The sequence below is a fragment of the Ceratotherium simum genome, chromosome 6 (assembly GCF_057802395.1).
Source record: "Ceratotherium simum simum isolate JZ-2026a chromosome 6, ASM5780239v1, whole genome shotgun sequence".
NCBI classification, from domain to species: domain Eukaryota; kingdom Metazoa; phylum Chordata; class Mammalia; order Perissodactyla; family Rhinocerotidae; genus Ceratotherium; species Ceratotherium simum.
The window spans coordinates 10,672,933-10,745,021 of record NC_141905.1 but is presented as its reverse complement, the minus strand read 5'-3'; the positions used below and the strand labels follow the sequence as shown (position 1 = coordinate 10,745,021).

Sequence of the window (72,089 nt, the reverse complement as noted above, 5' to 3'; positions counted from 1 at the left end):
GACACCTCTCTCTCAATAACTGGTAAAACAAGTAGGAAAAAAATCAAAAAGGATATAGATTTGAACAGCACTATCAGTCAACTTGATCTCACGGATATTTATGGGAGGCCACACTCATCAAAAGCAGAATACACATTCTTCTCAAGTGCATTTGCAACAGTCACCAAAGCAGACCATATGCTGAACCACAAAACAAGTCTCAGTAAATTTAAAAGATATAAATTATAGAGAGTATATTCTCTGACCACTATAGCATTAACTTAGAAATCAATAACAATAAAATATCTAGAAAATCCTCCCAATTGCTTGGAAATTAAACTACACGCTTCTAAATAATCCATAGTTCAAAGAATAAATCACAAGGAAAATTGGAAAATATTTTGAACCAAATGATAATGAAAATACATGTTGAAATTTGTGGGATGCAACTAAAGCAGCCCTTATAGGGAATTTTATAGCTTTAAAATATCTATATTAGAAAAGAAAAAAGTGTAAAATCACTGATCTGTTTCCCATGTAAGAAGCTAGAAAAAAAGAATTAAAACCAAAGCAAGTATAAGAAAACAAATGATAATAGAAGAAATCACTGAAATTGAACATCAACAAAGCAGAAGTTGGCTTTTTTAAAAGATTAATAAAACTGATAAACTCTTAGCAAGACTAAGAAAAAAAGGAGAAAAAGACAAATTTAAAATATCAGGAATAAAAGAGAGGACATCACTAGAAATTACACAGATATTAAAGTGATAATGAAGAGACAGTATAAACAATATGTCAAAAAATTCAAAAACACAAATAAAATAGATATAAAAGACACAACTTGCCAAAACTGACACAAGATGAAATAAAAAATCTAGGTAACCATATATCCACTAAAGAAATTCAACTTTTTAATTAAATACTTTCACACAAAGTAAACTCTAGGCCAAAAGGGCTTTATTGATAAAGTTATCAAACATTCTAGTAAAAAAAAAATACAATCCCTACATATTTTTTCAGTAAATAAGAGAATATGCCCAAATAATTTCATGAAGTCAGTATTTATCTGACCCTAACACCAAAGAACTCACAAGAAAACTACAGATCAACATCCCTCATGAAAATAGAGACAAAATTTTAGCAAATTGAATCCAACAATATACAAAAACATATACATGATGACAAGTAGATAAATATATAAAAATACACAATACACCATGACAAAGTGTGGTTTGTAAAGTTAATGTGCATTGCAAAAAACCTAAATTATCCCCCCCAATACAGCACCACATAGTACTACCAAGTAAAGACTCAAATATGTTTTTTCTACCTGTAATTTCCACAGATATTAAGGAAACATAATATGGAGGTGTGTGTTTGCATGTGTGTGTATATACAGTACATCTTAATTATTCATGGATTCCATATTTGCAAATACACACACATGGTAAAATTTATTCATAACCCAAAATCAATATTCTCTGTACTTTTGTGGTCATTCACAAACATACACAGAGCAGTGAAAAATTTGAGTCACCCAACATTCAGCTTAATTCCCAGCTAAGGTCGAACAAGGTGTCATTATGCCTTCTTGTTTCAGTTCTCATACTGTAAAGAAGCTTCCTTTTCATGGTATATTTAATGCCAGGTTTTTCACAGTTTTATGTTTTTTCTTGGCGATTTTGCTGTTTAAAATGGCCTCAAGTGTAGTGCTGAAGTGCCATCGAATGTTCTTAAGCACAAGAGGCTGGGATGTACCTCAGGAAGAAAACGTGTTATATAAGCTTTGTTCAAGAATGAGTTATACTCTTGCTGATTATGAGTTCAATGTTAATAAATCAACAATATATATTAAGTAAGGTGTCTTTAAACAGAAACATACAAAAAAAAATTGCAACATGCTGATCAGTTAATGAAAATATTGTGACCAGAAGCTTACAAGAACCTAACTTTGTATTTCTGCTAGGAGTAATGGTTCAGTATTTGCTAATTTAATGTTCACTGAGACTTTTTAGAACATAAGTACTGTGAATAATGAGAATTGACTACATATACATACATGTATACACACACATATATATATACTGTATATTTACATATAAGGTATATATTATACATTATATTTATTTATATAAGTATATATAATATAAAGTATATTTAAAACAAATCATTAAATATCAAAATGTTACATTAAGATGTTAGGCTAAAGCTCCTCATGTACCCAATGTACTTTTAAGGTTAAAACTGAGTAAACAGGAATGGCCTGGTGGCAGAGCAGTTAAATTCAAGCACTCTGCTTCGGTGGCCTGTGTTCACAGGTTTGGATCCCAGGTGCAGACATAAGCACCGTTTATCAATCCACGCTGTGGCAGGCGTCCCACATATAAATTAGAGGAAGATGGGCACGGATGTTAGCCCAGGGCCAATCTTTCTCAGCAAAAAGAGAAGGATTGGCAATGGATGTTAGCTCAGGCATAACCTTCCTCAGCAAAAAGAAAAAAAAAACTGAGCAAACAAACGCTACTTAAGTGCAGAATTTTGCCCTGGTAAAACAAATATTTATCTTCCCACTGACTTTCATTATAAAATATCAAGGTACCTCTGAAGTGGGAATGACCCCACACAATAAAAATACCATAAAAATCACACACCAGAAAGCTGGAAATGTTTGATGTTAATTTATTTGTAGGAAAATAATTTTTCAATCAGAGCTAATATTTATGGTATGCTTACTTTTTGCTAGGCACTGAGCTATGCCTTATATCCTTGAAGTCTCACAGAAAACTTCTGGGATAAGCACAAACTATAATTTTCAGGAAACTGAAGTCTAGAGAGGTTAAATAACTTGTGCAAGGTCACACAGGTGGTTAGAGATTTAAAAAAAGAATCAAATGTAAATTTTAGAACTGAAAAATAAAATAAATTAAAAACTCATGAGATGGGCTCAATAGCAGAGTGAATATGTCAGAGGAAAGAATCAGTAAACTTGAAGATATAATAATAATAATTACTCAATCTGAATGACAGAGATAAAATACACTGAAAAGAAATGAGACAATAATGAAAGAGCTAACATTTGTATAATTGATGTTCCAAAAGAAGAGAAGAAAAGAAGTAAGGCTGAATGGGTATTTGAAAATATTGGCTGAAAATTTCCCAAATTGAGTTAAAGGCATAAACCTCTAGATTCAAGAAGCTGAGTAAATCCCGAAGATGATAACCCAAAGAAATCCACACCAAGACACATCATAATCAAACTTCAAAAACTCAAACAAAAAGAAAAAAAAAAACCTTGAAAGTAGCTAGAAATAAACAAAGCATTGCCTGTAGAGAACCAATGATTTGAACAGCAGTGGATTTCTCATTGGAAATCCTGGGCGCCAAAGGGAATTGGCACACATTTTTCAAGTGTTGAAAGAAAAGAATTCTCAACCTAGATTTTTATACCCAGTGAAAATATCCTTCAGGAATGAAGGGGGAAATCAACCATTTCTTTCAGATGAAACTAAGAGAATTTGTCATCAGTACACCTACTCTAAAAGAATGGCTACAAGAAAGTATCCAAACAGAAAAAAAAAAGAAAAAAAGAGAATTGAAATGTGAGAAAATAAGAATAACAGAGAGAGTAAAAATATTGGGTAAGTATAAAAGACTATTCTCCTCTTATGTTTTCTAAATTATGTTAGACAATTGAAGCAAAAATTATAACACTCTCTGATGTGGTTCTCAATGTGTGTAAATATTTAAAGCCCTGGTGATAGATACTATGGTGACCCCAACTTTTCACTACTATAATGCTCTAAAGACCAACTTTACTGTTTCTTAGATTTTTAAGAAGTTGAAATGTTAGGTCAAAGAGTAGAAGCCTTTTAAAAGTTGGTAGATATAGTCAAATTATGCTTCTCACCACCAAATATATTGTTAACTCACAATTCTTTTAACAATATACATATTGTTATATATATATATGTACTTATATACATATATACTTACAAGTGTGCCTATTTTCTTGCACACTCAAAAGCATCAAATATACCTTATTAATTTTTGCCAAAGAAGCCAAAAAAAATCTGATCATTTTAAATCACATTTCTCTAAAGCTGGTCATCTCTTTTTAAGTTTGACCTTATGTACTTTTTTCTGACAACTGTACATTCATATCCCAGACCATTTCTCCACTGGGGTTTTTGTATTTTTCTTATGTATTTTTAAGAACTCTTTAGATATTCTAAGTTTTATTTGTTATATAGGATGGTGGTAATATTTTCCCCAAGCCTGGTTCTTTGTATTTTAACATTGTGAAACCTCTGGTAATATAAACGTTTTTAGTTTTCATGTGTGTGTGTGTTTTAATTTTTATGGTTTCTGAATTTTCTAATTTAGAAAGACAGCTGTTAAATTATAGAAGATACCCGGATGTATGCTTGATTAAATATTTCAAAAAAACACAGCCAATGTCAAAATTTCACTTCATCATACCAATACCACATTCTTCTCAAAGAAAACAATTGTTAATATTTGGCCTTTATTTTTCCAGATCTTTCTGAAATCATATAACATAAATGTACAAACAAAAATAGCTTCATTCTTTAAAATATAAATAAGACCATAATATATAAATTTTCTGCAACTTGCTTTTTTAACTTAACAAGGTATCATCAGGATATTTCTATGGCCATATATAGATCTCTACCTCATTCTGTCATTTGCTACACAGGATTCTACAGTAACTATTTCCATATTGATATACATTTAGGTTCTTCAAATATTTCACTAGTACAAACCATACTACAATGACCTTCTCACAAGTGAGAAGTTCTTCAGGATAGAGGTGCACAGAATACTTTTGTTAAATGTGTAATTTATTGAATGTCTCCTCTTTGATGGTCAAAATGAATAAACTATTTCTGCATGATTTACCACACTAACTACATTTGATTGCTCTTTCTTTGTTATGAATTTTCTTATGTTGTTTAAGGGCTGAACTCCAGGGAAAAGCTTTCCCACATTCATTACATTCATAAAGTTTTTCTCCAGTATCGATTCTCTGATGTTCAACAAGGCCACAGCTATGTTTGAAGGATTTCCCACATTTCTTACAATGACAGGGTTTTTCTCCAGTAGGAATTCTCTGATGTCCAATAAGGGTTGAGCTCTTCACAAAGGCTTTCCCACAGTCATTACATTGATAGGGTTTATTTCCACTATGAGTTTTCTGATGTCTGGCAAAGGATGAGCTATACTTGAAAGATTTTCCACATTTACTATGATAGGGTTTCTCTCCTGTATGCATTCTTTGATGACTAATAAGAGTTGAGAGCTTCCTAAAGGCTTTTCCACATTCATTACACTGATATGGTTTCTCATCAGTATGGATTTTCTGATGTTCCAACACAGTTGAGTTATCCCTGAAAGCTTCCCACATTCTTTACATTTAAAAGGTTTCTCTCCACTATGTATTCACTCATGACGAGTAAGGGCTGCATTCTGAGCAAAGCCTTTCCCACAGTTATTACATTTGTAGGGTTTCTGACCAGTATGAATTCTCTGATGACTTAAAAGGATAGAGTTCTTTCTGAAAGCTTTCCCACATTCATTGCATTTATGGAATTTCTCTCTAGAATGTATTTTCTGATGATTAACAAACTTTGAATGCTTCTTGAGGAATTTCCCACATTCAATACAGCTATAAAGTTGCTTGCCTAGGTGAATTTTATGATGATTTAAAAGGGATGAGCTGCTCATAAAAGCTATCCCACATTCTTTATATTTATGGGGTTTCTCACCAGTATGATTTCTCTGGTGGCTAATAAAGGAGGAATTATATTTGAAGACTTTCCCACATTCCTCACATTTATAGTGCATCTTCTCTGTGGAACTTCTGTCCTCCCAATCCAGGCCTCTTTCCATCATGACACTTTTTATTCACTCCTCCTGATCAGATCCATCAGAAACATTTTGTTTTAGGGCCAACAACTCTGTTTCAAACCAGTACTCCTGGACTGAAAGAAAATTTTAAAAATTCAAGTGTTCTCTGTTGAAATACTGAAAATGAGAGTTGCACAAGGATAAGGATAATGTTCTATTCAACACAACTAAGGGTTTTAACTCATCCCACTTGTGATTCTTGCTCAGAATAGATGGCAAAACTAAAGATATGAGAAGTAGCAGTCAAAAGAAATGGAAGGAAGTTATATTATAAACATTGTATTTAAAGAATGCAAGGAGCATCTAAGAAGTTACCAAGTTAGGGAGGTAACACATGAAACACACAGAAAAGAAAAGCAATGAGAATATGAGGATAAATACATAATACATAAATACATAAATAAATTTATGTAATTTGGGGAGAAAACCAAGTAGCACCCTACTCCTGTAGGGTGGTACATTTGAGAAGACTGTAATTTCTCCAAGAACATACGAATAACATTCATCTGTGAAAATTTAACAGCAAACTAACATCTAATGACTCAGATAAAAACCAGACAAAATATTTAAAGAATCAAAATAGTTCTCATGTCAAAAGATTTTACTGTAATCTGTTTTTAACATATCTAAAAAAGAACATACCAATCAAAAGGTCAACTATGTGATTTTTCTTTAGCTGTTTACAAAGTACAGACACAAGACCCAATAGAAAATATGCAAAATGATTCTGACAAGGAGATTCTGAAAAACTAATGGAGCCAAATTTCTGATAAATCAACAATGGTTGATCAATTCTTTTACTGAATGAATTTTTTCTCATAAAAAGTTATTTCTATCTATAACTACAGATATAGATATATACACACATATACACACATATATTTATATTTATATTTTTTTATATATTTATATTTATTAGCCTGGGGAGAAATCCCATACATCAGATATTAGAGCTAAGACTTCTTTAAGGAGATGCAAATTGGAGGTGAAGCCTGGTAAGAAACAGCCCAGATCCTTCAAATGGCCTTTGATGGGATATATATTTAACGCGTAATGGTTAAACTAGAGAAAATTTCAAGATACTGATTGTAAAGCTAGGTGGAGGCAAATTACTCATATGAAGAGAAAGGCACACATATGGACACGTGCTCTATGAGAAAGGTAGCCTTGCAGAGCAGTGAGGAAGAGGAGACTACTTTAGCATATTTTGGGGGGGGGGGGGGAAGTAAACATGAACCCTATCTCATACCATGCACAAAATCAATTCTAAGAGGATGGTAAATCTAAATGTAAAAGACAAACAATAAAGCTTCTAGATGTTAACACAGGAGAACATCTTCATGAACTTGGGAAAAAGAAAGATTTATTAAATAGGACACGAAAAGCACCAACAAGAAAGAAAAAGGTTGATAAACTGAGTTCATTAAAATTAAGAACTTCTAGGGGCCGGCCCCATGGCCCAGTGGTTAAGTTCAGTGTGCTCCGCTTCAGCAGCCTGGGTTTGGTTCCTGGGCATGGACTACACCACTCGTCAGCGGCCATGCTGTGGTGGTGACCCACATACAAAATAGAGGAAGATTGGCATAGATGTTAGCTCAGGGCGAATCTTCCTCAGGAAAAAAAAAAATTAAGAACGTCTATTCATCAACAGACCATTAAGAGTGAAAAGCAAACCACAGAGAGAAAGGTGATACTGCATATGTAATCACCAAAGTGTTCTTTGAACAGATACTTCACAAAAGATGGTATATTTTGGCCAGCAAACATTTGAAAATGTCCTGAACTTTATTAGGTATCAGGAGTATGGATTTTAAAACCACAGCGAGATACGTGACACATCCAGGGAATGACTAACTTCAGAAGACTGACAATATCAAGTGTTGGCAAGGATATGGAACAATGAGCACTCTCACACACTCATGGTGGAAGTATAAATTGGTATAAAACTTTGAAAAACCATTTGGCATTTGTACTAAAGTTGAATATATGCATATCCTATAAAATAGAAATTCCACTCCTAGGTATATGCCCAACAGAAATGTAGTCACATGTGAACCAAGAGATAACACAGAAGAATGTTCATAGCATTTATAATAGTCAAAAGCTGGAAGTAGCCCAAATATCCATCCAAATATATGAGATGAACTATGGTTTAGTCATACAATGAATGAAATATTCTATAGCAGTGGTTCCCAAAGCATGGGCCCCAAACCAAGAGCATCAGCATCAGCATCACCTGAGAACTTGTAGAAATTTTCAGTCCACACTCCAGACTTAGCGAAAAAAAAAACTCTGAGAGTGGGGACCAGCAATTATACTTAAGCATGCATTCTGATGTATGCTAGAGTTTTAAGAACTACTGATCCACAGCAAGGACAATGAATGAAAATGGATGAATCTCACAAAATGTTATCCATAAGAAGCCAGAGGGGGAAAAAGATACTATATGGTTCCATTCACATAAAACTTATAAACAAGCCAAAATAAACTATTTTTGTTTAGGCGGAGGGGGAGAGCATGGTTAATGATTGGGAGGAAACAAGATGTGATTTAGTAGAGTACAGCCAGTGTTCTAGTTCTTGCCCTGAGTGCTGGTTACATGAGTATGCAATTTAAAAACACTAATTAGGCTGTACATATATTTTTTATCAACTTTTCTATATATTTATTAAATTTTTTAAAGTCTTTAAGAAAGAAAAAGGAAGGCTAGTTTACAAGTCTCTTAATACTTTGATCAGAGAATCCAAACACAAATTACAAAATATCTAAAAGATAATAATAATAAAAACTACATATCAGAATCTATTGAATAAAACCAAACCACTGCACAAACAAAAGTTTAAGCCTTTAAACATTTATATTACATAAACAAGAAGGAAAATCAATGAATTAAGTAAACAACTAAAAAGGTTAGAAAAAGTAAATAAACCTAAGGAAAGAAAAGGAAGAAGGAATTAAATATTAAAAGCAGAAAACAATAATACTAATAAATACATCTAAGAGCTCTTTAAAAAAATAAAAGAGCTAATGAATGAGAAAAAATGGAAAAAGACAAATAAATAATGTACGAAATCAGGAGAAAGTAACCATAAATGTAGAGGATATTATAAAAAGAATCATAAAAGGCTACTTTGTTCACAACTATGTAGATAAATCTGCGAACTTGAATTATTGGATACGTTTAAGGAAATTGTGAATTACCAAAACTGTTTCGAGGGAGAGAAAGAAAACCTACTTCGACAGGTTACTATATAGGAGAGAATACTGTCAAAGAACCACTCCCCAATTCCCCTACCCTCCTCCCTGTCACGATAAATAAGTAAAAACAAAACATAGCACCAAACCTTCAGGGAACCAGCTGTCACATGAACTAAACTATACCAGAGGATAAAAATAGGAAGGATCCAAAAATTTTTTAAGAAATATTGCAAAACAAATAAAAAACCCATGAAAATGGCCTGACAAAAAAGAAAAACGTAAACAAATTTCTTATACATATCCATGCAAAAACTTACATAAAAGATTAGCAAATAGAATCATCTACTGGTATATTAAAAGAATAACGTACTGTGCCATGACCAAGTGGGGTTCTGCTAAGAATGCAAAGTCAATAAAATTTACCACATTAACAGATAAAAAGGGAAAAGATAGATAGCATCTCCATATATGCTGAAAACACATTTGATAAAATTCAACATCCACGCTTAATTTAAAAAAACAAAAATTCCTTAATAAAAGAGGTGAATTAAATACTTCCTCTACATAATGACAAATACGTATCCCAACCCAACAACCAGCTAAATGCAAGAACCCTAGACACAATCCCATTAAAGACACAAAAAGACAAGCATATCCATCATTACCATTATTGTTGACAATACAAAAAAAAGTCAATAAAAAACAAAGTTAAAAAATACATGCTCAACTATACTCCTGATAAGAGAAATGCAAATTAAAATTACAATAAAATAAAAAAATTTAACTATCAGATTGGCAATGATCAAAAAGTATAAGTCACTGTTGACAAGGTATGCTCAGGTTGGCACTCATACATTGTCATTAGGAGTATAAATACATATAATCTCTATGGATGTTGGTAGTATCTACTAAATTTGAAAATATACTTACCCTTTCCCCGAGCAATTCTTCTAGGAATTTATCCTAGAGATTTACTTGTACTTGAGAGAACTGATATATGTATGAAGATAACCACTGCAGCACTGTTCATAGTTATTATGTCCATTAATAGGGAACTGACTACATAAATTACAGTATACCCATAAAAGGGAACACTACACAGGCATTCAAAAGAAAAATAGTGGCTCTATAGGATGTAGCTATGTGAAATGATTTCCAAGATATGTGACAAATGTGTTTTAAAAATAATACATGTACATTCTTGCAAAGCATACATTATATCTGGAAACTTCCACAAGAAACTTATACAAGGATGCCTCTGGGGAGGGGAAGTGGGTGATTAGGAAAGGTACGTGAAGGAGGCTGCATACCATTTGAACCATCTGAATTTTGCACCATATGCATTTCTAAAAACTAACAGAGGGAAATATGCAAAAAAAGCGGGGGGAGCATAAAATACTGAATGGTTGTGAAATCTTGTATAAAGATTTATTAATCTTCTAAATGGATAAAAGAAATATTAGAGGAAACATTGCTAGTTTTTACTACATCTAAATTTTAAACATCCTATTTCAAAAAATACTAAAATTAAAACAGAAAGAACAAAGAATAAGGAAGACTGAGTTACTGCTGTTACCCTATAAAGAATCTACACAAGAATTTAGTGGAGGGGAAGTTAAACACAGTAAGAACAAAAGGAATTACTGAAAAGCATTTTTTTAAAAACCTAGGTTAAGCAAGATCATTATGTATCACTGGGATTTTCCATGAAATACAGCTATACAAGTTTCCCCTAAGATGATATAGGCAAAATGACAGAGTTTTAAAAGAAGGAATACTGGCAGGATAAGCATTCCAGGAGAAACATCCACTTTTAAAGATTTAAAAATGAACTATAGGGGCTGGCCCAGTGGCGCAGCAGTTAAGTGCTCGTGCTCTGCTTCGGCGGCCCGGGGTTCCCAGGTTGGGATCCTGGGTGCGCACCGATGCATCGCTTGTCAAGCCATGCTGTGGCGGCGTCCCATATAAAGTAGAGGAAGATGGGCACAGATGTTAGCCCAGAGCCAATCTTCCTTGGCAAAAAGAGGAAGATTGGCATCGGAAGTTACCTCAGGGCCGATCTTCCTCACAAAAAAAAGTAAAAATAAATAAATATGAACTATGACACAGAGCAAGTGACATACAGAAATTTATGCAAAGTATACACAGAAAAAAATGAGAGCCAAGAGCAAAGGATAACAGAGAAGAGAAATAAAAGACGACCTATGAGAAAAGGGAAGAAAAGAAAATGCTTCCCCATCAATTTGTTTGCCAAAAATAATAGTTACCTGATAGTTAAAAAACTATGCTTATACTTTGAATCTGCCATGCCACTATACGATCAGGGATATGGATCCTAAAACTAGAAAGGGTTATACAGTCATTGAACAAGCTAACCAGGAGAGAATTTCGAAGGAATTGAGAATGACAGAAGGTGGAAATAAAGAATAGCCTGACAAGCGCCTGAAAATGGGGAGGGAAAAACACATGAAAAGACTGAGGATTGCAGGGCAGGAGCTAATGGGCCTGAGGCCCTCGTGAAGGGAGCAGCTGTCCACAGGAGAGGAAAGAATGGAGAAAAATCGCAGGTCATTTGACATAAGGATGACGTTAAAAAGAGGAAACTAGTGCCAGGTGCTCCAGCCCTGGTGCACAGACATGGGCCCCCTGAGAGGAGCTTTCTGACCAAGAATGTCTTCCTTGCCATTCTGTGTGCTGAGCTGCTGCTTGAAATGGCTCCCACCTCACTCACCTACACAAGTACCTGATGGGACTTCCTGTACTTCCCCACAGCTCTGCCCCCTGCTCCAACTGGGTGATTAGTTTGGGTTTGGAAGAGAGAAGCCCTGTTCATAGAGAAAGAAAAGGAATGTAACCATGGTTATGAGCACAAGGAATTATCCCAGACCTCAGTCTCAACTTGGGGGTCTATAAGGAGCATGGGTATGTCAGGGAGGCCTAGAGGGTGGTATCAAGGATGTCCATATCACGCAGTCATAGAAATGTAGGAGGGAAAGTCAGTTAGAAAACTGGACCTCCTTGAGGAAGAGAAACTCCTGTTGGTGGCAGATGAATCCTGACGTGGAAAATTTAGAAAACTGGGCTGGACTGCACACAAAGCTGCCCATCTTAAACTCTGTAAGGCTCTGACCTTTCTGAGGGGTAGAAGGGGCGTAAACTCCAGCGTCTAAGCCCATGCTAAAAAAAAAATACAACAAACAAAAAAACCCTGCCATTTAAGATTTTTAAATACCCCAAATCACTTACCCTGTGAAAATGCACAGTTGCCCAGTAGACCAATTTTGAGTCAAACACAAAGACATCCTTACCCACGGACACCAGATTCCCATAGATTTCCAGCATCACATCTCTGTGCATGGCCCTCTGAGTAGAATCCAGGTGTCTCCATTCAATCTGGGTAAAGGCCACAGCCACATCCCCAAATGTCAGTGATCCCTGCAAAACCAGACCCAATTCTGCTCATCCAGGAACCGCTGACATCCTTGCCCCTGAAGTAGGGAGCCAGAAAGGCCTCACAGGAGAAGGAAAGCAAGAAATTCAAGGCCAGCTTCTGATAGTTCAGATTGTTTACTGGGAGAGAAGTGGGACACAGTTAACAAAAGGACCAAGGGGAAAGTATAGGACACGTTCAGAGAGCAGACCTGCTTCACAGGAATGAAGAATTAAAAGACGAGAAACTGGAGAACCCAGCGAAGGGTGAGAGGAGGTCGGATCCCTCACTTCAGCCACATTGCCCTCCTCGTGTTCTTCCAACACACCCATCATGCTCCCTCCTCCGGGGCTGGTGTTTGCTCATCCCTCACTTTGTTGGTCTTTGCTTAAATGTCACGTTATCAAAAAGGTCTCCTCTTTTCTCCTCTCCCGTCCTCATCAGGACCCACTTTATTTTTCTTCACAGGATTTCTCACTAGCTGGCAGGAGAGGTTTAGATTTATTGTCAGTATCCCCTACAATGTGAGCTCCAGGGCAGGGACCACTTGGGTCACTGCTGTCTCCTCAGCTTAAAACACTGCCTGGCACATGGGAGTGTTCAAGGATTTGTGAATCAACAAATTAACAGAAACTCTGAAAGAAAGGCAAAGTGATATTGGCTTTATCCCAGAACGTACAAGGACTATGGTCTGACTCTGGGGCAGAATATCAATATACACATATATATATTTTTTTAATTGCCACTCATAGCAGTAGCAACTTAACATGCACCAGGCACAGTGCTAAGCCCTAGCATATACACCATCTCTCTCTGAACTTCCACCACAACTGTATAAAGCATTATTGCATCTATTTTATAGCTAAGGATACTAAGGCTCAGAGAGTTGAAAGAACTTGCTCATGGTCAGAGGGCTGGTTGAGGGGTACAATATAAAAAGGAGCTATAAAAATGTGACTATGGAGCAAATTGGAAGAAATGGCTCTGACATATTTAAAGGAAAAAATGAGTAAGCCTAAAAAATACATATGAAAACGTGTTTCAAACGAAATAATTTGACTTGTTAGCCTCATAGGAATGTGGGTAATCTCTAGTTTTTAAAATTTTGTTACTCTTCGTTTGTACAATAAATATTCAAATATTTATTACTTTTAAAAATGCTGATTACTTCCTGCCAACTTCTCAAAATCCTCAAAACCCAGTTTTCTCCAGGATAAAGGCAAACTCCAGACTGGCATTCTAGACCCTGAACATTTCCAACTTTCTCTGGGGCCGCATTGTTCATGGTTCAGATGTAATGGCTTCACTCATGTTGCAGCGCCTTCCCCTAGTCACCCCATCCTCTGCAATTATGCAAATTTCACTTATTCTTCAGGAAAAACTACAACAATCACCACCATCACCACCGCCCCACCCTGAAGACTCCTCTGACCCCCCCCCAAGGTCAAGAGAGCACTGCCATCCCTGAGTGGTGTGTATCATTTACTGATACTTTAGCCTGTATGTCTTTATATGCTAAATGTGTCTGTTTTTCATCTTCTGTGAGTTGGCAACGTCTTTGAGACAACAGCTATGCCTTACGTACAAAGTATTTTTCAGTCTCTAGCACTCTAGAAAGCACGGATAGCAACATCTATTTAGTGAATGACTATGTAATCGGTAGAGAGAAGGACATGAAGGGATGACAGTGGGGAGACATGTCCCTTCTCTGTAGAGCTGCTCCCATCCAGGACTGGCTCAGGCAACTTGGTCCATACACCGGGCAGAGCATCTTCCAGGCAAAAGGCATAAACGGAACTTCAATTGGAAATGATGGCGATTTCTCAGGAAAAAGAAAAATCAAACTTGCCTGGATCTGGGCTCTTGGTAGTCTTGGGGCCATCTGTCTCCTGAACTGTTCTCCCAGGCAAAGGCCAAGAATCCTGAGTAAACCAATCCGGGAAATAAAGGCGATATGAGGAAATCCCTCCATGTCCTATACTAGCTAGAACTTGCTCTCTGCGAGCTGGACGAGAGCGGTCCATCAGCCTCCCTACTCCCCACAAAGGTAGGTAGACAAGTGAAGATGGTTAAGGTCAGGAAGAAAGGTCATGGGACGGCTGCCTGGAGGCCAGCCTTGCAGGAAGCTCCAGGCCAAGCTCTGGCTGTGAGTCAGTCAGGCACCTCGGCCAACACGGTGGAAAGTTTCGTCGGTGACAGTCTCTGGGCCTCGGCGCAAGCCTTTAAGCCTTCTGTGATGCGCCACTCAAGCGGCCACTCAACAGTGCACGGCTCCTGCAGGTGGGGCCCTGCCCACATCTGACGGTCCCCTCCGAACCGGCTCCTTCCTCTACCTGCCCCCCGGGGAAAAGAGAGGCCCAGCGGGTCTCAGAGACCCAGCCCGGCGGCGGCCGTTCCCAGACCCAGAAGCGCAGGCTGTGCCACCACTAACCGAAGCGCACCTGGCCACTAACACCAGCAACAAACCGACGCCTCGCTCTACACACGCCAAGGCGGGCAAGGCCGGAAACGGAAATGGTCGTAGAAGCCTCTGGGAAATGTAGTCCGGGATACAATCAGCCGTCTTAGGGTCTCCATGCATCCACGCGCAGGTTGGCATCACACGCGGAGCTTTGGAAAGTAATGGTGCCTCGGTCCCAGCTCCAGACATTCGGATTTAATGCTCTGTATATGGTCCTGGTATCGAGATTTTTTTAAAACTTCCAAGTGATTCTAACGTGCAGCCAAGATCGGCACCCACTTCTAGAAATTGATGAGGATCTGCATGACATGTTATATGGTACTTTGGGGCAGCTCTTTATGGTGTGTTCGTTTGTTTATTTGTTTTTTCCAAGTAATCCTGTTTTGATTTCAAGCAAAGAAAAAGCATGTTTAAAAAGTATAGCACCCAGAACACTGAAAGTTAATTTTCTCATCATGTGTTGACATAGAAAATGGAACAAGATTGAATTAGTTTTAACAAATGTATTATTTTCTATAAAAAAATATTTCTACTTATAAACTACAGGAATTGGACAGCTTGGGAAGAAAAATGTATCTTTTTTGTTCAATAAGGACTTCTTATTTGAAAGAAAATTTCTCAGAATGGGGCATTCATTCACCAATTTAACAGTGATTAACCAATGCCCCACTATGTGCCAATCACTGTTCTAGATGCTAAGGATAGAGCAGTTGACAAGGACTCTCTCCTTGACCAAACTTTATTCAGGCTTCTCTGAGCCCTATTCTTGACTAAGCCTTGTCTTTGGCCTGCTGAGCCCAAATTTAGCAAAGAATCCTATTAAGCCAGTTCATCAAGTATTCCCCCACCCTTGATATCCAATCAAGCTCCTCTTCTTGCACCCTTGATATCTAATCAAGTTCCTCTCCCCCTCCCCTCACCACCACACCCTTGATACCTAATCAATTTCTTCTTAGTAATTTTCCATCTACTCCTTTACCCTGACAGTTGGCTATGAATCCCCACTTGTCCCTGTTGTACTGGGAGTTAAGTTCAAGCTTTCTCTCTTATTGCAACAGTCTTGAATAAAGTCTGCTTTGCAGGTTTCAAGTGTCAGCATAATTTCTCTTTAACACAGTGAACACAATAATTAATGTCCCTCTTCTCAAAGATCTTACATTCCAATCGGGGTCAGGAAAAGAGGGATTGAACAAAAGCAGGGCAAAGAGGTGGGGGAAGGATTCTTATTTAATATAGAGCTGTAAGGATTGCCTTCTTTGATAAGAGATCATATGGGCAGAAGTCTGAAGTAAGTGAGGTAACAAGAGGGAGTATGTCTGTGGTGAGTCTGTTCTAGGCAGATGATGTAAGTGAACATAAGTGAGGCCATCTTGTTATGCTAAGTGGCCCCAGCCCCTCCTCTGTGTGACTACTCACTGCTCTGCATGCACTCTAAAAAAAAAATTCATGTGCTCTCCTGATTTATGGCCTCTGCTTATGTATGTACTCCCCAACAGCTTGATAAATTAAAACTTTTTTCTATGAGTTTCTCTCCAGGAACAGGCTGACCACAGGTGGGAAACACACCTACAAGGTATCCATCACAGCTGACAGGAGAATGGAACAATGTGATGCCTGGAGCCCATCACCCCTGGAGACCAACATCTCTGGACCCCCTCCTCACTGCCCATTTTCCCTATATAACTACCTCAAGATCCTGTAATTTTTGAAGATGGTTTTTTGAGACATTAGTCTGCCATCTTCCCGGTTATGCTGCTAATCGAATTAAAACTTCCTTTCTCGATCCCTAACTCATTGTGATTAATTGGCTCAGATCACAGCGAGCAGAGCGAGCCCATTGCTCGGTAACAATGTATCAGCAGATTCAAAGCCCCTAAAGAGAGTGTGCTTGGTTTATTTGAGGAACAGCAACAGGTCGATGTGGTTAGAACACTGAAGACATAGGAAAAGGCCAGATCATGTTTGTGATGCTTAATTTTATGTGTCAACTTGACTGGGCTAAGGGATGCCCAGATAGCTGGTAAAACATTATTTCTGGGTGTGTCTATGAGAGTGTTTCTGGAAGAGATTAGCATTTGAATCAGTAAACTGAGTAAAGAAGATCCACCTTCACCAATGTGGGCAGGCATCATCCAATCCACTGATGGCCCAGATAGAATAAAAAGGTGGAGGAAGGATGATTTTTCTCTCTTTCTTCTTGAGCTGAGACATCCATCTTCTTCTGCTCTCAGACATCAAGCTTCTAGCTCACAGGCCTTCACACTCTGAGACTTACACCAGCACAGCACCCCTCTCTTCTCAGGCTTTTGCCCTCAGACTGGGAATTACACCATTGGCTCCCGTTTCTCAGGGCTTTGGACACAGACTGAATTACACCACTGGCTTTTCCGGCTCTCCAGCTTGCAGATCGCAGATGGTGGGACTCCTCAGCCTCCATAACCACATGAGCCAAGTAATTAATTAATTAATTACACACACTATTGATTCTGTTTCTCTGGAGAACCCTGACTAATACAATTTTGGTCCCTTTAGTCCACTGTAAGAATATTGGCTCTTATTTTGAATGAGATAAGAAGCCATCAGAATGTAGAGAAATTGGAATCCTCATTCATTGTTGGGAGGATTGTAAAATGGTGCAGCCACTTTGGAAAACAGTTTAGCAGTTCCTAAAAACATTCAACATAGAGTTACCATATCACTCAGTGATTCCATTCCTAGATATTTATCAAAGAAAAATAAAAATATACATCCACACAAAAACTTGCACACAAGTGTTCATAGCAGTGTTATTCATAAGAGCCAAAAGTAGAAACAACACAAATGTCCATCAACTGGTGAATGGATAAATAAAATATGGTATATCCAAATAATGAAATAATATTTGGCAATAAAAGGAATGAAGTACTGATACATGCTACATAATTGATGAACTTTGAAAACACAATACTAAGTAAAAGAAGACAGTCACAAAATACAATATATTGTACAATCCCATTTATATGAAATGTCCAAAAAAGGCAATTCCATACAGACAAAAAATAGATCAATGGTTGCCAGTGGATAGAGGGAAGGAGGAATGGGGAGTGATTGTTAATGGGTATGGAGTTTCTTTGGGGTCTGATGAAATGTTTTAAAATTAGATAGTAATTATATTAGTTTCCTAGGGCTACCATAACAAAGTATCACAAACTTAAGTAATAGAAATTAATTTTCTCACAGTTCTGGAGGCTAGCAGTCTAAAATCAATGTGTCAGCAGGGTTGGTTCCTTCTGAGACTTTGGGTACAATCTTTCCTTGACTTTTCTATCTTCTGGTGGTTGCTGTCAATCCTTGGCATTCCTTGCCTTGCATTCTCCCTGTGTGTCTCTGCCTTCATATGGTATTTCCTTATACATAGGACAGCTAGTTATGTTGGATTATATAAGGACAGCTAGTTATATTGGATTAGAGCCCATCCTAATGACCTTATCTTAACTTGATTACATCTACAACAACCTTATTTCCAAATAAGGTCACATTCCAGAGTACTGGGGGTTAGGGCATGAACATATGAATTTGGTGGGGACACAATTCAACCCATAACATTTAGTTTTGTGTTTTATGTTTTGTTCCTTAATGTTTCGCCTTTAATACTCTGTAATTTATTTTATAAAGTTCAAATCTTATAAGAGATAGGATCTAAGTTTGTCTCAAATGAATAGATAATCTTTCCAGCACCATTCATTGAAAAGTCTATTCTTTCCTCCACTGCACTGAAATGCCATCATCATTTTATGCCACACTATACTGTTGCCCAAACAAAAGTGTGGGGGATTCCTTAACCTATGCTGTTTTCCAGAAGCACAGGGCTCAGATAAAGTTCAGCACTCTCACTATTAATAAGGAGTGGTTAAGTGAATTATAGTAAATCCATATGACAAAATAGTAGGCAGCCATTAAAAATATCAATGTAGATATAGACATATGTTACATAAATATGCTGACAAAGTATTGCTGAGTGAAAAAATCAGTTTCTAAAACAGCCTATATAGTAAATCCCACATAATATCTCACATAATAATGAAATAATGCCAAAAAGTCATGCTCAGCAAAGGCCTACTGCAAGGTCTGACTCCCCTTATGCCAAGTCCTGTCCTAAAGCTTCCACTTGAATTATCTCATTTAATCCTCAAAGCAACCCTATGAGGTAGGTACTATTACCATCCTCAATAGCAAAAACTTTTTGTTACAGAAACTTCAAAATATACACAACTTAGAACAATATAACAAGCCTCCACATATCCATAACCCAGATTCAACAAATATCACTGTTGTGCCTATTTTCTTTTATCTATCAATCTCCCCCTCCTCTTTGGTTTTCTGGATTATTTAATCTGTAAATAATCTGGTATACATTTTACCTAGGGGCATTTTATTTTTTACATTGTACCACTGTCACACTTAATAAAATAAATAATAATTCAAGAGACTGTATATGTAAATGGACAATGGCAAGACCACATATAAACAATCTGCAGCAACCAGTCCAGGAAACTAACCCACAATCTACTGTAACTAGCCCAGGAAGCCAGCCTGCTACAAGATTTGTAGCAAGTCAGACCACCATCCCTAACAATCAGCCCAAGAAGCCAAACTATCAATCACCCCCAGTCAGGCCTTGATTAATAACTGACAGCATCCCTAATTTTTGTCCCACTTCCAACTTAGGACCAACCAGAGAAAGGCAAATATACTCCCCTAACCAATCGCATAGGATGCCCTCTCCTAGTTAGCCGCCGCCAGTTTCCCCTCGCCAACAGCCTGCAATCAGGGCGAACCTAAAGCCCTCCCTTTTTTCCACTCTAAAGCTTTCCCACTCCTGTGCCTGCTTTTGAGTCTCTGCCAAAATGCAAGTGATGGTAGCTGACTCCCTTGCCATAGCAAGCTCTGAATAAATAGTGTTTGTTTATTCTCATTTGGTTGGTCTTCATTTATTCCCACAAATTCTTTAATATCTAATAGCCAGTCCATATTCAAATCTCCCTAAGTACCTCTTAGATTTCTTTTACACCTGATTTGTTTGAATCAAACGGGGAGCCCTTCAAGTCGGCCCTGGGTCCTTATGACATGATGGTAGTAGTCCTTGGTGCTTCCTTGCTCCCCAGCAGACAAGTTGTCCCAGGCTCACACTATGCTTTGCCACGAACCAGCCGTTTCTCCAAAGATCCCTGGCTTCTTCAGTTTCCTGCAGTCTTGTGGATTCGCCTACAAACAGAAGCTCATGGAGGAGCCTGAGGAACCTTAGCCCAGTTTCAACAGTGTTCTCAGCTTCTTGCTGACAATTCCACTCAGAGTGGAGCTCTGTTCTTCGGAGGCTGTGTTATTTGTTGGCAGTTTCTATGTTCTGGGCTCCAGGACCCTCACTATCTTGGCACAGCTGCTGAAGCCTGGTGGTGGTTTGACCCCACCCATTCTGGGACTTGTGGGGATAGCTTGACCCTGGCTTTGTTGAAGATACTGTCCAGTGGAATGTTTCTCCTGCTATTCTAGTGACTCTGTCCATTTTTATGAGTGATTTGGGGAGATTCAAAAACTTTGCTGCCGTAAGGATTTCACCCTGCTCCCTATTTTGTTTCACAGATGAGGAAGGTCTAGAGAAGTTCAAGAACGTGACCTCAGTTCTCTCATCAGCAAAATAGTTCATAATCTCTGCTTGTATACTTCCCAGGACTTTTGTGAGAATGAACTGAGATAAGAGAAATGAAAAGTCGGAGATTCCAGGAGAGGGATGCCACAGAGAGCAAGCACAAGGGCACACACCCCTGGAGCAGATGCAAATCATCCTCCTGTGGTGCCTTCATCTCCAAGGACATGCCTTTAGTGACCGCCACCCCCTGAAGGTCAACAATGAGGATGATAACAGGTACCCTTTACTGCCAGGTACTGCGATAAGCTCCTTCCGAACGTTATTTCATTTAGTCCTCACAACAGCCTGAAGGAGCAGGTATTGTGAGCTTCATTTTACAGAAGAGGAAACCAGTGCCTGGTGACATTGATAAACCTGCTCATGGTGGCACAATTTTCTGGTGGCAGAGCTTGTATTTAAACCCGGCCTATCTCACTCCACAGCCCCTGCCTTTAGCTGCTCTGCTTTGGTTCCTGGAATGGGGAAGGTGCAGGTTTTCACTGAGGAAGAGGAAAGACAGAGGTTAAGAGGAGCCGGGAGGGACTTCTGAGGATGCTCTCTGTTGAGAGGCTTCAGGCGGCTACTCTCAGTATCCTCTTTCTCGGAGGTAGGTAACTGAGCTGGAGGCAGGGCATAGTACCTCTTCTAGATTAGCCCACAAGATGGCAATTACCCACTTAGAGTCTTTCGAGGAGTCCTTGGAAGCGTGCCTCTCTTCTAGGGTTGCCAGATAAAATACAGGATGCCCAGTAGCATTTGAATTTCAGACAAACATTTTCTAAAAAAAATAAATAATCATTGTTTATCTGAAATTCAAATTTAGCTGGGCATACTGTATTTTCATTTGTTAAATCTGGCAACCCAACCCTCCTCACTCCATATAGATTTACATTTCTATTATGCTAATACGATATCTAAAAAGCCACAGTTTTTTGGTTTAAAGATTTCTAGATCTTCTAAACTTGGATGGGAGGACATCCCTTAAGTTGTTATCTACTCACCAGTGTCCTTAGTTGGCTGTGCCCAACAACTTTGAGAAAGTCAACAGTAGAGTTTGAAGAAAGGTGGGAAGCGCAGCAACAACACACGATCAGGGAGAAGAGGCTGATGGGGAGGACAAAGGATTCATAATGCTGAAAACCATCAAAACTCTCCTCATCCCAGTGCTGGTAGGGCCCTGCGGAGAAACAGCATTTTGCGTGACAAAGGACACAGAATACACTCACTGAATGCTTTTGAATGAATAAGTGCAGGAATGGTGCTAAGTTGCATCTGGGAGCATGTGCACTATAATCATGAGTTTCTATAACCCTGACACTGTCTGCCCCAGACCCCTAGCAGGGCAGCACCAAGAGCCTTCATTACCGGACAGCACTGACATCCCTCCTGCCTCCTCCCCTGCTTGCCTGGCTGCACTTGAGCAATTCTCTTCTCTTCTCTGGGCCTTGATTCTCAGTCTGAAAAGTAAAGAAGGCTGGATGAGACCCTCCTTATCACCCTCTCCATTTCCATGGCTTCACAGCATTTGAGGACATCCTGAGGACAACTTGGGAAATAGAGCTGGAGACATTATTAGACCTCGCAGGGATCTGGAGGGACAGCTCTGTGTTCCTCTGCTCTAGCCAGGAGCCAGCCCAGGTGGGAAAGGGGCTCAAACTCATGTAGGCACCCCTTTTCTAGCTCCAACTGGGATTTTTCCAGGTTTTCTAGGAGTCCAGTATGGCCTGACCTGCATCTGCCACCACCCTGCTTGGCCTGGTGTATCTCTGCATTGGAGTGATCCACCAGAAGGGTGGACTGCGAGGTGGGGCCCAAGCGGTCCAAAAGAAGCTCCTTTCCTCATCTCTAACCTGGCCTGTTCCATTTGTGATCTGAGTTTGAATCCTGGCTCTGCCACTTACCAGCAGCAAGATCTTAAGCAAGTTACTCTCTCTCTCATCCTCTGTGCCTTCACTTTAAGACAAGTGAAGAATAACCCCTACTCCACAGTGCTGCTAATAGGCAAGGATGAACACTGGGCCCTGAGTCCAGTACACGGCACCCAGGAGGAAATCAGTAAATGGAAGTCCCTCCACCTTTCTTTCTGTCTCCCAAGGACTCCCCAGCTAAAGCCTAAATACCCATGTGCTCCCTGACCAGTGCTTCTCCAGGTCCCAAGACCTCAAGAGGCAGAAGATGTAGACCCTAAATGAAGACCTCCCAAGCTTCCTCTCAGAGTTCCTGGCCCCGGCAACATGGAGAGCATCCTGGTAGGGGCTCCATGGCCTCAGACGGCTGTACCACTACAGCCTTTCTCTGGGGTCAGGGTTAGAATCAGCTGAGAAGAGATGGCAAAAGGGTACTGGATGGAGGTGGGACAAGATTAGGATAGAATTGAAAACAAAAAGCACTGTTAGATCCGCACAGTGGATCGTTTGCCTTGGAAAACAGATACAAACCTCATTCCTATGAGCCTCAGTCCCATTGTTTACATAAAAAGCTCCTTACCATATTGTGGCCCCCCAAACAAGGCCCAAGAGGGCCTACCCAGCATCAAGGGTAATCACTCCACCATGAGCGGGGCAGTGCTGTGCCTCCCACCCCTGACCTCTTGCCCAGCTCTGGGCTGGGTTCTGAGGTCATGCATGAGAGTCTTCAGGCAGCACAGAGCAGCCCAGCCTTCCCAAGTTCATGGAACAGTTAGGGTTGACACGAGCCTACAACAAACAAGGACTGCTGGAATCATGGCCTCTTCTGCTAGTTTCCTCTACCACCCCTCCCCCACTCTGTCCCCTGGCCATCCATGCTTCAGGCCAGCTGCTTGCCTTCTTTACCATAATCCTGGGACCCTCAGCTTTTCACAGCACTTATTTCTAATTCTGCATACTGCCCTTCTCCTCACAGACTTCCTGGGCTTAATAATGATGGGGATTCCTATGGAATCTAGGATTGCACCACTCCAGTATGATCCCTAGTGATCCCCTGGAAGCCTCATAGAGGGGGTAAAGCATATAGGGAACACGCCAATATAGAGGTGTCCATATCTATGTATAATTTATCATAGTTAAGACAGGTATGTGTGTTACTATAGGATGTGTGTGTGAGAACCAAGTGGGTATGGGTCTATGTGAATGAGATATGACTGTGAGAGAGAGAATATGAGACCAGGGAATATAGTGGGGATAGTATATGAGCAAGAGGGCATGTATGAGGTATAAGAAAGTGCATATGTGTGATGTGAGGATGCGTGCATATAGGGGGACAGTATGATGTGTGAATAAATGATGTGTCAAGGTAAGTTTGTAAAATAGGGTGCAACAATGTACCAGTCAGCTATTTTCACAATAATGTTATGTAACAAAATATCCCAAAATGTGGCAGCTAACCAAAAAAATCATTTGTTTCATGCTCATGAACTTGCAAGCCAGCTGGGGTCTTGATGAGCTAGGCTAGGCATAGCTGAGCTTGGCTTCAGGCCACAGGGTGGGTTCAGGTCTGCTCCACATGTCTCTTATTTTTCTGGGACATGTGGACTGCCTATACCATGTTCTTCTCATGGAAATGGCAGAAGTGCAACAGAACAAGCCGAATCCTACAAGTATTTTTAAAGTATCTGTTTGCATCATATCTACCAAAATTCTGTTAACCAAGACAAGTGACATTGCCAAGCCCAACATCAATAGGCCTGGAATTACATTCTTCCTCTAATAAAACAAATATAAAGACCTTCCATCCCCTGCTCAGCAGAAGCAGGTGGTACCCTCACCAGGATAGTGTCAATAGGGTCTAGTAGGAAGCTAAGCCTTTACCCTCATTTGGCAGCAATCAGACATAACAAGCTGATGCAAGGAGGGAGAGTTGTCACTCCGTTTTACTCTCCACCCCCAGCGTTAGAAGGCTGAGTGGAGAGCAAGCCTCGACTCTCACCCAGCATCAATAAGGGGGAACAAGGGTGTGAGAGACAGGGCGAGTCCACACTCCACTTTCCACCTACCCTAGTATCAACAGGACCCAGTGAGGAGCTGAACCTCCAACCCTACCCAACATCAATAAGGCAGAACGAGATGGTGGGAAGTGGAGCTAGTTGGCATTCCTCTTCCTCCCTCCCACCCTTCTGGAAGCCTTGGTGTCATCAGGGCCTGGAGGGATCTGATCATCCAGCCCACCCAGACCAATGTGGTTCACCTAAAAAGGGTAAATGTCTGCTAAAAAAGAAAACTGAGTAGGATCCAGAATCTCACAACATAACACCCAAAATGTCCAGGATACAACTGGAAATCACTCATCATACCCAGAAGAAAGTCAATTACAAGCTGAACAAGAAAAAAATTCACAGGCATCAACACGGCAATGACTCAGATGTTGGAATTATCTGAGAAGAATTTTAAAATAGCAATCATAAAAATCCTTCAATCAGCAATTAAGAATTCCCTTTTGCAAATAAAAAAATTAAAAATTTCAGCAAAGAAACAGAAGATATAAAAGAGAACCAAAGAGAAATTGTAGAACTGAAAACTACAGTAAGCAAAATAAAAAACTCACTGAAGGATGCCATAGTAGATTGGAGAGGACAGAGGACAGAATCAGTGTACTCGTAGGTAGATCAACAGAAGTTACCAAATATGAACAACAGAGAGAAAATAGAATGGAAAAAAAATGAACAGAGCCTCAGGGACCTGTGTGTTTAACAAAAAACAAATCTAACCTTCCTATCATCAGAGTCTCAGAAGTAAAGGCAAGTGTGGGCTGAAAAAGTATATGGAGTAATAATGGCTGAAAGTGTCTCAAATTTGGGATAAGGCATACGCCTACAGACGTATGAAGCTGAGCAAATCTTAAATAGGATGAATGTAAAGAAATCCATGTCAAGACACATCATAATCAAGTTTCTGAAAATCTAAAAAGAAAAAATCTTGGCAAAAAGGCTAGAGAGAAACAACATATTACCTATAGGGGAACACCAATTAAAAGGACAGGGGATTTCCCATCTGCAACCATAAAGGCCAGAAAGAAGTGGCACAACATTTTTCAAGTACTGAAAGAACTGAAAATAGCAAATTCTATAGCCAGTGAAAAATATCCTTCAGGAATAAAGGGGAAATAAAGACATTCTCAGATTAAGGAAAACTAGGAGAATTTACCACTAGTAGACATTCCCTTAAAGAATGGCAAAATAAAATTGTCTAAACAGAAAGGAAATGACAATAAAAGAGGGTTCAGAACTTCAGAAAAGAAAGAAGAACAAAGGAATGGGTAAAAATGGGGGGTAAATATAATAGACTACGCTTTTCCTCGTGAGTTTCTTAAATCATAGCTGATAGTTGAAGCAAAAATTATAATATCATGTAATACAGTGTTCAATGCACCTCGAGGAAATATTTAATACAACTATATTTTTTAAACAGAGCGGGTAAAAGGACCTAATGGAAGTAAGGTTTCTGCACTTCATTCAAAGTGGTGAAAAACTGATACCAGTAGACTGTGATAGGTTACACATGTATATTGTAACACTAGAGCAACCACTAAAAAAAATTATATAAAGCAATATATCAAAATCACAATAAAAATTTTAAATGGAACTATCAAAAATGTTCAAGTAACCCACAGGAAAGCAAGAAAAAGAAAAAATACTAAAAGAGAACAAACAAAAAACAAAAAACAAAATGGCACACATATCAATACCTTCCCTAAATATAAATGTATAATATGCCAATTAAAAGACAAGCATTGCAGGGCTGGCCTGGGAGCATCGTGGTTAAGTTTTTGCGCTCCACTTCAGCGGGCCAGGGTTCACAGGTTTGGGTCCTGGGTGTGGACCTATGCACCGCTCTTCAAGCCATGCTGTGGCAGGAGTCCCATATACAAAATAGAGGAAGATGGGCACAGATGCTAGCTCAGGGCCAATCTTCCTCAAGCAAAAAGAGGAAGATTAGCAACAGATGTTAGCTCAGGGCCAATCTTCCTCACCAAAAAAAAAAAAAAAAAAAGACAAGTATTGGCAAGATGCATTTGTTTTAAATATCCCAACTATATGCTTTCTTCAAGAAATTCACTTCAAACGTAATAACATAGGTAGGTTGACAGTAAAATAGTGGAAAAAGATATATCATGCAAATTATGTAATGATAAAAGGATCAATCCGTCAGGAAGACATAGTGGTCATAAATGTGTATGCATCAAAAAACAGCTTTGAAATCCATGAAGCAAAAACTGATAGGGTTGAAAGGAGAAGTAGAAAAACCTACAATTATAGCTGGAGACTTCAACATCCTACTCTCAGCAGTTGTTAGAACTACTAGTCGGAAATCAGCAAAGATACAGAATAACTGAACAACACCATCAACCAACAAGATCTAACTGACATTTATAGAACATCGCACCTAACAGCAGCAGAATACACATTCTTTTCAAACACCATAGAACATTCACCAAGATAGACCATATCCTGGGTCATAAAACAAACCTCAACAAATTTAAAAGGATTGAAATCACACAAAGGACATTCTCTGAGCTAATGGAATCAAACTAGAAATCAATAATAGAAAGACAACAGGAAAATCTCCAAACACTTCAGAATCACACAACTTGCTTCTAAATAATCCAACAGTCAAGGAGGAAATCTAAAAGGAAATTAAAAAACAATAAATAGAACTTCATGATGAAAATATAGGGTGTCAAAATTTGTGCTAAAATAGTACTGAGAGGGAAATCTTTAGCACTTAATGCTTATGTTAGAAAAGAGGAAAAGTCTCAAATCATAATCTATGATCCTATCCCAAGAAACTAAAAAAGAAGAGCAAAATGAACCCAAAGAAAGCATAAGGAAGGGAAACAAATGAACCTGAAAAGAGATAAAGAAAAAATTAATGAAACAGAAAACTGGTTTTTCAAAAAAAAAATCAATAAATTGATAAATCTCTAGCAAGACTGACAAACATAAAAGGAGAGAAGACACAAATCACCAATATCAGGAACAAAACAGAAGATATTACCATAAAGCCTGCAGTCAGTGAAAGGGAAAAAGAGGGAATACTACTAACAACTCTACAGTCATAAATTTGACAACTTAGAAGCAATGAACCAGTTCCTTGAAAACCACAAAGACCAAAAACAAACCAAAACAAAATAGATAATCTGAATGGTCATATAACCATTAAAAAAAATTGAATTTGTAATTTAAAATGAAAAGAAATCTCCAGGCTCAGTTTGTTTCACTGGAGAATTCTACCAAACATTTAAAGAATTAACATAAATTTTACACAATCTCTTACAAAAAATAAAAGAAGAGGAAACACTTCCCAACTCATTTTATGAGACTAGTATTAACCTAATACCAAAATCAAAGACAGTATCAAAATAATTTAAAAAATACAGACCAATATCTCTCCTGAACTTAGATGCAAAAATCCTCATCAAAATATCAAATTAAATCCAGCAAAGTATAAAAAGGATTATACACCATGACCAAGTGGGATTTTTTTCCACATATGGAAGACTGGTTCAATATTTGAAAACCTATTAGTATAGTCTACCATATCAACAGACTAAAGAAGAAAAATATTAAGATCAATTGATATAGAAAAAGCATTTGACAAACCAAACAACTATTCATGATAACAATACTCAGCCAACCATGAACAAAAAGAACTTCCTCAAATTGATAAAGACCTAAAATAACATCACACTTAAAGATTGAACGCTGTCTCCTTAAGATCGGTAACAAACTAGCACGTCTGCTCTCACATCTCTTATTCAACATAGTGCTGGAAGCTCTAGCTATTGCAGTAGGTAAGAAAAAACATAAAGGGGATACAGATTGGAAAGAAAGAAGGAAAACTGTCTCTATTTGTAGCTGACATAGTTGACTATGTCGAAAATGTCAAAGAAGCTGTAAAAAAAACGCTCCTATAACCACTGAGTTCAGCAAGTCACAGGATCCAAGACCAACACACAAAAACCAATTAATTTGCTATATACTAAACAACAAACGTGAAAACTGAAATTAAAAACACATCATTTATGATCTTTCCAAAGAAAATTAAATACTTAGATATAAACTTAACAAAACATGTACAGGATCTATATCCTGAAAATTACAAAATTTAGTTATGCAAGATATTACCACTGGGAGAAACTGGGTGAAGGGTACAGAGACCTCCCTGTACATTTTTTCCAAATTACTATGAATCTATAATTGTTTTAAATATATATGAACCAAAAAAAATGGGGAATAATAATGCAATCTACAAGCAATAGTGGGTGAGAGCATGAACACATGCTATGAACAACTACGGCTATGTGGGAACATACTGTAACGGGTACAGACTGCATGTATATATATAGTTTGTATGAATGAATATGGAGTATAGGTTTGTGGGCAGGTTGATCACTGTCAGCAGAATGCCATTCAGTACATCCCAAAGTCCCACCACCCCCTGTATAAAGTGAGAAAATGTGATCATTCTCTAGGGATTCTAAATTGCAGAATACAATGTGAATGTCTTTTTCCCCATACTAACCCCTGCTGAGGCCCCTCAACTGATCCCTACAAACATCTCCTGACATTTTCTAAGTACAAAGCATCACATTTCAGTGATAATTACCCTCAACCCTACAGAGCCCTGGAAAGTTCCTAAAACATTCTAACCTCCGTTGCCTTCCTGTGGGTCTCAACGAAAGGGGCTATGGTTACTGGCTCCCTTTTATAAATGACAAAACCAAGTCTTGGAGGGGAGAATGATTTTTAAAAAGCAGGGTAATAATAAAAGGAGTCAACTGTGAAGAACTTTGTGCTTTGGATTCTAAAAAACAAAACTAGGTTTGAATCCATCCTCTGCCCCTTATTATGAGACACTATGCTTCTTAAAGCTTTTAAAATGTAAAGCTGTAAAATGGGTCACACTACCTACCTCATTAGGGTGTATGGAAAGATTACATGAGATAAAGATACAGTGTTTGACACATATATGCTAATTATTGTGCTTAATTTGTTAAAAGACACAGACAGAACCAAGATTTTTCACTGGTATCTGGGCTGCCTGCCATTCTTGTCTTTCTTTTTCCTCACTAGATGAAGAACATGTTCTTCCAAGTGGACCTTTTCCTGTTCCAAGCAATCAGCTGTTTTCATAGCAACAAGCAGAATCTGAGAAAAGCCATTGCCCTGTTAGCCAGGATACGAGTCCCAGGTCTGTCCTTTTGTTTATTATCTGACCCTATCTCCCTCCCAGGAACTTTAAGCTAGACCTCTGGATGGTCCCGTCTACCCTAACTCTACCTCGGGGGTGGATATTTAGGTAAAAAAGCACTGTCCTGACAAGAGGCAATGTTTTGGCCTTACAAAAGTTTGCCAATAACAAGTTGAGTGACTTCAGGAAAATTTCATTTTGTCTTAGCTTTCTACATCTATAAAATGGTAATGGTGTTGGAAAGACAAGATCCTTGGGTTGATTTGCACATTATGAGGCAAAATAACCCAGATGACATACAGTCTTAGGTTCTTGGAAAGTGGGAATTGGAGCCACAAATGACACATTTAAATGCTCTAACTGGTTTTTATCTGAAAGCACATTATATGGTTTAAATACTCCAAACAGCATTGGCTCCAACTGTAGGCCTTTCTCAAAAGGCTGCCACTTCCTTCACAGGATCTGAGACTAGCTTTTGCTATTTAAGTAATATTTGAGAACCTCTGGGATGCACAGAAAAAAAGTTCAGCACTTTTATAGGTGATGTTAGAAACCCAGTGGGCAGCAGATTTATGGGCTAGCATCTAGACAGAGGGTCCGTCTGAAGTCCACATTGATAAGTGAAAGTTGATATTTAATATCAACTCCTCAAAACTTGTTGACATTTTCTTTATCATTTTTAATGGGATCAATTTTTGTGACTATTTCACGTTTTTAAAAAATGCTTATTTTCTGATTTGGGGGTCTACTATTCTATATCTAACTATTAAATCAAGCTTGCTAACTGTATTTTTCTGATTTTCTATATCCCAAGCAGATTTTTGTTGACTTGATTTTTTCTATGAGAGGTATGTCAAAATACCTCACTACGATAGTAATTGTCAATTTCTCCTGTCTAAAAGTTTCTGATTTATATATTTTGAACCTAGGTTGTTGAAATTTAATGGTGACTTTTCCATTGGATTGGTAGGGGAAAATACCTAATTTAAGTGGGTTCAAGAGAATATGGGAGAAACGGAATTGGAAACATCTCCTAAAGACAATTTTTTAGGAGTTTTTTCAGTCAAGTGAAGCATAGAATGGATAGCAGCTGGAGAGAATTGGGGTGGGGGACAAATGGGTATTTTATAGGAGATATTATTCACTAGTATTTTTAAGAGCATATGCACTAGTATGTTGATAATTCAGTACAGAATGAAAAACTGACAATACAGAAGAGAGAGGGGAATGCCCCCATGTGTGAGAAAGGGGATAAGATCCAGGGTGCAAATGGAGAGTTTTCTTAAATAGGAACTGGGGCTGTTCATTCAGAATGGAAAGTAGAGCATACAGGTTCCAATACAGAGAGGTAGCAGATGTGCTTGTGAGAAGGTACAGAAGTTCTCTTTTCTCATAGAAAGCAAAGTCATCAGCTGTGAGTGACATGGGAGGACTTATTGGAGGCTTGAGAAAAGAAGCTGTGAAATAGTCATTTAGGAGAATGGATGGACTAAGAAAATGTGCTGGGATCGCTGGGCAGCATTAAGGGCACACTGACCTTAGTGGTCATAAATGGAAAGTGAGAACAATCATCAGGGCCATGTATTTTTTTCAGGCCACATCTGCTACACAGGCACAGGCATGAAATAGGCAGGGAATTGTATTCAACCAGGTTTGGTGTTTTATCTGGAGAATAAAACCAAGTGAGATAGGGGCAAGAGAGCTGACTATATGCAAATGACTGATTACAATGATGGGCTATGGCTTCTCAATTGGGTGAGAAAGGAAGTGAGAACAACAGGGGGTGAGAGTCAGGGCAAAGGTGATAGAATCAATGGATCAGGGAAGATTGAGGAGAGGAGTAAGGTCCTAGGGAGACATTTCATGTTCCCCAGAGAAAAGGTAGGAGAGCAGCTCTGAGGAGGAGCCTCTCCCCACATGGTAGGCCCCCAAATGTGTCCATGTCCTAATCCCCAGAAGCTGTGACTTACATGGCATAAGGCATAAGTTACCTTATATGGCATAAGGGACTTTGCAAATGTGATTAAATTAAAGATCATGATGTGAAAGATTGTCCTGGATTATCCAGGTGGATCTGATGTAATTACATCAGTCCTAATAAGAAGGACACAGGAGGAGTCAGTGCCAGAGAAGGTAATGTGATGACGGAAGCAGAGATTGGAGTCATGCGCTTTGAAGATGGAGAAAGAGGCCACAAGCCAAGGAATATAGTCCTTCACTAGACACTGAAAAAGGCCAGGAAACAGATCCTCCTCTGGAGCCTCCAGAAGGAACCAGCTGTGTTGACACCTTGAGTTTAGCTGAGTGAAACTGATTTCAGACTTCTGACCTCCAGAACCATAAGAGAATAAATTTCTGTTTGTTGTACATCACTAAGTTTCTGGCAATTTGTTACAGCAGCAGTTAGAAACTAATACACCAAAGGAAGAGGAAAGACAGAGAGGAGGGGTCTAAGCAACAGCTCTTTGACCTCCAGAATAAATCTGAAGGGAAGGTACTAGGGAGGGACCAAATGAGTGGCCCTGTGTCACTCAGTGAGGGGTGAAGGTAATGGAGACAGAGCCTGGGAGGGTTTTAGCGCCACTCCCTTGAAAGCATTATTAACAACTAAAAGGGTCTCGGGGACGAGGTTTGTTTCTTTGGTAAATTTATGATACACAGTATTATCAAATTTTAAAAAGCAAACTGTAGGCCCATATATATGGCATGACCCCATTTTTGTTTAAAAAGTATAGCTGTATGTATAAATAGTTGTCTGTGTACGCTCAGGAGACAGTTCTGACTGCTGAGTGTCGCATAACTAATTCCCCCCATGACCTCAGTCTTTGCTCCAATATCTCATATTTAAAATTGAGAAGTACGCCCCCAACCCACAACCCCCTCACACACACACACACACTAGCGCCCCTCAATCCCCCGACTCGGGTCTACTTTTTTAATAATTCATATCACCTTATAACACACTAGATCATTTATCATTAATTAGGTATTGCTTGTTTACCCCACTAGAAATTAACATACACGATGATTTTTGTTTAAGCGTCTTGAACAGTTCCTGGAACATAATAGGCCCTCAAATAATGCTGGCTAAATAAAGGAACTTCGGAGGTGAGATGGAGAAGCCGAGCGGCACATATTCGTTTTAGAATATTTTTAAAAGTAAAGGCGAAATTACGGGTGATATTTACCTTCTTTTTCCCCAGTAGCACTTGAACAAAACGAAAACACTTTAATAGATATTCCTAAAATAATTCTTCCGCGTTTGTAATAAATAACCGAGGGGATAACTTGAATGAACTAGCCGCTGACAAACTACCATGAAAACGAACCCCGTACACGGGAACCAGCCCTCGGTGCAGCGCCTCGCGAAGGCGGTGACCAGCGTCAGAAGAGGACGCCGGAAGTGGGCGTGGCCCGCCCGCGGCTTTCTGGGAGGTGTAGTTCCGGGTCCTAGGCGCCGGCGGGCGCGGGACAGTATACGGAATCCTGCGCTCCCAGGTGTCTGTTCCCACGTGGGAGGTGAGAGGCATGGGGCGCCAGCGCCGGCAGGGAGGCGTCCGGCGGTTGCGATATGGAAGCGCCGCGGGGGAGGCGCTGGAAGCCTGGCGGGGCGGCCGTGGGAGGGCGCGCGACCTGGCGAAGGTGCAGTCCGGGGCTGCACGTGTGTCCGGGCCCCGCGGCCGCCGCTGCGTACCCCAGACCGGGCTGCGGTCACCTGAGACGAGGCGGCCCAGACCGCTGAGCCGGCCCCCGCCCGGAGGGGCCCTCCTCGCGCCTGGCTGAGCTCCGGCCTTGGGCGGCCTGGGGGCTTCGTCGTTGCCACACGGCCTTTTCCGCGCCAGTGACTGGCCTTACTCAAGGAGGTTTTGAGTGGATGTTAGGTGACCGAGAGGGGCTCCTGTGAGGGAGCCGAGGTTTCTGCCCCCACAGCCCTGTCCTCGCTAAACGGAGGCTGCATCTGAGCCTCTGCATTCCAGAAACGAGTCAGGTGGGGAAGGCATCTCGGGCAGTCAGAATCCATCCGGAGATGCGACACATCCGACGGGAGAGCTCCTACTGCTCCGACTAGAACTTTAGGGCAGAAATGGGAAAGCCTGAGGAAATGGACACATCTTAGAGCTGCTGGGGGCTGCAGAGTTTACTTGCCCTCCTGGGTTTGGTGGGGTTTCTGGGGGAAGGCTTGGCCGGCTTGATCCTAAGCCCTGTGGAGAGAGGTGAGGGAGACAAGAATGGCATCTCTGGAGAAGGCTGGTGACGGGCTGACTGAGAAGTGGTTAGGAGCAGGAGCTGAGGAACTTTTTTCCCACAGCCTTGCTGGACTGGCTAGTGTGTGTCCTGCATGGTGGACTTGATTTTCATGGCTCTTTCTCTCTCCCTAACTCTACCTTTCCAGGACTCTGTCCTTCCTGAGAGGAGGAAATGACCGAGTTCCAGGTGAGTTGGGGTTTCTTCTCCCCGAAAATGCCGTCTCTCTGAGAATGGAGATAGCCTTTCTTTCTTGGGACAAAGGAAGGACATCAGCATTAATTGAGTGCCTATCTAGTGTCATGTCCTGTCTTTGTTTTGTGTGTTGTTTTTCTCTTTATTGTCAGACTTCAGTGTGAGACCTACAGTATTTTATAAATATGGGTGTGGGAACATTTATATACTGAGGCATATTACTATCAGATGATGTCGCCAGAATCTGCACAGCTGTCTCCTGACTTTAAATTCCACATCAGTTTTCACTGAACCACCCTGCCTCCATGAACTTGGCCCACTCCCCAGAGCACTGCGCTATGCTCTTTTATTGAAAGACTCAATACAGCGTCTGCCTGGTCCTCTCCCTGAAAGCCTGCCTTTTCCTGCCAGACATTTCACTCACACTAAAAAGTCATTCAAAGTGATAACGTGCTCAGTGCAGTGCTAAGCGGTCTCAGGAAAACAAATAGAATTACAATAGTCCTGCCTTATCCATGGGGGATACATTCCAAGACCCCCAGCAGATGCCTGAAACCTTGGATAGTACCGAACCCTATATATACTATGATTTTTCCTATACATACATACCTATGATAAGGTTTAATTTATAAATTAGGCACAGTAAAAGGTTAACATTAACTTCTCTTTGGCATATCTGAATTGCCAGCATCCCTACTCTTGCGCGTTGGAGCCACTGTTAAGTAAAATAAGGGTTACTTGAGCACAAGCACTGTAATAACTTGACAGTCCATCTGATAACCAAGAAGGCGACTAAGTGACTAATGGGCAGGTAGTGGGTAGCATGTGCAGTGTGGATACGCTGGACGAAGAGATGTTTCACATCCCTGGCAGGATGGAGCAGGAAGGTGAAAGATTTCATCATGCCGCTTAGAACAGCACGCAATTTAAAACTTATGAATTGTTAATTTCTGAATTTTCCATTTAATATTTTCAGGCCACGGTTGACTGTGGGTAAGTGAAACCACAGAAGCAAAACCGTGGATAAGGGGGACTACTGTAAACCATGGTGCTTTTCTTCATGAGCAGATTACATATACAAAAAAAAAATGCACATTAACGATAATCATTTATTAAACATGAAAGAGAGAAAGACATGAGAAAATTTGTTAAATAGCAGCACAGTAGTTACCAAATCACTCCCAGAAATGTTCCTCAACCAGGCTGTGCATCAGAATTACCCGTGGTGTTTTTTAAGAATAAGGTTCCTAGGCACCACCACCCCCAGACCTACTAAAATGAGAATTTCACTCCTTTTTTATCCGTTGATCTTTGTGTATCCAAAGATTTGTTGCATTTATTGGGAAATATTTCTCTGCATACCGATGTGAGCATCACTAGGTAGGTAAGATGGGTCGTGCATCTTTTATGCTCTGGTTGCTTTGTTCCCTTTATCAACATATCTACTTAATTGGTACAGTAAACTGTTAAATTACCAGGTAGCACTTTGTTAAAGACCAATTTCCCATTTGTCTCCATAAAAGCATTTCTAGAAAGTTACCTCAAGATTGGCACTGAGAATCGTAGAATGTGTGAAATGGAAGAGGTCAGCCAGCCCCCTCTGCCTCGGCTCTGGTCTTTTACAGAGCAGAGCTCTAGTTCTGAGGGTGCTGAAGGGAAGCACCATGTCTTTTATTGCAGAGAGCAGCAGAGTCAGAAGTAAACCCCGTGTTTTCTAACTCCATGCTGTTCCTTCTCCATAGCTAAACAGGTCATCACACCAGAAGTTATTTGAATAAAATATCAGGCTGGATTTTAAGGAAAAAATAATTGGTTCTTAACACCACCAGCAAGACCATCTTTTTTTTTTTAATTATTTTCTTGAGGTCATATTGGCTTATAACATTATGTAATTTCAGGTGTACATTATTATATATCAGTTTCTGTATAGATTGCATCGTGTTCACCACCACTAGTCTAGTTTTTATCCGTCACCATACATATGTGCCCTTTACCCCTTTTGCCCTCCCCCACTCTGGTAACCACTAATCTGTTCTCTTTATCCATGTGTTTATCTTCCACATATGAGTGAAATTATTCGGTGTTTGTCTTTCTCTGTCTGGCTTATTTCACTTAGCATAATACCCTCAAGGTCCCTCCGTGTTGTTGCAAATGGGATGACTCTGTCTTTTTTATGGCTCAGTGGTATTCCATTTTATATATATACCACATCTTCTTTATCCATTCATCCATTGATGGGCACTTGGGCTGCTTCCATGTCTTGGCTATTGTGAATAATGCTGCGATGAACATAGGGTGGATAAATCTCTTTGAATTGTTGATTTCATGTTCTTTGGATAAATACCCAGCAGTGGCATAGCTGGGTCCTATGGTATTTCTATTTTTAATTTTTTGAGAAATCTCCATACCATTTTCCATAGTGGCTGCACCAGTTGGCATTCCCACCAGCAGTGTATGAGGATTCCCTTTTCTCCACATCCTCTCCAACGTTTGTTATTTTTTGTCTTATTAATTATAGCCATTCTGATGGGTGTGAGGTAGCAAGACGATCTTTTTGCTTGGCGAATACAGTCTTCACATGTATGGGAAGAGACCATGAGCTCTTATAAAAATCAGTTTGTTTAGAGGACAGTAAGCTGCCTCAAGGTACTGAGAGCATGCCATCTCTGTGCCTTGAAAAGTAATTGAGGACTTCAAGGGAGATTAAAATGAGTAAGACCCTGTGCTCTTTATATTTTCCTTCCTTCTATCTGGTCCCTGATGAAGATTATTTTTTATTGATGTAGTTGGGGATTGCTAGTATTGTGAAATTTTGAGATTCTGGCATATGTTAATAACGTTTTGAATTTAAAGAAAAGATTTCATTCCACCAATACTTACTGAGTGTTTTCTATGTACCAGACATTGCCCTTGAGTCTGCTGAAAGGAAGGAATACCAGTTTAACCCCTCTCTCCCTCTGTGACTTTGGGTCAGTCCCTTCACCATTATGAACCTTGGTTTTCTCATCTGTAAGATTAGAGTGCTGAGTTTGATGACCTCAAGTTTCTCTTTTACTTGTATAATTTCATTGTTTAAGTTGAATGTGAATTTATAAATATTTATCATTTAGATTCTGAGTCAGTTGTGCTAGTTGCTGGGGATTTAAAGATTAGTTACGCATGGCCCCTATCCTTTGGAATCTTATAGCCAATTTGAGAGACAGATTTAATAGCTATAGTAGAGATATGTGGAAAATATGATGAGATCTTGGAGGAGGAGGCATTTAACTTATCCTCATGCTTCAGAAAGGTTATTAGTTGTCCTAAAACTGAAAGGAGTTCCAAAATGGATGGGAGAAGTATAAGTCAGGGCAGAAGCAATGTGTAAAGGGCTGTTCTAGATTAGAACATGCCATTTGGATGACTGCAGGTAATCCAGTGTGACCACAGCTCCTGTCCACCTCCGGCCTTCTGCATTACTGCTTCCTGAGAAAATTGTTGGATCTAGCAGGGGTGGGCTCTGGAGAGGAAGTGGAAAGCCACATGTGTATGTAGATTTGAGGAGTTTGACATTTGTTGGGTGGGAACAGGAAACTACTGGTCCTGTAACCTTCCACTTTGGTTGGCCTTCAGGATACTCAGTTCTCTTTCCCACAATAAGCATGAGTTCTGCCTTGAGGTGACTCGTTAGCTCCGCTGACACCAGGGGAGACTGTTCATTATTCAGATGCTTTCATTCCAACTTTGTCCTGCTTTCACAAAACCACTATTTTCTTTCTCTTTTTCCTTTCCCTTGTCACACTGATTCCTTTCATTTGGTCCACTGTCATAGCATTTCTCATCTTGGAATTTTCAGCCTACCACAAAGTTGGTAGTCCATCAACATATCCTTTCCATTCTCAGTATAGAATTCTCCCCACCACTTTATCTCTGGGATCTTAACAAATTAATAACTCTGACTGTCCAATCTATGGATTGAAAGATGACATTTGTGTTTTGAAGATTTGATAAGGAGTTCTTGTGATCTAGGTAAGAAATGAGGGCCTCACCTAGGACAGTGGCAGTGGGAATAAAGAAGAGGTAATACATTGGAGGGAGATCTAGGAGATAGAATTGACAAGATCTGAAGTGGTTTGAATGTTGTTGAGGTAATGAAGGAGTCTTAGACAATCCAGATGACTGGGTGGAAAACGGATTAAAAATAAAAGGGAAAAAAGATAACTGATGGACTTGAATCTCAGAAGGGAGGAAGGGCTTCTCTCCTGAATGCATAGGGGAGGTTAGCCTTGGACAGAAAGAAGTCTTTTTCACAACCTAACAATTGGGAGAAGATATTTGCAAACCATACATCTGATAAGGGCTTAATCTCCAAAATATATAAAGAACTCATGCATCTCAACAACAAAAAAACTACCAACCCAATTAAAAAATGGGCAAAAGACCTGAACAGACATTTCTCCAAAGAAGATATACAGATGGCCAACAGACACATGAAAAGATGTTCAAAATCACTATCAGGGAAATGCAAATCAAAACTACAATGAGATATCACCTCACGCCCGTCAGAATGGCTATAATTAACAAGACAGGAAACAACATGTGTTGGAGAGGATGTGGAGAGAAGGGAACTCTCATACACTGCTAGTGGGAGTGCAAACTGGTGCAGCCACTATGGAAAACAGTATGGAGAGTCCTCAAAAAATCAAGGATAGAACTACCATATGATCCAGCTATTCCACTGTTGGGTATTTATCCAAAGAACTTGAAAACACCAATTTGTAAAGGTACATGCACCCCTGTGTTCATTGCAGCGTTATTCACAATAGCCAAGACTTGGAAGCAACCTAAGTGCCCATCAAGGGACAAATGGATAAAGAAGATGTGGTATATATACACAATGGAATACTACTCAGCCATAAGAAACGATGAAATCCAGCCATTTGTGACAACATGGATGGACATTGAGGGTATAATGCAAAGTGAAATAAGTCAGAGGGAGAAGGTCAAATACCTTATGATTTCCTTCATTAAGTAGTAGATAATAACAACAATAAACAAACACATAGGGACAGAGATTGGATTGGTGGTTACCAGAGGGGAAGTGGGGAGGGAGGAGGGTGAAAGGGATAATTCGGTACATGTGTGTGGTGATGGGTTGTAATTAGTATTTTGGTGGTGAACATGATGTAATCTATGCGGAAATAGAAGTATAATGATGTACACCTGAAATTTTTACAATGTTATAAACCAATGTTACTGCAATAAACAAGAAATTAAAAAAAAAAAAGAAGTCTTTTTCTCCTGAGGTAAAGAAAAAGTGTGGGTGAGAGGAGTGGCTAATCCAACTGCCTATATTCACCGGGCCCTGTTTTACTAACGAGTGTGTTTGTGGTGCTGTAAGGCAGCAACCCTCACTTCGACTTCTTCGTTCCACCTGTGCAGGGACTTGCAGGCTTCTCCAGCCCAATCTCCTCCCTCTTCCTCAGACACAGTAGAGACCCGTGACTGTGAAAGGAGGGCTTGGGAGGAAACTGGCACTTTCCCTCATTGTTACCTTCTCCACTGGTGACTAGTAGGATGGTTGTATCACTCCTGGGGGCAGCCTGGTGGTCCTGTTTCCTGAGGAGGGAGGGGGTAGTGCCCCTTCAGCCTCAGGCCTAAGTTGTCTGCACTTCTGAAGGTTACTGGGTCCTTCCCTGGACAGAGTTGAGCTGCTCTTTTGGGCTTCACTTGGCTCTCAGTTGTTTTATGTATATTCTATTCTCTGCTTTTCAGCGTGTGGCCTGTAGACTGGTGCCAGCCCACAAACTGCTTGTTACCAGTCTGCAAAGACATAAGGAAATTGAGAGTGAGTGTTTAAAACTTTTATGTCTATTGAATCTAATAATTTAAAAAATTGGTGTTAGTATTTTATATGTCTTGGTTTTTATTTTCTAGTAATTCTTTTTTATTGTATTTAACAAAAGTATCAGTCTGTGCCATATTAGAACTTTTTTAAAAGAAACTGGTTCTTCACCAGAGGCAATTTGAGAAGTGCTTCTCTATTGACAGAACCTTAGAGGGAACCAGACTCACTGTGAAGTTAACTAAATAAATATTTGGACTCCTTTTATGTGCCAGGCCCTGCTTGAGGTCTTGGGGATGCAGCTGTGAACAAATCAGACAGCCACTCTGTTCTTAGGGAACCTATATCTTAGTGGGGAAAGACAGACTGTAAATAAGAAAGCAAATGAATAAATTAGAAAATGACATAAGGCATAAGTAGTATAAAGAAATTGAAACACAGAGAAGTGATAGTCACTGGGTGCTACTGTGGATTAGACGGTCAAGGAAATGCTACTCTGAGGAGGTGGCAGTACACCTAAGATCTGAATGATAAGAAACCAGGCGTGTGAAGATTGGAAAAAGGACATTGTGGGCAGAGGGACAGCCAGTGCAAAGGCCCTAAGTTGGGGTGCATTTGATGTGTTCAGAGACCTGCAAGGTCACTGGGGCCAAGTGTGACACATAAGGGAGGAGTCACTCAGGCTGAGGTTGGAGAATTGACAGGACCCCAGTCTGTAAAGCCTTGTCGACCAGGATGAAGAGTCTGGATTTTACTCAATGTCCACTGAAAAGCCTTTGGACGGTTTCATTCCTGATGCAGTGTGTGTTTTAAAAGATCACTCTGGCTGCTCTGTGGAAAACTCACTGTGTTGGGGGAGCAGGAGTGGTAGCAGACAAAATAGGAGGTTGGTGCAGGTCAGAGTTAATGACAGCTGTGCCTCGTGACGATAATAGTGCAAGATGGCGAGAAGTGGTGGATTCGGGTATGTTTTAGAGGTAGAGTTGAAAAGACTTGGTGATAGATAAAATGTGAGGAAGAGAGAAGAGAAAGTGACTTCTAGGATTTTGGCTTGAGCAATCGGGTGGGTCACGTGGCTATTTACTAAAATGGGGACGACTAGGAAAGAGCAGATATTGATGAAGATTGTTCGGAACAAAAGTTCTCTTGGGGCCTGTTAAGTTGTAAGTGCCTTTTAGACATGCAAGTGTAGATGTTAGGTGGAAAGTTGGAGCCTGGAGTTGAGGGGAAAAGTTAGGGCTGGTGGTAAGTATTTGGCAGTCAGTGGTATTTTAAGCCAAAGGGGCTGGATTGGGAATACCTAAGGAGAGTATTTTATGGTTGTGTGTCTATATGCTATTTTATTTTTTCCAGGAATGTTCGACTACTTAGTTTAGAAGAAGAAAGGACATATGATTGATACGACTAGGGAAAAACTTGAGATCAGAAGGGTGCTTTGGCTGAGAGGAGAACAAGAGGAGGGGTTAAAGGATGGTGATCCTGACAAGGCAGGTGTGATGGCAGAGGAAGAGCAGAAAGAAGAGGAAGATATTTTTAGGGTGTAGGACGTTAAGAGATTAATATTTCAAAAGCAGAGTGGTCCAAATAGTGAAATGGCCCTGATTGTGGTTATTGAGTTTGATGAAATGAGGCAGAGATCATCAGCACTAAAGAGATTAAGAAACGTGAGGGTCGAGTGTTGGGTAAATTGTTCTCAGGAGTGTTGAGGTTCTCAGGTTAATAGGGGGAATGAGAGGAAAAGGACAACTCAGCAATCACCAGGAGATGACAGTGACAAGGAAAGATTCAGCAGTTGGATAGCTTGAGCTTGGGTGAGTTGTGAGCAAGAGGGGAAGGACTTGGATGGAAGTAGCAAAGTAGATGAGAAAGGAAAGATTTTCCAACAAAACTTGACTTAGATCACTCAGATCCCTGAACTGCACACTTCTGTACCCTTCTCACCTTTTCCAGTGCTACCAAACTCACCTTCCTTGTGGGGCATTTGTGCAGATGGTTGTTGGTTAAGCAGGAATGTGCTTACTGTTTTAGGAACCAGTAACATTCAAGGATGTCTCTGTGGACTGCACTGAGGAACAGTGGGGTTGCTTGCACCCTACTCAGAGGAAGCTGCACAGAGCTGTGATGCTGGAGAACTACAGCCACTTGGTCTAGGTGGGTAAGAACATGAGCCAGGACACTGCCCATGGGAGTCTTTGTTTCTTCCATTTTAAATAGTGCTGGGGCCCCAGGAATTGTCGTTCAGGAGAATCAGAGTTTCGTAATTCCTTTCGGCACAAAAGGATGTTGCTGATTATTCTAAGCACTAAAGAACTTTATTTGGTGAGAAGTGGAGAATGGTAGCTTTACTGAGTTGTTTCAGAAACCATACCTGGTCCATCCCTAATAAGCCAGGGTTTGGGACTGATTTTGCTTTCTGCACAGTCACCCAATCTCTGTGTTTCCCAGATATGACCTCTCAGTTGGAGGAAGGTGAAGTTGAAGATCATTATATAATGGAGAATGAACTCCAAAGGAATCAGCTAAGCATCATGGCAAATTGCAAGCCAGGCTAATCCGTGAGAGAGGAGTTCCTTTGTCAATGTGCTCGGAGTTGTCTTTGAAGTTCTCTGGTTTGTGGAGAAAGTGAGGCCTCAGCTTCCACATACTGATCTACCTTTATCTACTCACTCGCTCCCCCTTCTACCTGTTCAGAAGGCTGTGGTCTTTCCCGTTCACTTGACCTTCTTATCTGTACTCTATCTTTTCCCACACTTTCCCCACGTTGGTCTTGTACCATCTTTCTTTAGACTTTGTTTTCATTAAACATCCCCCTGTCCTGCAATATCTAGTCTCCCGTGCTTCTTTTCTTACACATTCAGGGATTCATCCATCTCCCCTGAAGATAAGACAGTGCTTTGGTAAGACAAAGCCTCATTTGCTAGCGATAGATGGGGGTGTAATTGATGTAGTTTTTCTCAAAAACATTTTGACTTGTTGAATCAAAGAGCCTTAAACATTTTCGATGTAATAATTCATTTTTAGGTATCTAGACTAAGGAAATAATCAGTAACTCTAACCAAAAATTGTGAACAGAGATGAATCGTTATAGAATTATTTGAAATAGTGAAAAGTTATTCACCAAATGTATCAGAGAGGATTGGTTATACAAATTATGGTAGATCATATAAGGGAAAAATACGTGGCCATTAAAAATATGCTGATAAAGAATTTTTAATTAGATGGGAAGATGCATGTCTACCTACCAGGTTGAACCATGGGAAAGTGCCATTTTGTGGTAAAATCGGACATTCTATAAAAACAGTTGTAAAGAAGTATCCTCTCCTTTGGGGCTTTCAGGGTTTTTCCTGCCTCAGCCCACATGGTTCTCTTCCCTTAGTAACTGTGGCTCTCGAACCATTACTCTCAGTTAAACCTGGGGAGTGAGGGGAGAGCCCCAGGATGAAGTGGTCTCCGCAGGTGGTGAGAGTCATGCGTTTCCATTTTCTTTATGGAAACCCAGTGACTGTGCTCTATCTTTGTACCAGATTTCCTCACTTGGAGGTTACTGTTAAACTTTTGTCCCTTTCAGGGCTTTTCCTTTTTTAATTTTTCTTTCAGAGTATTTACTACTACTAATTTTTTGGATGGTTTTGATAGTGTTCACCGTAATCTTAAAATTTTTTGACTTGAATGAAATCATAGTTTTCCTGATTCCTCCGGCCTTGTATTCCTTTTCTCTGCATATTTCTCTGTCTTTCCTCTAACTTTGGAAATCCCAAAAGGCCCTGCTCTTTGATCACTGTCTATCAGTTTCTCAGTCTTTTTCTTATTATCACCACTGCCCACTAAGAACCAATTCTCACCCCCTTGGGGGCAGTACTGCCCTGTTGAGAATGCATGCTGGGTATGTACATTTGTCTGCCTCCCCCCAAGAGCTATCATACATTTATATGGCCTTAACTATCCTTTCTGTTTCCATAACCCTAATGTCTTTATTTCCTATCCTTGTATTAAACACTCTTCCCATGTATTTTCTTGGCTATGGGATATCTACACTTGAATATCCAGTGTCACTTCAAATTCAGTGTATTGAGAATTTTCAAAATTCTTTTCCTTTTTAACTTCCCTTCTCATATTCCCACTTCTGTCAGTATTAACATTCTTCCAGTCCCCTAGTTTAGAAATAGGCCATTAAGTTTCTCCCTCCCCATCCTCAATATCTCCAATTCTCTCACCAATTCTTTTTTGACTTTAAGTTCTTTTAAATTTATTAACACTCAAGTCCCACAGATATCACCCTAAAATGGCCCCACTTAATGCTTGAATTTTGGTAACAATCTGCCAGATTGTTGACATCATTCTTCAGGCTCAAGTTAGATGTTGCAGGGAGACTTGTCTCCCTAGACCTGTCATTTACCATGTCACTCTTTGGATAAAAGCCTAGAATTACCTTTAGTTGCTGGTGTAGAGCCTGAACTCCCGCCTGGCTTTTGAGGCCCTTCGTGCCCCGCTCTCGCCTATGGAGGATTGTTCTTTGCTGCCTCAAGTTTACTCTCCTTTTCAGCTAAGCCTGTTTTCCCAAGGTCCTCCATGCTTCCTTGCTCTGGAACCTTTGATTACTATGCCCTGGTTCCTGATGAATTTTGTCCTTTAAGGTTTTATTCAAAGTCCATTACCTGTGTGAAACCTTTGACCACCTCTTCCACTTGACCCCGTTCTTCTCAGAACTTTCAATTTATATCTCACAGTCTTAGACCTGATTATACATTCTATTGCATGCTTTTATTTTAACTATTGAATCTGCAAGTCTGATTTATTTTCTTTGTTTCCAGCCAGGTTTCTGGAGGGAAAGCAATGTATCTAATACTTCCAGTGTTCTGTATACATAGTCAAGATTTAAAAATTGACTGCTTTGGGGGCCGGCCCGGTGGCACAAGCCGTTAAGTGCACGTGCTCCCTGTGGCGGCCCAGGGCTCGCTGGTTTGGATCCTGGGCGCACGCCGACGCACTGCTTGGCAAGCCATGCTGTGGCAGCGTCCCATATAAAGTGGAGGAAGATGGGCACGGATGTTAGCCCAGGGCCAGTCTTCCTCAGCAAAAAAAGAGGAGGATTGGCAGATGTTAGCACACGGCTGATCTCCTCACACACACACAAAAAAAATTGCTTTGTTACCAGGGGCTAAGGGAGTGGGGGGTGGGCACAAGGGGTGGAGGGATGCACTTATATGGTGACTGATAAACAATAATGTACAACAAAAATTTCACAATAAAAAAAAAAAAACGGGAAAAAAATTGACTGCTTTGGAGTTTTAACAGAGAAGAAATATTTCTTACAGTCTTGTGAAAGAGACATTAAGTAAACACGATATATTACTATAAATTGCTAAGTCCTATGAAGGATAGAACAGTGTGCTCTGAGAGAATGAAGGCATGGGAGGGGACAAGGGTGATGTATGTGTTGTTGAGAGTTTCAGGGAAGGCCTCTGAAGCGACTTTCAAACTGAGATATAAAGGATTAGTAGGCATTAAAGAGGTGACTGGTTGGGGGAGGACTCCAGGCAGAGAGAATAGTGTAAGGGAAGACCCAAAGACCTGGAAGGAGGAGTGTGGCTAGAAGACAGGGAGCACCTGGGAAGAAGGGGTGGGCAGGGCCTGGCTCATTCGTGGCATTGGAGGCCCTGGTAAAAAGTGTAGATTCATGCTAAGTTCAGTGGGAAGCCAATGGAGCAACAGAGTGGTAGGATCTGATTTACCCAGTATCACTGGGACTGCTTTATGCAGAGGGGCAAAAATGAGATAGGATATGTGCTTCTACTTTCAAGCTCTGCTCTAGGTTTTCCTTTTTAATTGATTTAAAACTAAACATAGTTGTCCAACATTTTTTTTTTATGGAAGTAAGATATAAAAATCTCAGAGTCAAAGAGCACATTAGTATAATATGAAATGAAGTCACTAATAATTGTATATCCTGTCTTTTCTCTGCACTCTATACGTATGTGTGTATATTACAGATATATGTGTTAAAATTTTATGAGATTATGCTGTATATATTTTTCAACTGGCTGTTTTATGCAATATGTCATAGGGATCTTTGTTATGTCGTATTAACTTCCTGTATAAGGACCTCTTTTCTCATTATGTCAGCATTTTCTTCTAATATTACATACTCATTCTTCATAGTACTTTAAATATTTTTTTAAATAATATCACAAAGTTTCATTACTAATAAAACTTGCCGTTAATACAATTCCTGCCTCACTGGTCTTCATAGACATGTCATTTCTGCTGCCATTCCCAAGTATTATACAGCAAGGATGGTGAATTAGTGTCCTTTGACCCTTTAATCATTTTGGCCCACCTTGTGATTTAACTGCTCCAAACTGCACTGTTTTTCTTTTATCATTTTTTCCTTTTTATTTTTGTCATTACTTTTCAACTTTGTAAACAAAGTAATACATTCACCTAGATAAAGCAAATTGTATCAAAAGGCTTATAACAAAAATGAGTCTCCCTGCTCTGCTGCTCCTCGTGCCAACAGCGCAGCTTCTCAAAGGCACTCAGTTTCAGGCCGTTCATCTGTTCCTTATTGTATTTGCCATCATATTTCCAAATAATACGTATATGCAGCTACTTATTTTCTTTTTTAAAAAGAATAAATGCATTCAGTCATAGTTTAAAAAAGCATAAAAAGGTACACAGTGTTACTTGTCAATTATACCTAAATAAAGCTGAAAAAAATGTACAATGAGGAGAAAGGTGGAAAATAAATTATGCATGAGTAGCAAAGAAAAGTAAGATTCCCAAATGTACTAAATGTTTTAAAATTATTAAAGTTATATTGCAAAAATAAAAACAAACAAAAAGGTGCACAGTGAGAACTTTCTTTCATGTCCGTAATTCCACTCTACCCAGGTTCTAGTCGTTTGCTATCACAAACTGTGGTGAATAAATCTCGTGCAAATATCATTTCACAGCTATGCCTGGAAATCTGAGGAACAAAACCCCCAAGCTGGAATGCTGAGTGCATACATTTGTGATTTTGATACGTAATTGTCAAAATATCCTTCTTAGGGGGTGATGCCAATTTACTTTCACAAGCAGTGTGATCTTCAGGCTTTGGGTTTTTGCCAGTGTAGCGGGTGGCAAATGGTACCTCAGTATGGTTCTAATTTGCATTTATTATGATATATTGCTATTTTTCAATTTATCAATATTTGATATTTTCTATTGACTTTGTTATATCATAGATGAGGATTTAGCTGTTTTATATTACTTCCCCCAACATGCCCATCCTTTCAAGAATTTATGTCAGAGTCACATCAGTGATTCATGCTTACATTGCTTTGACTTCATAATTCTTGTTCCCACAGAGTCAAATAGTATACTAGTATAGATTACAGTTCCTTTTTTTGTTTTCTTTCCTAAAGCTAATACTTGCTTTTTTAAATATATTTTATTTGGGGAGATTTTCATTCCATACTATTTTATAGAGTTTTGTTTAATTTGGTTAATTATTATTGTTTTCTTTTATGTATCAACAATTGAGTCGACTTACTTGTCTGTCTTAATGATTTCTCAGCTCACTGCTGTTTCTTGTATCACATATCATCTTTTTCTTAAAGTAATTTAAAAAAATTTTGCTACAGTATATTTCTGAGTAATTGTTTCAGTAATTGTTTAAATCCTTTCTTGTGTGAAAAGGTGTGTATTTATTCCTCCTACCAAAATGGTTGATTGGCTAGGTATAGAAGAGAATACTACTTTCACAATCACTTTTCCTCCAAAACTAGAAGATTTGCTTAATTATCTTCAGGTATCCAGTACTGCTGATTAGTAGTTCAGTGTTACTATAATTCTGTTTGTACATAACCTTGTTTTTCTGTCTGGATGCTTTTAGCATTTTCTGGGATTTTTTTTTCTTGAAGTCCTGAGGTTTCACATACAATAGACAGATGGAAAGATAAAAATAAAAGCCCATCTTGCAGGAGTCCTCTGAATATAGTGGAGATAGAATGAAGGGAAAGAAGTGATCAAAGAAATAATAGAAAAAAAGTAATTTAAAAAATTTTGCTATACATTTATTAATAATAAATATTAAAATATTACTAAGTAAAAATTACTAAAGACCTAACCTTTTAGTTTAACCTATGAGCTAAGTTACTTAACCTTTTCCACCCTGGTTTCCTCATGTGTAGAATGGGTGTCCTAATAGTTCCTCTCATATAAGATTTTGCGAGTGCCTGAGTGCTTCAAATGGGCACGGTAGGTCTTAATTATTATGATTATCATCTTTTTCAATCTCTTTGTTAATTTAGAATAATTCCGATTATTTTTCATAACAACTTGTCCATATTTTATTATTATATTGTGTTGTTTTTCTAGATGTGATATCCTCTCAGATTTCTCTGGGATTTTACTTATGTACCTTTTAAATTCTGTTTCCTCTGTTCACTTGAGTTTGTGCCACTTTGTTGATGTTTTCTACTTTTTTTTTTGGTCTGCTTATATTTTTTTATTCTCATTTTTTCCCAAAAGTCTATGTTCACAGTACAATACTGGAGTGTACATCCTCAGCTGATGCTCCACCCTCTTTGGTGCATGCGTGTTCTGCCTATAGGGGATGCCTCTAATGACTGGACTTGGGATGGATAGAATAAGAATCCAGATGGTGGGTGGTGTAGACCCCCTTTTTTGGGGTTGCCACTTCAGGCCAGTAAGTTATCTGGGGCATGCCCTGCTTTGATCTCCAGCTCTGGGATATCTTGTCAGAAATCCCACTTCAGGGGTTACCTTGAGGCTTTCTCCTGGGCACATGTGGAGTCAATTGCTTCTTTTTCTACCTTAATCAACACTGTCATTATATCAGGCTCATCATTACCTCAACTTCTGCTTCTCTCTTCAACCCAACTAATACTATTAGGAGTCTTTCTTGCTTTAGCAGATCAGTTATTTTGTTCTTGAGGCTTTGTATGGGGCCACTTCTGTTAGCCACCCAATATTTCAGTTTTTGTGGGGAAGAAGGTGGTTGCGAGAGTGGTGCTGCTAATGGCAACAACTAGTCCAGCCATTTGAAATGCCTAACGTGAATTAATAAACCTGGATTTCCAGGATAAACCTCTCTTACTTTATAATTGTTGATTCTGAGTTGGAATTTGAATTTCTAGGACTTTTTGAGAAGATCTCTTACTCTTTCAGAAGTCTTCTCCTGTACATGATTTGAGGTGTGCATTTTTTTCTAGTTTCTCCATCAGTCATAATCCATCTGCTCTTTATCATCTAGGAGTTCCTCAACATTTTTAGCAACCTTTCTTTTTTTCCAAGACTATTCTAGATTTCTTTTTAGTCATTTCACTGTCATATTCACTCTAATTGTTTTGACCTGCATATATACTATTAAGTCTAAAATCTGTATTCCTAGCACAGTTCTCTCAGGAGTTCCAGATATATCCACTGCTTACTGAACAGTGCAAGAATGTTCCACCAGCACCACGAATTAAAAAAGATAGATTTTGAGTTCGTCATCTGTCCTCCTTCCCTGCACCAGCCTTTTCCTCTTGCATTCCCTATCTTATTATGCAGCACCTCCATATGTAGTCACTCATGCAGGGAACTTGGGGATCATGCTTGATGCCTTCTTTCCTTTCTGAGCTTAGTTAGTCGTCACATGATTTAGAATGTCTCTCCCATTCTCTCCATAACCATCATCCTTATCACTTTTCTTCTCATTTGCTACCACAGTTGTTCCTCTACCTAAAGTCTTGCTCACTTCTGGTGGTGGTCATAATCATGAAGTCAGTCATTTCACTCTCAATTGAAATCCTTCAATAGCCTTAAATCCCTGAGCATTTTATCCCTAGATCCTTAGTAGTACACACCAAGCCCTTTGTTCTGGCTCCTGCTTCCTCTCCAGGGCACACTCTTTACCACCGGTACCTGTTTTATATCCTTCACAAAAAGCTGCTTACAGTTGAACTGAGCATGTCATATTTTCTCTCTACATTTCACTTTTTTTTTTTTTCCTTACATTTTCTCCCAGAAATCTTCCCCCAGACCCCAAGGTTTGAGTCAAATGCCCTTCCTGTGTGCTGCCGGGACTGGTTGTGCATGCATCTACTGTAGCACTTACATGGTATCATCATTGTTGATACACTTCTCTTTCTTCCCAGTAGGCTCTAGCTTGTTAAGCAAAAGGATTTTTATTTTCTTCCTTGTATCCCTAGCACCTATTAAAGTGGATTACCAATTAAATGCAAATTTAATAAAATAAAATGAAGTAAAGTGAAACAAAGTGTTATTTGTGACAAGGATGTGAGATTCATAGCCTTCTGCAGGGTTAGGGGAGGAATACTTTCATTGGCTATGCTTAAAAACAGAGAAAAGATTTCTGTCTTGTGTAGTCAAACCTTCTCTCTTTCTGACATTAACCCAAAGGATGTGACTCTGTAAGGACAAGCCTGAACTTTTCCCTAGTTACTAATTCTTCAGGCCTTAGGCACTCGAGTTCTGAAATCTTGACATCTACCCTTTGTTTGTTCTTATCACTGAATTGTCTTTGTTCCCTAGGAGACCTGAATGAAAATTCTCTGGAGAATCTTCAAGAGAAAGGACTTAGGGATCTGTTACATGAAGAGCTTTCCTGCTGACTAATTTTGGAAGAGATAGCCAGTACAATAACTGGGAGAGAGGATTATATTGTGACTCTTCAAGGGGAAGTGTACGGGAACCCTGAACTAGATCTTTCCCCATGTCAAAAGTCGGCATCTTCTAATATTTCCAGAAACAAGAGCAGTGTGGTAACTCTTCAAAGTGATAATTTCAAAAACATAGAAAGTGAAGAATATTTGTCTTTGAAAGTTCCAGGCCAAATGACCATGCAGGACTCCTCAGTGATGTTCTGTAAGAATGAGCCCCAGGATCCTCAGGAAAGCAAAAGTCTATTTGTAACTGAAGAAAGCACTGAGAGAAAAGTGATAGGGGAGAAAAGTCCTCCCAGGGACCATTGTTCAGAGAACCTTCAAATTAAATTTGTGTCTGATGTAACAGAACTGGTCTCGCCATTGTTCAGTGGTGAGGCAATCTGCCAGAATGGTCAGCTGAAAGAATACTTGGATCCCCTAGACTGTAACCACAAAGACAGTTGTGGTTGGAAATCACAGGTGGCCAGTCATAGTCATCAGAGAGCTCATACAGAAGAGAAACCCTGTAACCGTTATCACTGTGGGAAAATACTGAACACCAGCTCAGATGGCCATCCACGTGAGAAAATCCACACTGCAGAGAAACGATATAGATGTAGTCGGTGTGGTGAGGACTTCAGTGAGAGCTCAGCACTCCTACTTCATCAGAGAGCCCACACAGGAGAAAAGCCCTACAAATGTGAGCAATGTGGGAAGGGCTTCACCAGGAGCTCAAGTCTCCTCATCCATCAAGCAGTCCACATGGATGAGAAACCTTACAAATGCGACAAGTGTGGGAAGGGCTTCACAAGGAGTTCAAGTCTGCTCATTCATCACGCAGTGCACACAGGCGAGAAACCTTATAAATGTGACAAGTGTGGGAAAGGCTTTAGTCAGAGCTCCAAACTGCACATCCACCAGCGAGTACACACTGGTGAGAAGCCCTATGAGTGTGGGGAGTGTGGTATGAGCTTCAGTCAGCGCTCTAACCTGCACATCCACCAGCGAGTCCACACGGGAGAGAGGCCCTACAAATGTGGAGAGTGCGGGAAGGGCTTCAGTCAGAGTTCAAACCTTCACATTCACCGGTGCATACACACAGGGGAGAAGCCCTACCAGTGCTATGAGTGTGGGAAGGGCTTCAGCCAGAGCTCAGATCTCCGCATCCATCTCAGAGTCCACACTGGAGAGAAGCCCTATCACTGCGGCAAGTGTGGGAAGGGATTTAGCCAGAGCTCCAAACTACTCATCCACCAGAGAGTGCACACTGGAGAGAAGCCCTATGAGTGCAGCAAGTGTGGGAAGGGCTTCAGCCAGAGCTCCAACCTCCAGATCCACCAGCGGGTTCACAGGAAAGATCCCTGTTAAAGAAGGTCTTCAGTCTCAGTGCTCATACTCTAAAGACTGTTAAATATTTTTAACATCACTCTTACCTTTATATTCTGTGAAAGAAAGGGAGAGTTATTCGGATATGTTCCCTCACTGAAAATCATTCATTCATTTCAAATATTTAAGTACCAAGCACTTTGTTATGCTATAACATGAATTGATTGTTCTGGTTCCTCAGATGGATGGAATGAAAACATCTATACTTTGCAGTTCAGCCGATGTTATTAGAACTACATATCCTACCCAGCATTCATAACTGCAAGAACTTTATATTTGTCCAAGCAGAACATGTTTCCCTTTGTTCACAATCTCTTAGAAATTGGAGCTCTGGTTTCTCTTCAAATTATGTGCCTTGTGTTTTTCATATTTCTTTCCAGCCCTGAGTAACCCTGTCTAAACTACAATTGTACAATATGTTAGTTTTAGGCTGAGGAGGTGGTTGGAGTTACAATAGGCATGGAAATCTATTGTGTTTATTGCAAAACTGTACAAAAGTCTGTGGCCATACAACAAGAAGGTGGAGAAGAGCTACTCATGTATTACACCCCATACACTGTTTTACAGGGTGTTGAACCCCCTCCCCTCACCTTCCTGAAGGCAACTGCTCAGCAAAATAAGTAGTTCTTCTTCCTGGATGCTCCTAGTCTATTGGGATTCTTCTGATTCTCGCCACCTCAGTTGACCCTCCTGCAACCTAAAGCCAACTAGGGTAATACACCATGTTAAAACATGTCAAATGAAGTTGAAATATATTTAAATGTATTTAATTCTTCTCTCAACAATTCCTTGTTTCCTTAATTTTCTTCACCACCTATGTTCTAAGCAAAACAAAGGAGTCAGGAGAGAAAGTCCTGATATTTGTCTCTTCAGGCTTATCTCGTGTTTTAATATTTGATGTACCCTCAAAAAATCATTAGTTTTTGCAGCATCCCCAGCCTCTTTAGACTTCGCTGTTGACATCTAACTTATATTTATGAAATTATTTTTATATTTAGCTAAAAGAACTTCATATAAAAATAGCTATTTGAAAAATTTTTAAACCATATTTGGAGAGTATAGGAAGATCAGGCTTAAAATATTCACTGTATCACATATAATTCACTTAGAGTGTGGGTGGGATTGGGTGTGGAGCTAGGACACCTCAAAGAGTTAGGCATTCATCCCCTAGGAGTTAATACAAGAGGCTCATACAAGAGTTGAGACTAGAAAAGGGATTGCCAACACATAACTAAATCGGAAGTTACTATACAGTGAGCTCCTAATTGCAGCCCTGATTTTCTAAACTGGTAATGATTCCTCAAGCAGTGCTCAGGAAGCTGCCCAATGTTCTAGATGCCAGTTTTTCCCCAGTGACTAGTATCCATATATGAAAAATACCAGGTAAGGAAATATGGATGCTTTATTTATGAGGTTGAGAAGGTGGGGTTGTGGCTGATATACCCAGATCAAAGGTAACACGAAGCAGTTAACTGGACATAGGTAACAGTGAAGTTATACATTATTTTAGGGGAAACATAGCTAATCTCTAATAAAGAGTGAAGGAGGGTGACAGATTAAGAATCCACCCTCCTTCAAGACAGAGTCCCAGAATATCTGACTCTAACCCTGAGCATTCCGTATGGAATGATTAGGGTAGTGACTGAGCATCTGCCCTTTGGCATTGCCTAAGGCCGTTCACTTGTTTGAATACTATAAGGCATCATCACAAGTGATGTGACTCTGTTTCAGTAATCTCTAAAATGGTGAATGCCTCCCAGTTCCTCCTACCCTCGTGTTTGTCACATAAGTCTTCCAATTGGCTGATGTATATAATCTAACTGGGATTTGGAGCCAAATAGGATCACAAGAACCCATATAGAGTGAGACCAGAGGGTAGGTCTGAAGTCAAAGTCTCAAATGGGTGTAAAATAGCCAGTTTTTCCAAATTTTTATACATATCTTAAGTAATATTTTTAACTATGTTGAGCTTTACTGTTCTCTTTTAAGCATTAACTTCCTTAATACAATTGAAATGTGATCAGAGTCCTTGGGGAGCATTTCACTGATTATGGGAAGGAAGTTTGGGGAAATCAATAAATTAGAAAACTTGTGCATGAAAATGCAGGAAGAACAAGAGGGGATATGTCACATTTCATCAGATCCTAAGATGCCATGGACTGTAAAAGGAAAACACTTCATTAATTTTTAAGACACACACCAATTACAGAGATGTGAAAATGGAAAAAATGATGGGTCTTAGGATTGTGTGTAAATGGTTCCTGTCAGAGTTCAAGTGTTGCCCTAGGCTTGATGCTTTACCAGGACTTGTTGAGTTGAACAAGGAACTTTGAATAGTCTCAGTAATCATCAATTATATTCAGTTGATAATTCTATCACTACTTTAGCAAAGGATCTAGGTTACAGGTTATTATTTTATTTATTTATTTATTTTTTGCTGAGGAAGATTTGCCCTGAGCTAACATCTGTGCCAATCCTCCTCTTTTTTTAGTGCAGTAACATTGGTTTATAATGAATTTCAAGTGTACATCATTATATTTCAATTTCTGTGTAAATTACATTATGTTCACCACCCAAAGCCTAACAATAATCCATCACCACACACATGTGCCTAATCATCCCTTTCTCCCTCCTCCCTCTTCCCCTCTGGTAACCACTAATCCAATCTCTGTCTCTATATAATTGTTGTTGTTTTTATCTTCTACATATGAGTGAGATCATACAATATTTGACTTTCTCCGTCTGACTTATTTTGGTTAGTATAATACCCTCAAGGTCCATCCATGTTGTCACAAATTGCTGGATTTCATTGTTTCTTATAGCTGAAAGTAGTATTCCATTGTGTATGTATATACCACATCTTTTTTATCCATTCGTCCCTTGATGGGCATCTAGGTTGCTTCCAAGTCTGGGCTATTATGACTAATGATGCACTGAACATAGGGGTGCATGTATCTTTACGCATTCATGTTTTCATGTGCTTTGGGTAAATACCCAATAGTGGAATAGGGGAATCATATGGTAGTTTTATTCTTAATTTTTTGAGGAATCTCCATGCTGTTTTCCATAGTGGCTGCACCACTTTGCACTCCCACTAGCAGTGTATGAGAGTTCCCTGCTCTCCACATCCTCTCCAACACTTGTTGTTTCCTGTCTTGTTAATTATAGCCATTATGACAGGAGTGAGGTAGTATCTCACTGTAGTTTTGATTTGCATTTCCCTGATAGTTAATGATGTTGAACATCTTTTCATGTGCCTGTTGGCCATCTGTATATCTTCTTTGGAGAAATGTCTGTTCACATCTTTTTCCCATTTTTTAATTGAGTTGTTTGGTTTTTGTTATTGAGAGGTATGAGTCCTTTATATATTTTGGAGATTAACACCTTATCAGATATACGGTTTGCAAATATCTTCTCCCAATTGTTAGGTTGTCTTTTCATTTTGTTGATGGTTTCCTTTGCTGTGCAGAAGCTTTTTAGTTTGATGTAGTCCCATTTGTATATTTTTTCTATTGTTTCCCTTGCCCAGTCAGACATGATACTTGAAAATATGTTGCTAAAACCAATGTTGAAGAGTGTACTGCCTATCTTTTCTTCTAGAATTTTCATGGTTTCAGGTCTCACATTCAAGTCTTTAATTCACTTTGAGTTAATTTTTGTGTATGGTGTAAAATAATGGTCTACTTTCATTTTTTTGCATGTGGCTGTCCAGTTTTTCCAGCAACATTTATTAAAGAGACTTTCTTTTCCCCATTGTATGTTCTTGGCTCCCTTGTTGAAAATTAGCTGTCCATAGATGTGTGAGTTTATTTCTGGGCTCTCGATTCTGTTCCATTGATCTGTGTGTCTGTTTTTGTACCAGTACCATGCTGTTTTGGTTACTACAGCTTTGTAGTATATTTTGAAATCAGGTAGTGTGATACTTCCAGCTTTGTTCTTTTTTCTCAGGATTCCTTTAGCTATTTGGGGTCTTTTGTTGTTCCATATAAGTTTAGGATTCTTTGTTCTATTTCTGTGAAAAATGTTGTTGGAATTTTCATAGGGATTGCATTGAATCTACAGATTGCTTCAGGAAGTATGGACATTTTAACTGTGTTAATTCTTCCAATCCAAGAGCACGGAATATCTTTCCATCTCTGTGTCTTCTTCAGTTTCTTTCAACAGTGTTTTATAGTTTTCAGTGTACAGATCTTTCACCTCTTTGGTTAAATTTATTCCTAGGTATTTTATTATTTTTGTTGCAATTGTAAATGGGATTGTATTCTTAATTTCTCTTTCTGCTACTTCGTTGTTAGTGTCTAGAAACACAACAGATTTTTGTGTGTTGATTTTGTATCCTGCAACTTTACCATAGTCATTTATTATTTCTACACGTTTTTTGGTGGATTCTTTAGGGTTTTCTATATATAAAATCGTGTCATCTGCAAATAGTGACAGTTTTACTTCTTCCTTTCCAATTTGGATCCCTTTTATTTATTTTTTTTGCCTGATTGCTCTGGCTAGGACTTCTACTACTATGTTAAATAGGAGTGGTGAAAGTGGGTATCCTTGTCTGGTTCCTGTTCTTAGAGGGATAGCATTCAGTTTTTCACCATTGAGGATGATATTAGCTGTAGGTTTGTCATATATGGCCTTTATTATGTTGAGGTACATTCCTTCTATACCCATTTTATTCAGAGTTTATCATAAATTGATGCTGTATTGTGTCAAATGCTTTCTCTGCATCTATTGAGATGATCATTATTCTTCATTTTGTTAAAGTGGTGTATCACATTGATTTGCAGATGTGGAACCATCCCTGCATCCCTGGACTAAATCCCACTTGATCATGGTGTATGATCTTTTTAATGTATTATTGTATTTGATTTACTAATATTTTGTTGAGGATTTTTGCATCAATGTTCATCATAATCCTGTAAGTTTCTTTTTTTGTGTTGTCCTAGTCTGGTTTTTGTATCAGGGTAATGTTCCTTCATAGAATGAGTTAGGAAGCTTCCCCTCCTCTTCAATTTTTTGGAAGAGTTTGAGAAGGATAGGTATTAAGTCTTCTTTGAAAGGTATTAAGCTGACTGGTCCTGGACTTTTATTTTTGGGGAAGTTTTTGATTACTGTTTCGATCTCCTTACTGGTGATTGGTCTATTCAAATTCTCTATTTCTTCTTGATTCAGTTTTGGAAGGTTGTATGATTCTAAGAATTTATCCATTTCTTCTAGATTATCCAATTCGTTGGCATATAGCTTTTCATAGTATTCTCTTATAATCTTTTGTATTTTTGAGGTGTCCGTTGTAATTTCTCCTCTTTCATTTCTGATTTTATTTATTTGAGCCTTCTCTCTTTTTTTCTTGGTGAGTCTAGCTAAAGGCTTGTCAATTTTGTTTATATTTTCAAAGAACCAGCTCTTGTTTTCATTTTTTTCTGCTCTTATTTTTATTATTTCCTTCCTTCTACTGATTTGGGGCTTTGTTTATTCTTCTTTTTCCAGTTCCTTTAGGTGCACTGTTAGATTGTTTATTTGAGATTTTTCTTGTTTGTTGAGGTAGGCCTGTATTGATATAAACTTCCCTCTTAGAATCGTTTTTGCTGTATCCCATAAATTCTGGTATGTTGTATTTTCATTTTCATTTGTCTCCATGTATTTTTTGATTTCTCCTTGATTTCTTCATTGACCCAGTCTTTGTTCAGTAGCATTTTGTTTAATCTCCACATATTTGTGGCTTTTCTGATTTTCTTCCTGTAGTTGATTTCTAGTTTCATACCGTTGTGGTCACAAAAGATACTTTGTATTATTTCAGTCTTTTTAAATTTATTGAGACTTGTTTTGTGGCCTAAAATGTGATCAGTCCTGGAGAATGTTCCATGTGCATTTGAAAAGAATGAGTATTCTGCAGTTTTTGGATGTAATGTTTTATATATATCTACTAAGTAGATCTGGTCTACTGGGTCGTTTAAGGCCAGTGTTTCTTTATTGATCTTCTGTTTGGATGATCTATCCATTGGTGTAAGTGGAGTGTTCAAGTCCCCTACTATTATTGTGTTACTGTCTACTTCTCCTTTTATGTCTGTTAATAATTGCTTTATATATTTAGGTGCGCCTATGTTGGGTGCATAGATATTTACAAGTGTTATATCCTCTTGTTGGATTGTTCCCTTGATCATTATGGATTGCCCTTCTTTGTCTCTTGTTACAGTTTTTGTTTTAAAGTCTATTTTGTCTGAGATAAGTATTGCTACCTCAGCTTCTTTTCACTGCCATTTGCGTGGAGTATCTTTTTCCATCCCTTCACTTTCAGTTTGTCAGTGTCTTTAGGTCTGAAGCGTGTCTCTCCTATGCAGCATCTATATGGGTCTTGTTTTTTTATCCAATCAGCTACCCTACGCCTTTTGATTGGAGCGTTTAGTCCATTGACATTTAAAGTAGCTATTGATAAGAATGTGCTTATTGTCATTTTTTTAACTTTCTTTCTTGGTGTTTTAGTAGTTCTTCTCTGTTCCTTCCTCTCTTGCTCTCTTCCCTTGTGGATTGATGGCTTTCTTTAGTATTATGTTTGGGTTCATTTCTCTTAGTTTTTTGTGTATTTATTATAGGTTTCTGGTTTGTGATTACCATGAAGTTCATGTAAATAACCTACATGTATAGAAATCTATATTAAGTTGATGGTCTCTTATTTTGACCTTTTGCTAAAAGCTCTGCTCTTTTACTCCTGTCCACCCACATTTTATGTTTTTGATATATCTAATCTCTTGTTTGTGTGTTTGTAGCCATTACACTCTTATCATGGAAATAGATTTTTTTTCATATTTGTGGTCTTCTCTTTCCCTCTGAAGTAAGTTCCTTTCGCATTTCTCGTAGGCATGGTTTCTTGGTGATAAACTCCTTTAGTTTTTGTTTGTCTGGGAAGCTCTTTATCTCTCCTTCCATTCTGAATGATAACCTTGCCCGGGAGAGTATTCTTAGCTCTAGGTTTTTTCCTTTTAGCACTTTAAATATATTGTGCCACTCTCTTCTAGCCTGTAAGGTCTGCTGAGAAAGCTGATAGACTTATGGGGTTTCCTTTGTACATAACTTGTTGCCTTTCTCATGGCTTTTAGGATTCTCTCTTTATCTTTAATTCTGGACATTTTGATTATGATGTGTCTTGGTGTGGGCCTCTTTGGATGTTTCTTGTTTGGTGCTCTCTGCTTCCTGTACCTGGATTTAGGTCAGGGAAGTTTTCATCTATTATTTCATCAAATAGATTCTCTGCCCCTTTGTTTCACTCTTCTCCTTCTGGGACACCTATAACATGGATGTTAGTGTGCTTGATGTTGTCCTGCAGGTCCCTTAGACTGTCCTCACTCTTTTTAATTCTTTTTTCTTTGGTCTGTTCAGCTTGGGTGATTTCCTCTAGTCTTTCGTCCAGCTCGCTGATCCATTCTTCTGTTATCATCTACTCTACTATTGAGTCTCTCTAGTGAATTTTTCATTTCCAGTATTGTATTCTTCATTTCTGATTGGTTCTTTTTTATATCTTCCATTTCTTTGTTGACGTTCTCACTGAGTTCATCCATTCTTCTCCCAAGATCAGTGAGCATCCTTATGACTCTTTGTTTGAACTCTGTCAGGTAGATTGCTCATTTCTGTTTCATTTAGTTTTTTGTCTGGGATTTTTGTCCTCTTGCCTTACTTGGAACATATTCCTTTGCCTCCTCATTTTGCCTCTTTCTCTGTGCTTGTGTCTGTGTCTTAGGTAGGTCAGCTACATCTTCTGATCTTGGAGAGGTGACCTTATGTAAGAGATGTCTTATGAGGCCCAGCAGTGTGCTTCTCTCTTGTCACCAGTTCCAAATGTTCCAGGAGTGACCACCGTGTGGGCTACAGGTGTCCTTCTGTTATGGCAGGGTTGCTCTTGCTGCAGGTTCCCAGAGAAGTTAGGGTGTCCCCCTGGGCAGCTGCATGTGCCTGTTATGGACCCTTCAGTCTCCTTCTCGGGTGTGGGGAGCCCCAGCACAGTTGGCTGCAAGATCTAATAGCACATTCCTGTTGCAGTTTTTCTGTTAAGTGAGTAGGCCCCCAGTGTGGCTAGTTGTTAGGCTCAGGGGCTTACAATTGCTGTAGGCTTCTGGCCTATACAGCTCTTGTCAACTCTTTCAGGATTGCAGCTGGATGGGGCTGGCCCCCAGCAGGGGAGCACCCAGTTGTTTCAGGCTTTGGAAGGTAGGTAGGGCTGATCTTCTACATAGCAGTCTGAGAAGCACAAGTCTTCTGCAGCTGACAAGCCCCACCCACCCCAGAAGGCCACACACACCATCAACACAGTCCTGCCCCATGCATGCACCCTGACCCCCTGAAGTGGACCCAGTCGCCCCACAGCAGAGGCCCCATACACTCCACCTGCTCCTTGCACACGTCCTGCCCTGCAGAGGTAGATCTACTCACCCAGCTGCAGCGAATCCAGGCACGTTGCCTATACAGGCCCTCAAGTTGCCCAAGGACTTGTTGTTGGGTGGGACCAGTCCCTAGGATGGGCTGCCTGCCCTGGCTGAGCTGGATTAAATCAGTGCTCTAAAGGGTGGCACAGGTCCCTGCAGTAACAGGCCAGGGAAGAACTCCAATGGCATCTGCCAGTGTCTATGTCAGCACTCCCGCACCAGGTCACAATAATGGCTACCGCTAATGTCTCAGTCCCTTGAGAGGTCTCACCTCGCACCGAGATACACCCAGGTCCTATCAGGTGAGTCTCTTTTCACCAAAGGACTGTGCACCTTTCTGGTAATTTCCGAATGGGTGAATTTATGTGTGGGCCCTTTAAGAGCTAGCTTTTTTTTCTTATGTCTGATAGCTTTTCTGGGGGTATTCACCATTGTTGTTAGTCACCAGCAAAGCCAGGTATTATGACACTCATCTTGGTTGTGCTGGGTCCAAAAAATGTTTATAGCGGCAACTCTCCCCTGCTCAGATCCCTCACTCCTCCAGGGAAGGCTGCATACCTTTGGATTATTCCCAGGTAGCTGTGAAGTGCTGCAGCTTGTGAAAGTGGCTTTTTTTCTCTCCAGAAGGGAATTTCTGTCTCTTCCACCTCAATCAGGACTGTCGTGTGTTGCAGGGGTTCCTCTTATTCAGTTTTCAGTTCTCTCTCAGGAGTAATTGTTCCAAGAATAGTTGTAAGTCTGTTGTGTCTGTGAGAGGAGGTGAGTTCAGAGTCCGCCTACACCACCATCTTGACACCAATCCAATCCTCCTCTATTTTGTTTTTTGTTCTTTTTGTGTGTGAAGATCAGCCCAGACCTAACATCTGATGCCAATCCTCCTCTTTTTGCCGAGGAAAATTGGCCCTGGGCTTACATCTGTGCCCATCTTCCTCTACTTTATATGGGACACCTGCCAGAGCATGGCTTGACAAGCAGTGTGTTGGTGCATGCCCGGGAACCGAACTTGCAAACCCTTGGGCTGCTGAAGCGGAGCATGTGCACTTAACTGCTATGCCACTGGGCTGGCCCCCCTCCTCTATTTTGCATGTGGGTCAACACCACAGCATGGCTGACAAGTGGTGTAGGTCCATACCCAGGATCCAAACCCACAAACCCAGGCTGCTGAAGCAGAGCACACTGAACTTAACCACTATGCCACAGGGCTGGTGCTGGTTACAGGTTATTTGTTGAGTACTTGAGACAAGTTTTTACAATTCTTAAAATTCTTACCTATTCAATGGGTGCTATTTGCTTTCAATATGGATTGTTTAATATCTTAAGGTCAAAATACTGGCAAATATGTGATCACTACTTGTAGTCACAGTTCTAAATTAGGATATTTCTAATTCTTACCTCTCCATCCCGCATCCTGACCACCAGAGTTAGGGGACAGAAACATGGAGGTTCACTTTTGCAGCTCCCATAGCCTTTCTCATTGTACTTTCATTGGTGAGAAAGGGTCATAACTGAGCATGGAGTGCAAGGCTGAACCCTAGGTAATGAAAGCAAAGGGAATCCAAAGCAACTTGCCCAAAGTAGTTGCCAGAGTAAAAGTAGCACTGGGTTGGTATCTGAGAGCAGATGATACCAACAAGTAGGTTCAGGACCTAGAGCTGGGAAAAGCTAATACATAGGGAACATGTGGCAACTGATCAGCAGGGCTACAGAAATCATGTCAGTGTTTGGTCAACTGAGCAAAATAGCAGAGAAAGATCTAGAAAATGCTTTTGTTGAACATGTCTGATCTCTCTGGACAGGATTAAAATGCTAGAAAAGAAACTTTAAATTTATAAAACCACAGCAATAAAGAGAACAGGAGAAAGACCATCAGCAAATGAGATCTCAACAAAAATTTGAAAGATGGAAGGAGGATAGCTATTGTATCAGAGCAGAAGCAGGCACCATTTATACTGTTTGCACGTGAGGATAAGGACAAAAGGAACCAGTTGGCTCCAGACTCAGAGATGCCTAATGAGGATAGGAGTGAGACATGAAAGGAAAGCAGTGAAATTAATGGCCAGTTGTATATGGAAGGTTCCCCTCATCCCATACATACGTGACCTCCTCCCCAATTCCCGTGCACTGTCAACCAGGGATTCACCCTCCAGCAAGAGATGGGAAGTTTCTTCTCTGCAGAAATTGGTCCCAAGGGAGAGACCTGTATCCTGGCATTTGGGAATCCAACAATAAAGCAGCCCCATTCTAGCTCCAATACACTTATAACAGCTTCAAGTTCATGAAATAAAAACAGATAAAATTGAAATAGATATAGGCAAATTTTCAATTAGATATTTCAACACTTAAGTAACTGATAGCACAAATGGATAGAAAATCAATAAGGATATATGAGACTATCAATTAACTTGACTAATTGACATTTATAGAACACTCCACCCAACAACAGCATAATACATATTCTTTTCAACTTCACATAATATGGGCTATAAAACAAGTTTCAAGAGATTTAAAAGAATGGAAATCATACAAGGTATGTTCTATTACCAGAACAGCATTAAATTAGAAATCACTAACAAAAATATCTGAAGAATCCCCAAATATTTGGAAATTAAACAACATACTCCTAAATGAGGTTAAAGAGGAAGTAACAAGGAAAATTTGAAAATATTTTGAACTGAATAAATATATCAAAATTTGTGGGATGCAGCTAAAGCAGTAGGGAATTTTAACAATTTTATACCAAGAAATTCAACAACTTAGATGAAATGGAAAAAGTCCTTGAAAAGGCACAAACTACCAAAGCTCACTCAAGAAGAAAGAGAAAACTTGAATAACCCTATTAAATAAATTGAATTTGTAGCTGACAACCTTCCCACAAAAAAAGTACAAGCCCAGATGGTGCAAGTGGATTCTACCAAGCATTTAAGGAAGATATAACAATTCTACACAAACTCTTCCAGGAAGAAACACTTTCCAACTCATTTTATGAGCCAACAACCACATACTAAAGCCAGACAAAGACATCATGAGAAAAGAAAATCGTAGATCAATATCTCTCAACATAGATGCAAAAATTATTTTAAAAATAGAAAGTTGAAACAGCAATCTATAAAAGGATGGTAATACATCATGATCAAGGAGGGTTTATCCTAGAAATGAAAGGTTCCTGAGCATGCAAAATCAATGTATTTCATCATATTAACATACTAAAAAATGAAAACCATGTAATACCCTTTTTTAAATGTAGGAAAAGCATTTGAAAAAAATCAACGTTCTTTCATGATTAACAACACTCAATTGATTAGGAATTAAAGGGACCATCCTCAATCTAATAAAGGGAATTTGTGGAAGAACCTACATCTGACATCATACTTAATGATGAAATAAGAGCACTTCCTCCTAAGATTGGGAACAAGGCAAAAATGTCTACTCACCACTTCTACTCAACATTGTCCCAGATGTTCTAGCCAGTGCAACAGGGCAATAAAACTAAAAGGAGTGAGGGGCCCACAGGGAGTCCTAGCATGTACCACACCCAGCCTGCACTGGGTTTGGGGTGACCAGACTGGCCTGAGGGATGGGGCAGAGCAGGACCAAGAAGGGCTATGGGCAAGCTGGCTCTGAAAAGGAGAAGAAACACAGAGACCCAGACATATGAAAGGAGAATGCCACGTAACAGCAGAGAAAGAGACTGGAGTTATGCTGCTGCGAGCAAAGGAACACCAAGGATGACAGCCACCACCAGAAGCTAAGAGGAAGGCGTGGAGCAGATTCTCACTTAGAGCCTTCAGAGAGAGCATGGTCCTGCTGACACCTTGATTTCAGACTTCTTGCCACTAGAACTGTGAAAGAATAAATTTCTATTGTTTTATGCCACCCCGTTTGTGGTACTTCATTACAGCAGCCCTAGGAAACTAATACATAGTCCTTCAAAGTGGTCCTGGGACAATCAACTTTTCTGTTTGGAAAAAACACAAAGGTAGATCACTACTTTGTACCATAAAAAAATTACATTCCAGATAAATTAAAAATCCAAACATGAAAAGCAAAAGTTCAGTCTTGGTAGAAAATATAGAATATCTTTGTAACCTTGGTATAGAAAAGAATTTCTTCAACAAAACACAAAAAGCAAAAAGGCCTAAGAAAAGACTGATATATCTGCATCAAAACTGAAAACTTGTGTGCAATATAAGACAGCATAAATAAAATTAAATGATAAGCCACAGATTATGAGAAAGAATTTGTAACCAAATATAGTCAACAAATAAATATACAAATTATACAAAGAAATCCTAGATATGAAAGGACAAGTGATCCAATAAAAATGTAGTCATGCACCGCAAACAATGTTTTGGTCAACAACAGATTGCACATACGATGGTGGTGCCATAAGATTAGTACCATATAGCCTAGGTGCACAGTAGGCTATACCATCTAGGTTTGTGAAAGTACACTCTGATATTCACACAATGATGAAATCACCTAATGACATATATCTTAGAATGTATCCCTGTTGTTAAGCAACACATGACTGTATAGACAAAGGATATGAACAGTCAACTCACAGAACTGAAAACAAATGGTCAATGGATTAAAAATTGTGACATATTTAGACAATGGAACGCTGGAAAAAATTAAAATAAATCAGTTCTATATATATATCAACATGGACAGATCTCAATATGTGAATAAAAATGCAAGTTGCAGTATAATACATTTGTGTATAAAAGACAAAGAAATACTATATATTATTTATGGGCTAGATGTGTATTAAAATATTGAAAACATGAACTGAAAAGTTACCACATTCATCATAATATTTGCCTCTAGGAAGAGAGAAGAAAAGGACTGAGTATAAGAACAAGATTGAAGAAGGAACCAAGGGAATTTGAGTTTCATCTGTCATACCCCATTTATTTCATTAAAAGGAAATTTGAAGAAAAAAAGTTAAATTTTTTAAATCAGTGGTGAATACTAGGATGCTTGGTATAATGTCCTCTAATTTTCTGGATCTTTTAAACTTCTGAAAATTAAAGTAATAATGAAAAAGACACAGAATTTGAGAAGACATAAAACTGTATTTGCTGTGACATTGTCTATAGAAAAGCATATAAGGAATCTAGGAAAACATTTTTAGAACTAATAAGTGAGTTTAGCAAGGTCACAGGATACAAGCTCAATATATTAGCAATAATTAAAAGTTGAAATTAATAAAAGAATACCACTTACAATAGCATCAATAACATGAAATGTTTTTAGGGATAAAATTATGAGAATAGGCCGGCCCCGTGGCTTAGCGGTTAAGTGCGTGTGCTCCGCTGCTGGCGGCCAGGGTTCGGATCCTGGGCGCGCACCGACACACCGCTTCTCCAGCCATGCTGAGGCCGTGTCCCACATACAGCAACTAGAAGGATGTGCAGCTATGACATACAACTATCTACTGAGGCTTGGGGGGGGGGAATAAATAAATAAAATCTTTAAAAAAAAAATTATGAGAATATGTGCACGATGTGTACACCTAAAACTACAAAACAATGCAGAGAGAAACTGAAGTCCTAAATAAACAGAAAGATACACCATATTCTTGCATTATAAAACTCTAGGACCTAGAACGTCAAAACAATTTTTTAAAAGAAAAAAGTGAAGACTTTTTTCCAAAACTAACTGTAAACCTTCAGTAATCAAAATAGTATGGTATTGGAGTTAGGATAGACATATAGGTAAATGGAACAGAATTAGGCCCACTAATATATTTTCAATTGCTTTTCAAGAAAGATGCAAAGATATTTCAATAAGGAAAAGATAATGTTTTCAACACACGGTGCTGGAAAAATTGAGTAACTATGAGAAAAAAATGAACAATGTAAACATAAGCATAAAAACCATAAAGTGCCTAGGAGAAAATCTTTGTTAGATAGAACACAAAAAAAAACACAAACCATTAAAGGAAAAATCGGTACATGGACTTCATCAATTTTAAAACTTCTCTTTGAAACGTCATATGAAGAAAATGACGGTTATGGACTGGGAGAAAATATGTGCAGAACATATATCTGTAAAGGAGGACTTATATCCAAAATATATAAAGGGCTCTTATGACCCAGTAATTAAAAAAATCAAACAATCTGATTAAAAAGTGGACAAAAGATTTGAATGGGCACTTTATTAAAGAAGATATGCAAATGACCAGTAAGCACATGAAAGAATACTGAATATCACTAACCATTTTTGTTTTGTTAATGCCACAGAGTCAGTTGCAAATTCTAGTGACCCTGTGTACAGCAGAGCAGAACCTTGCCTCGTGTTTGTGTGCCATCCTTTAACCTTCTGGCACTATTTCAGACAATGCTCTACTGCTATTCATAGGGTTTTCATGGCCAATGTTTTTCAGACGTTGTTGGCCAAGTCCTTCTTCCTAGTCTTTCTAGTCTGGAAGCTCCACTGAAACCTGTCCACCATGGGTGACCCTGCTGGTATTTGAAATACCAGTGACACAGCTTTCAGCATCACAGCAACACACAGCTGCCACAATATGACAACAGACAGATGGGTGGTGTGGTTCCCTGACTGGGAAAAAAATCTGGGCCATGGGAGTGAGAACACTGAATCTTAACCACTAGACCACCAGGTCTGGCTCACTAATCATTAGAGAAGTGCAAATTGAAACCATAATGAGATACCACTACACACTTAGAATAGCTAAATTTAAAAGGTACAATAATACCAAGTGTTGGCAGAAACATAAAGTTGCTATCAGAAATGCAAAATAGTCATTTGGAAAACAATTTGGCTGTTCTTATAAAGTGAGATATACACTTATCACAGCCTGGCAATCCCACTCCTAGGTGTTTACCAAAGAGTAGTGAAGACATAAGTTAATCCAAAGCCTTTATGTCAATGTTCTTAGCAGGTTTATTCATGATAGACATAGTCATAATGGAAACAATCCAAGTGTCCATCAACAGGTGAATGAGTAAACAAATTGTAGAATATCCACACAATAGAATACTTTTTCAGCAATAAAAATAAACATTTAACTCCTGATACAACAACAGGGATGAATTCAAAAGCATTATGTTAAGTGAAAGAAATCAGACTCAAAATGCTACATAGTGTATAAGAAATTCTAGAAAAGGCAAATCTATGAGAGGAAGCAGTTCAGAGGTTGTTAAGAGGGGGGAGGTGTCTGACTGCAAAGTGGCGTGAGGAATGGAAAAGTCCTCTCAGTTAAGGTGGCAGTTAAATGACTGCATTCATTGAACTATTTATATAACATGGGTAGATTTTATTGTATATAAGTTGTACATTGTGTATAAATATAAATCAATAAAATGAATTGAAACATACACATATGAAAACACATATACACCAGTGCACATCACTTTTGTGTGTGTTTGTGTGGTAAGAAGACTTAACATGAGATCTATCCTCTTAACAAATTTTTAAGTGCACAATGCAGTATTGTTAACTGTAGGACAATGTTGTACAGCAGATCTCTAGAACTTACTCATCTTGCATAACTGAAGCTTTATACTTGTTGGACAGCAACTCCCCATTTCCTCCTCTCTCCAACCCCTAGCAACCACCATTCTACTTTGTTTCTATGAGTTTGACTATTATATGAGGTACCAGTGCACATAATTTTGGAATATTAAAACACTACTTGGTTGTTCCACAGAATCTCTTAATTGGCAGTGTTGGCAGATTGCTCTGCTGTTGAAAACCGTGGTTCTGTACTCTGCTATCAGACAGATGTTAACCATGAGTTTCTCTGAGCTCAGAGAAATATTCTCCCCACACAGTTTTCACTCTGAGTTTTCTTGGGCCACCTACTGGTCCCTATTTTCCTACCAACACTGTGAATCATTTACATGAGTATTCTTCACAAAGTTCTGAACCTGCATGTGACTCAGAACTTTGCAAGAATTAAAATCTTGATTTGTAAAACTCTGATGCTTTATCCTCTTGAACATCCACCACTTGGTCCTCATTTTGGGGAATCTGATGAGATACTCCTCCTTTTCCTCAATAGAGGTCCGTTTGTCTTTTTTCTCCATTTTCGCTTAATCTTTTTATTATGGAAAATTTTGAACAGCAGAAATTAGAATAACAAAAGGATGCTCCATGAACTAATCACTCAGTTTCAAGTGTTATTAACTCATTTTCCTATGCAGTTTTCATCCCCATCTTTATAAGATTCAAGAGGATTAATATTTATAAAACTCATTAATGAACTTAGTATTTATTAAAGTTATTTCTTCACAGGACACTGTTAATATCAACAAGAGCTCACAAGTCATAACACGTTTGAATTAAAATAGCAATTAAAAAATCTCAAAAGTAAATTTATTCTTCTACTCATATTTCAGTGATATAGCAAGAAGCATGTTTACCACGAATCAATAGCTATCACAAATACATTTTAAACTGGATGCTTATCATACCAGCAGTTATCAAAGAGATTACATATATCAACAGTTAATGAGCAAATGTTGCCTGTGTGTCAGGGAGCAAAGTAGATGCTACATATTCATACAGTTCTGGGGGTATGGTACACTGTTTCTCAAGGAGCAAACTGCTGCATAATCAAAAGTGTGTGTGTGTGTACATACTCACATATACATACATGCATATATATATTTGTAGGTATGTATGTATACCTACATATACATACATATATGTGTATGTGAGTGTGTGTGGCTTAAAATTTTAGAAAAGTATATTGCTCACACTCTTTTCCTCAGAACAAACTGATTCCTGAACTAGGTTTGGGTCTCTGCTCCTTCATGCCCCATGGTTTTGCATGCATGAGGAAGGGACAGAGCAACATTGATCTTCTATTCACTGGGCACCTACACATACTGTGAACTAAGTTTTAAGTTTATATTTCCTGTCCTGTCCTCCTAAGTGAGCTCCAAACTTAGTATCTTCCAAACCCAAACCCGTTCCTTTCCCCTTCTTTCTGATCTGAGTAATGACACCACCATGAAACATTGGCCTTAAACACCATATTAGACCAGATGGACTTAACAGATATATACAGAACATTCCATCCAAAAGCAACAGAATGCACATTCTTTTCAAGCACACATGGAACATTCTCCAGGATAGATCATATGTTAGGCCATAAAACAAGTCTTAATAAATTTAAAAAGATTTAAATCATATCAAGCATCTTTTCTAACCACAATGGTATGAACTTAGAAATCAATTACAAGAAGAAAACTTGAAAATTCACAAATATGTGGAGATTAAATAACATGCTACCAAACAACCAATGAGTCAAAGAAAATATCAAAAGAGAAATCAAAAACTATCTTGAAACAAATGAAAATGGAAATACAACATACCAAAACTTATGAGATGCAGCAAAAGCAGTTCTAAGAGGGAAGTTCATAGCAATAAATGTCTACATCAATAAACAAGAAAGATCTCAAATAAACAACCTAACTCTACACCTCAAGGAACTAGAAAAAGAAGAACAAATAAAGCCCAAAGTTAGTAGAAGGAAGGAAATAATAAAATATCAGAGCAGAAATAAATGAAATAGAGACCAAAAAGACAATAAAAACATCAATAAAATTAAGAGCGAGTTTTTTCAAAAGATAAACAAAATTGACAAAATTTTAGCTAGACTAAGAAAAAAGAGAGATGACTCAAATAAATAAAATTATAAGGAAATATCAACCTTAAATGACATGTTAGACCAGATGGACTTAACAGATATATACAGAACATTCCATCCAAAAGCAATAGAATACATATTCTTCTCAAGTGCACATATAACATTCTCCAGGATAGATCATATGTTAGGCCATAAAATAAGTCTTAATAAATTTAAGAAGATTGAAATCATATGAAACATCTTGTCTGAGCACAATGGTATGAAACAAGAAATCAATTACAAGAAGGAAACTGGAAAATTCAGCAGTATGTGGAGATTAAAAACATGCTCCTGGGTGAAATGTGTGAAGGGGGTCAAAGGTACAACCTTCAAGTTATAAAATAAAAAAGTCATAGGGATTTGATGTACGGCATGGTGATTAGAGTTAATAATACTGTGTTGCATATTTGAAAGTAGCTAGGAGACTTGAAGAAAAAAAGAAAAAATTTTGTGATTATACATGATGATGGATATTAACTAGGTTCATTGTAGTGATCATTTAGCAATATACACAAGTATCAAATAATTACATTGTACACCTGAAACTAATATAATGTTATGTTATGTCAATTATACCTCAATAAAAACAAAACATACCAAAACTTATGGGATGCAACAAAAGCAGTTCTAAGAGGGAAATTCATAGCAATAAATGCCTACATCAAGAAACAAGAAAGATCTCAAATAAAAAACCTGACTCTACTCACTAAGGAACTAAAGGAAGACGAACAAAAAAAGCCCAAAGTTAGTAAAAGGAAGGAATAACAAAGATCAGAGTGGAAATAAATGAAATAGAGACTAAAAAAACAATAGAAAAGATCCATGAACCTGAGAGCTGCTTTTTGAAAAGATAAAATTGACAAACCTTTTCCTAGACTCGCCAAGAAAAGAGAAAAAGAAGGTTCAAATAAATAAAATCAGAAATGAAAGGGGAAATGTTACAACTGATACCACAGAAATACAAACAATCCTAAGTGACTACTTCTACTATGCCAACGAATTGGACAACCTAGAAAAAATGGATAAATTCCTGGAAACATACAGCCTACCAAGGCTGAATCATGAGGAAATAGAAAATCTGAACAGACCAATCACTAGTAAGGAGATAGAATCAGTAATCAAAAAACTCCCAACAAACAAAAGTCCAGTACCGGATGGCTTCACTGGTGCATTCTACCAAATATTTAAAGAATTAATATCAATCCTTCTCAAACTTCCAAAGAATAGAAGAAGAAGGAGCACTTCCAAACTCACTTTATGAGGCCAGCATTACACTAATACCAAAACCAGACAAAGACACCACAAGAAAAGAAAACTATAGGCCAATATCCTTGATGAACATAGGTGCAAAAACCCTCAACAAAATGCTAGCAAACCAAATTCAACAATACATTAAAAGGATCATACACCATGATCAAATGTGATTTATTCCAAGGATGCAAAGGTGGTTCAACATCTGCAAATCAATCAACGTAATACACCACATTAACAAAATAAAGGATAAAAATCATATGATCATCTCAATAGATGGAGGAAAAGCATTTGAGAAAATCCAATATCTTTCATGATAAAAATTCTCAATAACCTGGGTATAGAAGAAATATACCTCAACATAATAAAGGCCATTTATGACAAGCCCACGGCTAACATCATACTCAATGCTGAAAGTTTGAAAGTGTTCCTTCTAAGATCAGGAAAAATACAAGTATGCCCACTCTCACTTCTTGTATTCAACATAGTATTGAAAATCCTAGCCAGAGCAACCAGGCAAGAAAAAGAAATAAAAGGCAACCATTTAGAAAAGAAGAAGTGAAATTGTCTTTTTTGCAGATGATATGATCTTATATATAGAAAATCCTAAAGTCTCTAAAAAATTGTTAGAAC

The 72,089-nt window shown here is 39.0% G+C and overlaps 2 protein-coding genes across 5 annotated transcripts; one reads left to right on the top strand and one right to left on the bottom strand.

Annotated features, from left to right (window-relative positions):
* Positions 1 to 4,477: 4,477 nt before the first annotated feature.
* On the bottom strand, positions 4,478 to 15,372 carry ZNF485 (zinc finger protein 485). The gene is given in 6 exon segments (XM_004432507.2): positions 4,478 to 5,394; positions 5,397 to 5,981; positions 11,837 to 11,871; positions 11,873 to 11,930; positions 12,414 to 12,540; positions 14,385 to 15,372. Coding segments are annotated over 6 exon segments (1,419 nt in total). The 5' UTR covers positions 14,508 to 15,372; the 3' UTR covers positions 4,478 to 4,903.
* Positions 15,373 to 33,285: 17,913 nt separating this feature from the next.
* On the top strand, positions 33,286 to 52,479 carry ZNF239 (zinc finger protein 239). 4 transcript variants are annotated; one of them, XM_087431877.1, is made up of 6 exons: positions 33,286 to 33,347; positions 34,222 to 34,262; positions 40,023 to 40,095; positions 42,121 to 42,243; positions 42,538 to 42,714; positions 50,635 to 52,479. In XM_087431877.1, exon 6 carries the CDS (start codon positions 50,937 to 50,939, stop codon positions 52,113 to 52,115), a length of 1,179 nt encoding a protein of 392 aa, XP_087288003.1. In that variant the 5' UTR covers positions 33,286 to 33,347; positions 34,222 to 34,262; positions 40,023 to 40,095; positions 42,121 to 42,243; positions 42,538 to 42,714; positions 50,635 to 50,936; the 3' UTR covers positions 52,116 to 52,479. The 4 variants fall into 4 exon arrangements, 3 of the variants coding, with proteins under 3 accessions (XP_087288003.1, XP_087288002.1, XP_087288004.1); XR_015552433.1 differs by lacking the exon at positions 50,635 to 52,479 and having other exon boundaries at positions 42,538 to 42,915; XM_087431876.1 differs by lacking the exon at positions 42,538 to 42,714.
* Positions 52,480 to 72,089: the final 19,610 nt, after the last annotated feature.

Excerpts from the sequence above, each read along its gene's own strand:
- ZNF239 (XM_087431876.1), top strand. The coding sequence starts at position 50,937 with ATGACCATGCAGGACTCCTCAGTGATGTTCTGTAAGAATGAGCCCCAG.